The sequence below is a fragment of the Rosa rugosa genome, chromosome 5 (genome assembly GCF_958449725.1).
Source record: "Rosa rugosa chromosome 5, drRosRugo1.1, whole genome shotgun sequence".
Taxonomy (NCBI): Eukaryota; Viridiplantae; Streptophyta; class Magnoliopsida; order Rosales; family Rosaceae; genus Rosa; species Rosa rugosa.
The window spans coordinates 29,506,651-29,578,739 of NC_084824.1; the positions used below are offsets into that span (position 1 = coordinate 29,506,651).

General features: G+C 37.9%; 3 protein-coding genes and 2 long non-coding RNA genes across 10 annotated transcripts; 2 read left to right on the forward strand and 3 right to left on the reverse strand.

Annotated features, from left to right (window-relative positions):
* Positions 1 to 1,719: 1,719 nt before the first annotated feature.
* On the reverse strand, positions 1,720 to 9,856 carry LOC133711515 (cyclic nucleotide-gated ion channel 1-like). Its single transcript, XM_062137623.1, has 7 exons — positions 9,822 to 9,856; positions 9,138 to 9,552; positions 8,855 to 9,049; positions 8,312 to 8,610; positions 7,890 to 8,001; positions 7,442 to 7,705; positions 1,720 to 2,506 (listed from the first exon to the last, which is right to left on the reverse strand). Exons 1-7 carry the CDS (start codon positions 9,854 to 9,856, stop codon positions 1,850 to 1,852), a joined length of 1,977 nt encoding a protein of 658 aa, XP_061993607.1. The 3' UTR covers positions 1,720 to 1,849.
* Positions 9,857 to 19,781: 9,925 nt separating this feature from the next.
* Positions 19,782 to 20,933, forward strand: LOC133712612 (uncharacterized). Its single transcript, XR_009847506.1, has 2 exons — positions 19,782 to 20,135; positions 20,231 to 20,933. It is a non-coding gene; the product is annotated as an uncharacterized LOC133712612 (long non-coding RNA).
* A 16,509-nt stretch (positions 20,934 to 37,442) lies between these two features.
* LOC133708108 (uncharacterized) lies at positions 37,443 to 43,522 on the reverse strand. Of its 6 annotated transcripts, none has more exons than XR_009845570.1 (8): positions 43,057 to 43,522; positions 40,898 to 41,007; positions 40,417 to 40,516; positions 40,127 to 40,180; positions 39,162 to 39,333; positions 38,816 to 38,977; positions 38,556 to 38,739; positions 37,443 to 37,860 (listed from the first exon to the last, which is right to left on the reverse strand). It is a non-coding gene; the product is annotated as an uncharacterized LOC133708108 (long non-coding RNA). The 6 variants fall into 6 exon arrangements; XR_009845571.1 differs by having other exon boundaries at positions 37,443 to 37,873; positions 40,468 to 40,516; positions 43,057 to 43,521; XR_009845572.1 differs by having other exon boundaries at positions 39,162 to 39,271; positions 43,057 to 43,521.
* A 3,313-nt stretch (positions 43,523 to 46,835) lies between these two features.
* On the forward strand, positions 46,836 to 47,150 carry LOC133711516 (putative lipid-transfer protein DIR1). Its single transcript, XM_062137624.1, has one exon. It carries the CDS (start codon positions 46,836 to 46,838, stop codon positions 47,148 to 47,150), a length of 315 nt encoding a protein of 104 aa, XP_061993608.1.
* A 262-nt stretch (positions 47,151 to 47,412) lies between these two features.
* LOC133712170 (uncharacterized) lies at positions 47,413 to 53,340 on the reverse strand. Its single transcript, XM_062138253.1, has 2 exons — positions 53,221 to 53,340; positions 47,413 to 47,820 (listed from the first exon to the last, which is right to left on the reverse strand). Exons 1-2 carry the CDS (start codon positions 53,323 to 53,325, stop codon positions 47,527 to 47,529), a joined length of 399 nt encoding a protein of 132 aa, XP_061994237.1. The 5' UTR covers positions 53,326 to 53,340; the 3' UTR covers positions 47,413 to 47,526.
* Between the last annotated feature and the right edge of the window lie 18,749 nt (positions 53,341 to 72,089).

Genomic DNA, 72,089 nt, shown 5'->3' on the forward strand with positions numbered 1-72,089 from the left:
ATGAATTATATATGCAAACGATCGTATCGACACGTAGAACACAAAAATGGACAGAAACTGTCCTTGGGGTGGCCGGAGGTCGCCGGAAACCACCATCACAGTGGCGGCACCGCCACCCATCCAAAGTCAAAATTAGACAAAACTCCCAACACGAAAGTTCTTCATCTTAACTCGAATTGAAACTTTTATAACTACACCAAAGTCAGATTATAAGCCAAAAAGTAGAATTTTACCTTATAAGGTTTGAAACCCGAAGAACCCTAGTTTTGAATTCGTTCCAATTCGATCTCCACAGATGAAATCGATGCAATCCACCTTAGGGGAAATGATCTACATCCTCAGAAGTGCAGAATCCTCTCAAGAATCACGGCAAAAGGTGGCCGGAGGAGGGAGAACGACGGTGGGGAAAGGAGGTGATTTCCAGCTCGACTGCACCGTGTTCTTCGACTTGTAGCGGCTACCACGTTGGTTATTTCCCCTCGATGTCTTCTACAAAGTTGTAATATAGCTCAGGCGCAGCAAAATCCCTTTTGGAATCAACTCGATTCGAGGTTGGATGAGAGAGATATCGGCCGGTGAAGGAAGAGCAGCATCGGGCGAATTCCAGCTCGAGCTGTGCAGCTTCTCGGCCTCCTAGCACCTTCCATGGTTCTTTTCTCACTTTGATGTCTTCTAGGAAGTTTTAACTGACTTCAAGGCGAATGAAAATACTTTTGAAATCAAGTCGATCGGAGGTCTGTGGAGGGAGATATGGCCGGTGGAAGAGAGAGGAACAAATCTGGGCTCGGGAGAGAATTGGGGAGAAAATATAGGTTTCTGAAATTTCTGTCCCCCAATGCAATTTCCGGAACTTTTTTTGTATTTATAGAATTTTCCCGATTTTCAATCGCTTATAACTTTCTCATACGAACTCCAATTTTAGCATTCCATATGTCCACGAACTCGTATCGACGCGCTCTACAACTTTCATGAATGAAGTTTTCCCAAATTCCCAATGTATAAAAAGTCACTTTTTGAGACCTCCTAAATAACGTTCGTTTTCGAAAATTAATCGTTCGAACTAATTCCATAACTTCTCCAAGCCTCGTACTCGCTCCCACTATCGTGAAATCATTTCTAAAAATCCACGGAAATTAATTTGGATTTTTCGGGGTATTACACTTTATCACATGGGTATTGTATGTGGTAGCAGATAAAAGCAAAAAGATTTTTTTTTATATTCAACTTGATTGAAAAAAAAAAAATCAAAATTTCATATTTTCTATATGAAAGTAAGAGTGGAAAATTCATTCGGTGACATACAAATTTCACATAAATTTTGGAGAAATTTCGGACAAAATTTTGGTGTAAATTTTTAAATATATTTTGTGTGTGTAGATATTTCAGAAATTAAGAATTCCGCTTAAATGTACAAAAAATTTTGAAAAATTTCGGGAAACTCCTAACGGAAATGATATAGCATGTGAATTTCGTTTCGGTACTTTCAAATTACGGAAATATCAATGGAAATTTCGGTAGTTTCAGAGAAATTTGAAACTTTGATTTGAAGTAAAAAGAAGTTCAAATTATTTGATATTGTTGCAGACTAAACGAACTTTACAAAAGCAATCTCAAACAAAACCAAAATACATGTTTCATATGCTTGAAAACTCAAAAGTCTAAAATTTATTCGAATACATAAAATTATTGCAGAAAACACAAATAATTACTTCCGGCTGACTCTTAAGCACTTATTAATTTGGTAATGGCTGGCTGCATGATGATCCAAATGAAGGAAGGAGGGGTGCCACCAACATTACACAACACAACCAGTCCCTTAAGGGACTTGACTGCTAGCTGTTGTTGTGTCTTATGCTCGAACCTTAAGTACTACTTCATCCTTCGGTGGAGGGGCCATGGCTGCTGATGTTGGTAGAACATCAAGTACTTTTGGATGCTCCGGTTGGACCTTTTGTTGACCTGTCTTACCCTTCAATACTTGACAGAATTTTTTTACGGTTTCACGTACTGCCTCCTCTTTTACATGAGAATCGGGGAAACCCCAATACATTTTGTATTTGTCGACTACAACCTTCAAGTCCTTGGCCATAAGAACAAATCCTTCTACTTTTCCATGAGCTTTGGCATTTGCTTTCAACACAGGAAGGTTGTCCAAAGATTTAAGACTATCAGATGCCCAACTCAGAAGTTCATCGCCGTAAAAAGCACCTTTCCCAAGGCAAGTTGAACCTGTTCCTTGGCCTTCATCTTGACTTGTACTAGCACTACTGGGACTAATCCTACTGATACTGGTGGTATATGTCCATATTAAACCGTCTGTAATTAAGAGCATGCGATCAAGTGGTTCTCCTATTCGGTAAACATACCTACCATCTGGGTAGATCACCGGCTTCAGAAAGTCACAAATGCTTGTCAACATTTTTTCTTGTATGGTATCTTTATTCTCTTGGCCTGGTTTCTTTTCGATATCCTTAACTCCCTTAAGGACCGATCCTGGCATATTCAACTGAGGCAAATAATTAAAATGTGGCCTCTCATGAAAGGGAAATTCTAGTGTACTGGTGGGTATCTCATACCCACATTTACAAAAGTGAGAACAAATTTTGTTATCAAAGTTGTAATTTGAGTCCTACTTTGTGTAATCTTAGTTCTAATAATGGTAATTACACCTCTTACGACATTTTACAAGTTTTTGAACAAATTTGTTGTCAATGTTGTAATCTTAGTTCTAATAATGGTAATTACACCTCTTACGACATTTTTACAAGCTTTTGAACAAATTTGTTATCAATGTTGTAATTTTTGTTTAACTATATGTAAATAGTGTAAATGAATATGGTAACTTTTGTTCTCAATGTTGTAATTTTGGTTCAAATACTTGTAAATTTTTGTTCAAATAGTTGTAAATGAGGGTATCTCATACCCACCAGTACACTAGCTTGTCTCCTCATGAAATATATGTTGTATTCTTAAATTATAAATTAAGGACAAAATAAATTGAACCCAAAGTACATTAGTAATAATGGAAAAAAAAAACAGAAAGAACAATTGGAAAATATAAATAGTGTTGATATATATATATATAGGGTCAGGATCCTGGGACATACAATTTTACACAATTTTTGACACTTCTTCTGAGCCCTTAAGATTAAAAACATTGAGTGGTTCAGATTAATTTTGTGAATGATGTCACACAAACTTATAGATGATTGGACAAATGACGTGACATTAAATTAATTTTATAACAAATAGATTAAGATTAAACTTATGTTCTATAAGAATATAAAATGAAAAAGAAAATTACAATTATATAAACTTAATCAGGTATTTTAAAGAAAATTAGAAGAACAAGGAAGAACCCTAACTCTATTTCAATTGACCTATGACAATACAATAGCAGGTCGATTCTCAAACCTGCTAAATGTTGCAACATCGATCAGATCTTCAAAACAATATAATCTAACATTTGACTTGCTCCTCGTTCCAATATTTTTCAAACACAAACCAAAACTCAAAAAGTTCCTACCTGAATTAGACATTAACATGATGTTCGCTCCATCTTTGCAGACAAATAAACAACAGAAATTCATCTGAATAGGCATTAATTTTAAATGCTCTACACACATTCAATGCTCTGCATTACAGTTTAGCATCTCATCCAATTATACCTTTTTTTCATATAAATTTTCTCTTCTTTGAGACTAATTTGCTTACCAGTTTTGTAAATTAGTTTACCAGCTTGTAGAAGACGGTCAATGGAAATAGAGCTAGGGTTCTTCTACTTTTTTTTTCCTAATCGTGTTCTTCTAGTTGTTCATCTAATTGCAATTTTTTTTTTTCATTTTATGTCTTCTTATAAAAATAAAAGTTTATGTTTTTCAAAAAAAAAAAGTTTAATCTAATCTTTAAGTAATTTGATGCCACGTCATTTGTCCAGTCATATTCTGATTTGTTGACATCATTCACAAAATTAATCTGAGCCACTCAATGTTTTTAATCTTAAGGGCTTAGATCGCTTTGAAATTAAAGTGCGCATTTACAGTTTAGGGTCACTTTTCGGTCGCATATCCACATCTCGACCTTTCAATTTTTAGGTACTAATATATAGATCATCTCTGCAAATTTTCAGCCAAATTGATGATCTTTAAGGTATCTAACTCGCTAAAACCAATGGACGAACATAATCTATCCAACCTGAACCATACTACTTTTAAGGCAGTTATCAATGCCTTAACGATCAGCAATTTGGCTGAAAATTTGTAGAGATGATCTATATATTAGTACCTAAAAATTGAACGGTCGAGATGTGGATATCCGACTTAAAAGTGACCCTAAACTCTAAATGTGCACTTTAATTTCAAAGTAAAGTTTCACTCTGGATAGGATTATATATATATATATATATATATATATATATATATATATATATATATATATATAGCCCTTCGACTAAGGGATCCATTTTTTTGGTCTATTCTAGGGATAATGCATTAGATTAACTTTTCGATTTCGGCATCTCAACCGTTCAATCTTTATGTCCTAATGTGTAGATCATTTATGCAAATTTTCAGCCAAATCGGTGATCGTTAAATTATCAAACTAGATTAAATCAACAAACGAACCAAATCTGTCAAACTTGAACCGTTCATACTTATAATCTTAAGTCGCCGTTTTGAATGTCTTAACAATAATCAATTTGGCTAAAAATTTGCAGAAGTGATCTACACATTAGAACCTAAAAACTGAACGGTTAAAATGCCAAAATATGATCAAAATTAAAGTTGATCTAATGCCCTATCCCTATAAATAAGCCAACTAAAGGTGGTGCCCTGAGGCAGCTGAAACCCGTAGGGCCGGTTCTGCTTAAGCCTCAAGGGAACCTAAATATGGAAAAGACCAGAAATATGATTGCTATTGGTATCGTGGTCTAAAGCTCTAACTCACAACTGGAAGAGAAAAACACGATTTGATGGAACAATAAAATACCAACGAAATAAAAGTTGTAGTGGACAAATACAAAATCTATTGGCGATTCTGAAGACCTAAGATACAAATTAGAAATTGCTTCCTTTATTTCGTTGAGTTTTAGTTTGTATGCTAAACACGTACATGTTGTTTTAACTAAGGACGTACATTGGTGAAACCTAGGAGTTTTAAGAATACAAAGGGAAGCTTGGCCTACTTATTAAAACTTGGTGGGAAGTTTTTCAAATTTATGTTATAAGAGAAAAATAAGGGGGCATTGAGATCGCTATGTGTAATTAATCTATATTTTTTTTTTGGATTAAATTCAGTTTAGTCTCTCAAACTTTAGGCCAAACATTAGTTTGGTCCCTCTTTTTTTTTTTTAATCAAACTCATCCATGATCTCTTAAAATGCATCAACCTCGTCCAAAATTTGAATCCGGCGCTAATTGTGACGTCACTTGTTGAGTTGGAGCCGACATAGGGCCCCACTTTTCAGTTTTTGATGATAAAATATCGAAACTACCCCTCTATTACAGATTTTTTTACTTCTTCAGATTTTTTTCTTTTTTTACTTCGTCACCACTACCTCTCTCTCTCTCTCTCTCTCTCTCTCTCTCTCTCTCTCTCTCTCTCTCTCTCTCTCTCTCTCTCTCTTTCTCTCTGTGTGTCTCTCTCTCAGATCACACTCCTCCTCTCGATTCATAACCCTCAGCCCCAATCCAACCTCCCCTTCCACTATGACCAAATCGATCCGGTGGCTGCCGACTCGTACCCCACCATCGATCCCCTTCTGTGCAAGCTCGAGGATGCCATCCATCGGATCATCGTGCCTAAGTCAGCACCCGATTGGCTCCTCTTGTCCCCGGCGCGTACTGAGTCCTGCCGCCGTGGTTGAGATCGTACTGCCTGGCCCAGCTGGTGGAGAATCTGGCGAATCTGTTGACTGAGGAGGAGTCCATGTCGATGACCACTGTTCAAGGCTGGCCTTCTTCCTCTTATTTCATTCAAGGTATGAATTTTATTGGCTTTCTCTCTCTCTCTCTCTCTCTCTGTGTCTCTCTCTCAGATCACACTCCTCCTCCCGATTCATAACCCTCAGCGCCCAATCCAACCTCCCCTTCCACTATGACCAAATCGATCCAGTGGCTGCCGACTCGCACCCCACCGTTGACCCCCTTCTGTGCAAGCTCGAGGATGCCATCCATCGGATCATCGTGCCCAAGTCAGCACCCGATTGGCTCCTCTTGTCCCCGGCGCGTACTGAGTCCTGCCGCCGTGGTCGAGATCGTACTGCCTGGCCCAGCTGGTGGAGAATCTGGCAAATATGTTGATGGAGGAGGAGTCCATGTCGATGACCACTGTTCGAGGCTGGCCTTCTTCCTCTTATTTCATTCAAGGTATGAATTTTATTGGATTTCAGTTCTTGGGTTTTGGTTCTTTTATTATTTCAATTGCATAACTACGATTTGCATGCACAATTTGATCATCTGGGTCTGGTTGTACCGAAAAGGTTATTCTTGATGAAGAAATTAAGCTTATTTGATTGATTGATTCTTCTGGTTTTCTTGGAATTGAAGAATTCACGTTTTGCTGGCATCCCATTATGACAAATAGTGTTATAATTCTAATGGGAAAGATTTTGGGGACATTGGGATAAATGAGTTAATCTGGCGTTTTACATATGTATAAAAGTTAGGGGCATTGAAATCTATATTCAATCTTGGTCAGGATCTGTTGTAATTGCTATCTCAAATGTGATATGAGTAGTTAATTATACTTGTTTCTTATGCTTTCTTGTCCTTTTTTTTTATTGTAGGTTCACCTCCATTGATAGAGGCCTTCGTTCAGAAATCTGATATGTGAAAAAAGAAGAAGCTCTGAAGGTGAAGAAGAAAAAGAAAAAACGCGGAAGGCGAAGAAGAAAAAGAAAAAGAATTTGAAAAAGAAAAATCTGAAATGAGGGGTAGTTTGGACATTTCACTCAAACTGAGGGTCAAAAATTGGAAAGTGGGGCCCTATGTCGGCTCCAACTCAGCAAGTGACGTCACAATTAGCGCCGGATTCAAATTTTGGACGAGGTTGATGCATTTTGAGAGATCAGGGATGAGTTTGATTAAAAAAAAAAAAAAGGGACCAAACTGATGTTTGGCCTAAAGTTTGAGGGACTAAACTGAATTTAATCTTTTTTTTTTTAATAAATCTATACTATATTTTTAGAGAAGAGAGTTTGTCAGTCAAAAGATATATTTTTTAATTATTTAAATATCTTTTATTGTACTATAAGAACTAAATTAATTAAAAATGATAAATAAGTAAACCACAAATAACAGAAAATTAAAAAAATTAAAAAAGACATGCATAAGCTGTTTATAATTAATCACCCACTTTCTTAAGGTTTACTTCCTCCACTCCCAAACTCATCGGGTGTGTGAATTTTTTGAATATAGAAAAAGAGCTTGAGGAACATACATACCTTTCTCAGTATTTTCATGCAAAGAAATCGCTTTAGAGATATTCGGTTTCGCGGAGGGAGAATAGAGAATATGTTTTCCAGATCAGCATCTTTGACTTTCTCCCATTTTGTTTTTACATTTTCGGTGATTTTGTTCTTTGTCTCTTTATTCAGACCATTTTTATTCATCCAGAGTTGTATACCAACCAATGTCAAGGAAAGCCTTTTTCTGCTCTCTGATATTTCCATCTCCTCTGATTTTTCAGTTACCATTGAGATAAATGTCTGTTTATGTCAACAACAAAAAAACAAACAAAGAAAAGTTCAATCAGCTGCTCACAATTAAGCCTCGCAAACTTACTGTATTAAGAGAAATTGTAACACTTTTCCAGTTATGAATAACTTTGATTGATTGCCCAAAAAACAAAAAAAAGGCGACCTAACTAGACGAGAAGATAAGTTCACTGACCTGTACTTTGCCAATGAGATATAAGAAAAGAAGCAAGCCAACAGTAGATGTAAGGATTGCAAAGCAGTTTTCCCACACATACGTACTTGTTTCCAAGTTCGTCCCAAAGTTACTGCAAAATTAAGATAATTAACAAACGATTAGCGACATATATATGAGACGTGATGGTCGGCATCCAAGTATTAATTTTTTTAAAAGCACTCTTTATTATAAATGTGCTTATGTTTATATCTGTTTATACAACTTCTTGGATAATCTTATCCTCTCTCCTTTTTAGAAGACAAATGTAGTTTTAAAAAAAACTTTTAGTACTCAAATTTTCTATATACTTAGATATAACCAGAACTCAAATCCAAATAAAATATAGATATTTACATTAAAGAGAAAATGTGACAAGATTTTTAAGTAATGTGCATACAAACCTAAGATTTCGTAGTCCCCACCAAAAAGAGAAACAGATCTTCTTTGCGAAATTTATTTGCCCCGTGTTACCACTCTTAAGGGAATCAAGGAATATTCCAAAATGAAATGGTGCGATCGCATTTGCCGGAACATCAACAAGGCAAAATTCATCTAGAGAACTAATGAATGTCATATTTCTAGAAGAAATGTCTTGATCGCAATAAAAATTGCATTCACTCGTACTATGCTTCATACAAGCTTGGTGCCAACATGATGTCTCTCGTTGAATAGAGAAAAAGTACCAAAAACCTCCCAGCACCTAAAAGACAACAAATCTGATTAAAGAACATGGTAATCAACACCACTATATCCTACTAAACACCACTTCCTCTCTTCGAGGAGTTCTAGCTTCGATTTCTATGTTGTACGTAACTATCTGATTAGTGCTTTTCTTGAAGTAACTTTACATAGCACTCACGAACCAGCCCACTTAGCTAGGTTCAACCATTAGTTAATTTCAAAGACAAAAGATTAAAGCTAATTACTATATGAACGAAACTTACATGACTGGCGATGATGTATAAGAAAAAATAGAGTGCACCCTTGATCAATACTCCCTTATTTTTCTTGAATTTCTGTGACGAATGATGCATGCGATAAATTCTTGGTAAATATTGGGCAAGAAGAAAGACATCAATAATCTTTCTTTGGCCCAGATATTTGGAGCTTCTCATTTTGAAGAAAATAGTCATTAGCACCTGGACAAAATAGACATCAAAAGATTAGGGGGCCGGTGTCACCTAAAATCAGTTAATTACAAAGAAAAATTCAATTTTGGTTTCCTACTTGTGGGATAGGGAGAACCGCAAGAATATCAATTGTAATCGAGTGCCATGGCATCTTTCGAGCTGTATTCATCGACTTTTTAATTTCATAGAAAATGTTCAGGATGAAAGCAATATCAGTGACAGCGCGCAAAAGAAGAGCAGCAGTCCTCAAATTTTTGTCCACTCCAACGCACTTGATTTCCTCATTAATGATCGGAAGGTAAAAGAACAAAGGATCAACTGAGACTGCAATCACACATGAGAATAGGAGTATGATATTCCGGGTTCCTTCACTTCCTTGTACGTTCGTTTGTAAACGATGTTCACGGATATCTTCTGACCCTAAGGACATCTGCATGACTATTTCTTTCCATATGGCATTACTTGCTAGATCCTTACCACCGCTTGGATTTACAGCGTCACCTTGTGTATGGCTGATAAATAAATGAATTAACAATGAGAAAATGCAATTAATGTCAAATAAAAAATGATACATGAGAAAATCTTGAATGCCCTGCTTGTGTCACGTGTCATCACTGAATTATTAATTAAAACTTTTTATATCAAAAGCACGCCTAATTATATATAAGGAAGTAATACCAGAAAAATATTCCACAATCCTATATTATCACGTAATTAGTGAATCTGACGTGTCACGTGACACAATCTTCTCACCTTAATTATTCATATTCAAGAAACTAACCTATGTTGAGCAGGATCTTGCTTATTCTCCTTCATAATATTTGGGTTTGTTATCGTCAACTCTACAAATTGACCCACGGATATACAAATTCCTGGAGCACGACAGTCTTATGGACCTGAAAAACATATTAATATTGTAAAATGTTATTATTTATTTCTTAGGTTAGGATATAAATATAATGAATGCAGAGACCAAAGCTAATTTAATTACAATTTGATAAAAACAAATTAAAAAAAAGGTTAATCATATTTAGTAATTGTCGAACAGTTTCTTCTTTCTTTCTTTTTTCTTTTTTTTATCAGCAAATCAATCAATAAACAATACTTTAAGGGTGGTTCTAGTTGGACTTCCAAATATGCTATTTGGAACTCCCATACTTAGTGTACCTCTAATTTACTTTTTAGAATACTTGAAAAGCTAAGTAGATATTCATATATATTTTTACCAAAACACCTTTGCATCAACATGAAATATAACAATCTGTTACTCTACTTTTTATCTGTATCTTCAACCACGAGAAGAAGAATATGTTCTCTTATGAGTGGATCTCTCCTCCACCAAAATTTATCAGAGGGTTGGTTCTCAATTTTGATATGTTGCTGGAATTCCTTTGAATTTGCTAAAAGAATGATTTCAAGGGTTTCGGGTTGGAAGATTGAGTAATAACTATATCATAATATTCAATGAATTAAAATTTCAAATCAGATTGTTTTGAATTTACTTTTGTATTAAATGATGGGTTATCTATAGAAATTATTATTTTTACTTAATTGTTTTAGGTAAATTATAAAACTATATAGGCAATATAAGGAAATTCCGGCAAAAAAAAAAAAATTTAATTGAATGTTATATTTGGGGGAGGTAAGAAGATTTTTTTTTTTTTTTTTCATTTTTCTCTTTTTGTCCTTATTTGTCTTTTCATATGACTTGACAAAGTTTATTAATAATTAAAAAAAATCGTTTAAAAAAATAATTGAAAAAAGTTGGAGGTCTAAATATCAAATTTAAAGGTCCATCTAGAACCACCCATACTTTAATCGGAACAAAAAAGAAAAACCATAAAAGAACTGCTTCCACAAAACTCAGTTCCAGACTTCCAGCAAGTTGCATGTGTAGCTAAAGGAAAACATCAATAACATAAAAGGCTTCTTGCACATTTGAACACTGACCAGGTCCAGCAGGTACTGTTCCTTCTCTAGCCTGAGGATCATCAAAATAAACCAGAATACTAATTACCTGAAAATAATTAAGAAGCTAATCTATACGGCAGTATTTTCTTTTCTTTTCAATGCAGGATAGAAAAGGAATACTTACTTGAATAAAGCATGAGCTAGTACATGCCGGTACTGGTAGTATTGATCGAAGTTATCAACAAGCGAGAAGTGAAGAGAGAGTTGTAGAAATCCAAGAATGCCTGAAATAGAATTTGTGTACTTTGCGTTTCTTAGCAACTGAAATGGCTTGATAGATTATAGCAGTAGCTCAATGGTAGTCCATTATATAATGACTCGGGTTAGAATGGAACCTACCCAAAACGTTTACTTAAGTGGTGATTTACAAGTCTTGGTCTTCTCTTAAGATTTCCTCCTCCCTCTATTCCTTAATTAATTCTTCACCAGAAATTCGGTTGGAAAGATTTGGATCATTCGAGCAATTATTGCTTCGGCTACTGTCACTGGTTCAAGGGTTTTGCATGCCAGCTGCATAAATAAAATTGGCCAAATTATGATTGAAATTGTTGTCAGTCGAATTTACACTAGGGACTTGACTTTGATAGTGAATAAGTGAAAATTTATTAAAGCCCACCAAAATGTGGGACACAAGCACGTACATGATCATGATCCAACAATAAAAACTAGTCTGCAATCACATGCTCTGCATGTGTAAGAAAAATTTTAATTGTAAAAAAAAAAAAAAAGTTATCTACAAAAGAAAATAGATTTGTTATTGCAGAGAGAAAATAGTGGGAGAGAAAAGTGGAGGTTGTGGGATAATTTCTTTTCAATTTTCTTAATAAAATCTATTTTATAATTGTCCTATTTACCCTTATGATTTAATTTATTGTCAAAGTTTTTTAATCTTTCAGGGTTAAATCTGTCAAAAATTTCAATTTTGGCTAACAAAGCCTCTTCTCTTAATAATAACTAGTCTGCAATCATATGCTCTGCATGTGTAAGAAAAATTTTAATTGTTAAAAAAAAAAAAATATATCTACAAAAGAAAATAGATCTGTTATTGCAGAGAGAAAATAGTGGGAGAGAAAGGTGAAGGTTGTGGGATAATTTCTTTTCAATTTTCTTAATAAAATCTATTTTATAATTGTCCTATTTACCCTTATAATTTAATTTATTGTCAAAGTTTTTTAATCTTTCAGGGTTAAATCTGTCAAAATTTTCAGTTTTGGCTAACAAAGCCTCTTCTCTTAATAATAGTATAGATATAGATAAGAAAACGGATTCTACGCAAACGTACGACAGTAATAGTGCACTGACACGCGTCTGTTATTTTAATCATATTTCTTTTTAATTTGACACGCACCTGGTATTGATTCGAAGTCTCCGGTCTTTGACTCAAGGCTCAAGGTATATAGACCACAAACTCACTTACCCAACAAAGCAGAGAGAAGAAAACTGATCAAGGAAGATCGATTATTCGGAAGACTGGATTTTCAAGACAAGCCGTGAAGAATTACACAACCATATATACGAAAATGCTAGACTTGATGATGAAGTCGATCGATCATATAGCAGCAGAAGCCTTAATAATTGTATACACGTACGAAAACAAAACAAAAGCCATAATGAGATCTCTAACTCCAGCTTACGGCCTTTTCGTGTTTCTTCATGTTCTTAATTTTGCTTATGCTAGTTCAGATACTGAAGCAGAGGCTCTTCTGAAATGGAAAGAAAACTTGCTTTCTGAGAGAACTTATGGCACATATCTTCTTAAAAATAGAATACGAAACATAGAATAATTGGCAAAAGGTTTACTAATATCTACAACAAACTTCACAAAAGGCCCAGAAGGCCAGAACCAGAACCGATCAATGCCATTAGTAACCATTATTAGTGTGTATTGGGATACTAAGGGTACTAAAAGAATCGGTGCATATTGGGGAAGATTGTAGTTGGGTATGTTGATGTTGTATATCTTCATACGCGAGAAACAAGTAGTTCTTTATGAGTTTTGTTATTGGAACCTTCAAATTTACTTGCTTGACCTCCTATGCCTTTTACACCTCTCATCAAATTTTCAAATGCTAAATTTACTCACCAAACTTCACTGAAGTTCTTCAAATAACCTCATTCATATAATATGTAAACAAACGATTATCTTTAAAATAAAAAATTTAACAATTTCAATGATTTAATTACTCTATAAATCTTAATTACATGTCCATTCCTTAATCAGACAACATAAATCTCTTATCCAATAAAAAACACAAGCTATTGGGTTTCAAAAATTAATTTCTAGTCAACAAAAAAATATTTTAACATAAACTATTTTGTGGTTTTTTTTTTAACTTTATTTTTTCTCTTTTAGCTGTGCAAAAAAAAGAGAAGAGTAATCATTATTTTTAATGTTTATTTTTTTTCTCTATTTTTTGTAAGTTTTTTAATTTTCTTTTATTTGCTAGTTTTTTTTTTTTTTTTTTACAAATATAATGGATAGACTTAGATTTAGGTCATAATACAATTTCTTTTATTCTCCCTCACCAATATGCATTCAATATTTATGATGATAGCAATTTTTATGTCACATGATCTTAATCATAGTTTTAATTCTTATTAAATATATATAAATGCTTTAATGAATGCTTGGCCCAAACAAGATTACTTATTCAAGTTGTAATTAATAGGGTAGAACATTCTAGATCTTCTAATTAATATTTGATTAGGTTTTCTTATACTCAAAGATATTGTACATGTAATCCTCTATATAAAAAGGCTCATATTATTAATGAAATCATCCAAGTATTAAGAGACTCTTTTCTCTTAAACACTTAATAGGGTATTTGAACAAAATCAATTATCTTATGGGTAATGGGAAAATCTATAAGTTTGGCGGGATAAGGACTAATTTCCCTAAAATTACGATATTTGGACATTTCCCCTTTACACTACTCTTTTGTGCACTCTTGTTAATTTACACCTAATTATATATTTTCTAGTTCCTAATTGACTACTATAACCCCTTAACGAACGTTAGCACCCAATGAAAATTGCCAATTTTTGTTTTCTCCGTGACAGGTATGAAATAAGCCACTAGGAAGATAGGAAATTCCAAGCTATGCAAATTGCATTTAGATTTGAATAAAAAAAAAGTTGAATTTTGGATTGAATGATTTTTCCTTTTTTTTTTTCTTCGGCCAAGTAAAATACTGAATGGGATGATCTCAGCATCTAGAATTTCTCTTCTTTTATTTTTGTATAGTTTAGGTACGGTTTTGCAGAGATCTCAAATTTTATATTACAAATGAATAATGAGACGGGAAAACTTATTATGCGCCAGTCTTTAAATTTTGAGACTGTGCTTAATATAAAAAACCCAGAAGCTCTCTCTCTTCCCGAGTTCCTTCACTTCTTCAAATCTTGTTTCTTGTCTTGCTACGCAGATCAAATTATAATCATAATTTCATTAAGGGTTTTTGTCCATTTACCCCATTTTTAGATATTTTTTTCCCACTTACCCCATTAAGTTTTTTTAATTCTCTCTTATCCAAAATACTCTAAGGAGGTCTTCCCTAAAACCCCATTAAGATTTGTTTTTTGTTTTTTATTTTTTTTTAATACCATTTTACCCTCACCCCTTTGTTACTTAGAGAGAGAAACCATAGGAGACTACGCCGGAACTCGGTCACCGGTCGCCGGCCGCCGGATTCCGGTCACCGGTCGCCAGATTTCGGTCAAGGTCGCCGGCCGCCGCCCACTGGACTTTTCTGAAAACCTCACCGGAAAGGTTTATTGCCCCCAATAGACATCTATTGCCATAATTATACAAGCGTGATCGTTCATCCATCAATACAAAATACTTGAAAAACTTATCCTTTTAAACCAAGTACATACTGATGCCCTGAACCCACTATGTCATTACAGACCCGTTCCACAGAGTCATATATTACATAAGCTTACGAATTAAATTGTCACCACAAAATAAAACGTAAATGCTCCTCGGAGCTTACTACACAACGGAAGTCTTTATCAACGGTAAAGTCACAAAAATGACTTCCTACTGTAAAGCTGTAAAGATGCTACCACTACTAGCAAAATAACAACACACACGGATTTACTGTAGTTAAAAGCCACAGAAATCCGTGTGAAATAGAAATACTAACATAAATGCGTGTGAAATGAGCATAATTGGGCCCACAATAATTTATACAATAACAATATCAACGGAAATCCGTGTGCATAAACAACAGTAACAGATATCTGTGTAAAAACTAAAACATTTTCACACGGATATCTGTGTGAAAATCAATTCACACTGATTTATGTACGTATTATAAATTAGTTTATTTCGAAATCGTTAATTTTTGATGTTATGTGATTTATGGAGGGATGGATTTCCGTTACAATAAGTTTTTGGTACAGATTTCTGTGTGAAATGAATATCACACGAATATTTGTGTGACATGTTAACACCGAAATCCGTGTGAATAAATAACAGTAACAGATGTCTGTGTAAAAACTAAAACCTTTTCACACGGATATCCGTGTGAAAAGAACAATTAGCTACAAAATTCCGTGTGAAAAAGTATAGGTGTATATAAGGTTGACCACTTATTTGATATTGAAATAACGGCGGATTGAGTTAATTTTTTTACACAATACCTATTAATACACTATAAATAGATGGGTAATGTCAAATTTATTAATTTTCAATTTTTATTTTTTGGTTCGCACAAAATTCGTATATGTCTACTAATGTGGTATAACTAGTTTATTAGTTGTAAAGAAAAGTATACATTCCATGAGCAACAATGTGGAGGAAATAGACTTTATCAAAATCGACCGTTGCATGTTGTCATGATTAGAATAAATATTTATGGTCAAAATTTCAGCTATTTTTGTTATCGTTTAGGTCTCGATCTACTAGATCAACCCTGAACCCTAAATACCACATAAAACTAATATGCTCATAACCGCTCATTCGCAACTTATATTTTCGATCTGTCAGCTCTCATACTCTCATGAATATGAGGTATACCAAATAATGTAAAACTTTTGAAAAGTTTATCTCCTCATGGTTTTACTCCCCTTAGGGAAGTATAGGTGTATATAAGGTTAACCACTTTATTTGATATTGAAAGAACGGCAGATTGAGTTAATTTTTTTACACCATACCTATTAATATGCTATAAATAGATGGGTAATGTCAAATTTATCAATTTTCAATTTTTATTTTTTGGATTGCACAAAATTCTTATATGTCTACTAATGTGGTATAACTAGTTTATTAGTTATAATGAAAAGTATACCTTTCATAAGCAACAATACGTAGGAAATAGACTTTATCAAAATCGACGGTAGGATGTTATCATGATAAGAATAAATGGTTGTGTTCAAACTTTCAGCTATTTTCGTCGTCATTTGGGTTTCGATCTAGAGGTCAATCTTAAACCTTAAATACTACATAAAACTAATATGCTCATAACCGCTCACTCGTAACTTATTTTTTTTATCTGTAAACTCTCATGCTCTCATGGGTAGAAGCTATATCAACTAATGTAAAAATTTCTGAAATTTTATCTCCTCAAGGGTCGGCTCCCCTTAGGGAAGTAGAAGCGTTTAAAGGGTTGACCGGTTTATTTCATGTCAAAATAACGGCGGATCGGGTTAATTTTTTTACACAATACCTATTAATACGCTATAAATAGATGGGTAATGCCAAATTTATCGATTTCCAGTTTCCATTGTTTAGATCGAACGAAATCCTTATGTGCCTACTAATGTTGTTTAATTGGTTTATTAGTTGAATTGAAAAATATAACTTCTACAAGGAACAATGCGGAAGAAATAGACTTTATCAAAATCGACCGTTAGATGTTATCATGATAAGAAGATATAATTATGGTCAAAATTTCAGCTATTTTCGAAGTTGTTTGGGTCTTGATCTACTCATCAAAACCGCTGATAAACCAAGAGTTTTCAAGCTCTATTTGTCATCTCTTGTCGTCGATTGACCAATACATGTCTTGTAAAACTATTAGCATAATTGTTGGTGGATACGACATCGGTCAACTAAATGTTACAATAAGTTTTTGGTACAGATTTCTGTGTGAAATGAGTAACACACTAATTTCTGTGTGAAATGTTAACACGGAAATCCGTGTGAATAAACAACAGTAACAGATGTCTGTGTAAAAACCAAAATTTTTTCACACGGTTATCTGTGAAAATATCAATTCACATTGATTTCTGTACGTATTATAAATTAGTTTATTTACAAATCGTTAATTTTTTATTTTATGTGAATTATGGAGGGACGGATTTCCGTTACAATAAGTTTTTGGTACAGATTTCTGTTGCAAATGTGTATGTATTTCACACGGATTTCTGTGGCAAAATAACTTGAAAGAAAATTATTATCAATAAAAATAAAAGCTAATGACTAATTATGTAGTTTCAAAAAATAAGGGTGGCCCAATCAATTTATTCCCGCTCAATATTTGGATATTCCCACGGATTACTGTAGGTGCTGTTGTAAATATTTGAATGACAATAGATGATAGCTATTGGGTTACTGAGGTAAATTCACACGGATATCAGTAACAAATGTAAATGTATTTCACACAGATTTTTGTGTGAAATATTATAAACACACAGATTTTCGTGCATCAATGCTGCTTAAAACCAGATTGGGTAAATTGAAAAGCCTCCTCCGAATTCGCCTCTGTCTCCCTCTCTCTCATCTCCTCCACCCACTACCCCCTCCCCCACCCTCTTCTCCGCCTCCCCCTCTCTCTGCTCCTTCGCCCCCAGCTCCCCCTCTCTCTGTGAATTTTGAGAAATTGGAAGGTTTGTGTGTCTAGGTTTCAATGGCGTATTTCCAGAACGATGACCTCGAGTACGTCATCAACGACTACTACAGCGACGTCGTTGAGTTTGAGGAAGACAACGACGCTTTTGCTGATAACCATCCCCGCCCAAGCCTCGAGGTCGTAGACGACGACTCCGACGACTTTGAAGACGACCTTGATTCGGTAACGCCTCTCTGATTCTCTTCAAAATTTCAGCTATTTTACCCAATGTTTGAATCTTCTCTTGATTTTCCAGGTTTCAAGACTCAAGCTACTGTAATCGGGAAACCCCCAAATCTCTTCCTTCTCTGTCTCCATTTCAATGTAGAGGTACCTTTCTGATTTCTATCACTTGGTGTTTCTTTGGCTTGTTTCAATTTCTAACTAATGAATAACATACTTGATTCTTGTCCATACACAATCACTGCTAGGTATGGTTTTCCCAATTTCGCTGCTTTTTATGAGTTTGTTGTGCCAATTCGGAAATCCACTATTCAAATTAGGAATTAGGGTTTACGATTATTAGACCATTGCGTGATTGGGAAAGAAAGCTATAAGAAATGTTACTGTTCTTTTTCACAATCTACCTTTTGATTTCTTTCTGCATCAATCTTGTTAAAATTTGAATTTTAGGTACATTTCAGCCAATAACAAAATGTTAGAACTGATGTACCAAGCCACACTATACCCAGGGCCGGTCCTAAGTTTTTCAAGGCCCTGGGCGAAAAATATATATACATCAATAAAATGAAATGAAAAAAAAAAGTCTTCAATAATTGAGATCTCTAAAGAGAAGCCAAACATTAGTCTACTAAACTTTGAATGTAAATACTTGAGCATAGAACAATAAAACGTGGAATCAACTTTGCTCCTTCTTGTTTTTCCTTTTCTGCTCGAGATCAACTTGGAACTCCAACTTCCAATTGCACCTAATATTGAAAATTGAAAACGAATTAGCAATCAATAGAACCCAGAAATCAAGTAACCCAAAATCAAAATTGAAAAACACCTAATACGTATTTTGATTTGTACCTCAGCCTACATTGATGGAAACCCGAAGAATTCGTATGAACACCGTAGAAGAACATAAGCATAGAGAGGAGAAAGAGTGGTGATGATAAATGATGAGAAGAAATTGAAGGATTGAACAACCATTGAAACCAATTTAAAGAGAATTTGCTTGATTTCAAGGTTTGGGAGAGAGTAAGAGACGTTGATATAATGACATCGTGCGTTCAATTAGAAAAAGAAAGAAGAAAAGATGTTGGAATAATTGCGTATAGAAATCTGCAATTTTTTTTTTTTAAAGTTCCTTACTTAATTTTATATATAATTATATATATATATATATATATATACAGATTCAATCCAGAGCGGAGCTCCGCTTTGAAATTAACGTGTGAAGTTCGAGTTTTGGTCCACTTTTCGGTCGCATATCTACATCTCGACCGTTCAGTTTTTAGGTACTAGTGTATAGATTATCTCTGCAAATTTTCAGCCAAATTGATTATCGTTAAGGTATCTAACTCGCTTAAACCAATGGACGGACTGAATCTGTCAACCTGAACCGTACTAGCTTTAAGGCAATTATCAATGCCTTAACGATCATCATTTTAGCTGAAAATTTGCAGAGACGATCTATACACTAGTACCTAAAAACTGAACGGTCGAGTGTGGATATGCGACCGAAAAGTGACCCAAAACTCGAACTTCACACGTTAATTTTCAAAGCGGAGCTCCACTCTGGATAGAATCTGTATATATATATATATATATATATATATATATATATATATATATTAATATTAAATCTTATTTAAAAATCTGGTGCCCCTCTTTTTGTTGTGCCCTGTGCGGGCCAATGCTGCCCAGCAGCAAGGCCAGCCCTGACTATACCTAATCTCGTAAAATTTGGATATGCTTGTACTTGAGTCACTTCTAACTAGAATCCAAAGATGCAGAATTCTCTCAGTCACTTTAGAGGTGGTGTTTGAGTTATTTATCATTGGTAAAAATTTATATATTTGGGTTCTGATGGATCACTTAGAGTTTAAGGAAAAGGTAAATTTTGAAAAAGGTGTGAGTTATGGCAGGTTTCTTATCTCAAGGAGATATATGACTAGTATTTTCCTCCCTTCTTATGCAGTGGGCTGTAAATACATTGAAGAAGCCAGTTCTTACTATTAATTGGTTATATCAATGCTGCAATGAACATCGCATTGTTCCTCAAGAATCCTTTAGGGTTCTTCCTGTTTCTGGTTTGACGATCTGTGTTACCAGAATTCCATCAGGTTTATCTACTGTTCTTCTGTAAGAAGTGTGTTGTTATATATATATATATATATATATTGTAAATTTTCGTTGCTAATGTGCTCGTCTCTTTCAGATAAACGGAAGAAGATTGAAAATTTTATCACAGAAAATGGTGGACATTATTCTGCTGAACTTACAAGGAAGTGCACACATTTGATTTGTGATATATCCTTTTATGGTGCTTAATATAAAGGCACAAATTTGAATCATATTCCTAGTTTTCTAGGATAGACCTGCATTTTAAGCATCATCATGAAGCAAAGCCTTTAATTATCTATAATAGTGGGCTGTCTAAGATCATGTCTTCACTTTAATATAAACCAACACCACACTTTCGTTGCTAATGTGCTCGTCTAAGATCACGTCTTCATTTTTTTTATTTTTTTTATCTAGGCCTGCAATTTCTGTAGTGAGGAATATCATTTACATCTGTTTTAGTTGTTATGTTTCTGATGTTTCAGTTTTTGTCAGTTCTTCGTGCATGTTATTGTTATTGCAATTCCATTTAGGAACATGTTTCGATCTTGGTCTGCATCAGCATTGACTTTCAAACTTATTGTGTTATTTGAGTCTTCCTGCATTGTTTTTCTTGACTGCTTGCACGCTCCAGTTGGATGATGATGCCCTACCATCGATGCATGACAACGTCCAATTTGATGATAGTGAATTTACCTTGTTTTTTGTAATCCAAGAATTTACCTTGATATGAAATGTATTTTGCTAGAAATGTAAACAACATCTTGCTATATATGAATGTAAAGTTTTAATATTTTCGATTCAGTTGTGGATTTGTTCATTTTATAAGCAATATTTGAAGTATATTTATTGTAGAAAAATAAAAGTATTATTATGTTCAAGTTGCAAATTAATTAGTACATTTTTTTTAAAAAAAAATGCTGTCACTTTTACACACTGAAATCAGTGCGAGATAGATTATATACATTTCACACGAAAATCTATGTCAATAATGTTATAGGTTTTGACACAGAAATCAGTGTGAAACACATTTGGCACAGAAATCCGTGTGAAATAGAGTTTATACATTTGCTACAGAAATCCGTGTGAAATAGAGTTGTTCAAACGGACTGTGTTCCATTACGGTAATTTATATTTATGGAAAAATAGTGGGGTCCACGTCTAATATTCACACGGACAACATAATCCGTGTGAGATGAGCATTACCTCCCCTCCAAACCACACGGTAACTCAATCTGTGCGTGTACCGTGGGTAAAAGCTATCACACACTGAAATCCGTGTGAGAAAGTTTTATTACCCACAGATTAAAATCTGTGGGTAATTGTTGTTTTGCTAGTAGTGTACCTCAGCTTCGGCCACGATTATCTTGACCTGCAGGATTAACCCCTACACTATTGAATAGTGCACCAGGTTGCCACACAACAAATCCGGTAAGCTTGTGAAAGCTTGTATGAGTAACTCAAAACCACCACTAAACAACTCACACCAAAACTAAGGAAAACAACTCACGCCTTGATCTCCTTACTAACACGTAATAAAGGAAAGCAACTCACTCTTTGATTCCTTTCAAACGTAAACAAAGAAAGCAACTCACTCCTTAGTTTCTATCAGCACGAAATAAAGAAAGCAACTCACACCTTCATTTCTTCTAAATCGTAAATAAGGAAAACAACTCACTCCTTAATTCCTTAAACACAAACTAAAGAAAGCAACTCACACATTGATTTCTTTCAAATCACGAAATAAAGAAAGCAACTCAGACCTTGATTTCTTTCAAATTGTATATAAGGAAAGCAACTCACTCCTTGTTTCCTTAAAACACAAACTCATGAGTAAGATATAACCTCGCTCCGTTACCCCATGAATTACACTGGTAGACAGACTAGAGCTCTAACTGAAATCGTAACCACTTGTCCGGCCAAAGACGTGATTACTCGATATACTGCCTAAGGTCACAATCTGACCTTAATTCCTTGGACCTCTCAGTGCCTTGGAATAAAACATTAAAGAAGTCGCACAAGACTCAAAATGTTACACAAATCTCAATGCTTTTCAAAACAATAGAAATCATCATTTCACAATCATTTGTTTTCCGAAAAGCCACAACACAAAACAATAAAAAGCATCATTCATGCATATTGTTTTCATCAATCCACAAAATCCACCAATACATATATATTTCACGTAATATATATATATATATATATATATATATATATATATATATATATATATATATATATATATATATACGTAGTCATTCACTCAGGAATGCCTACTAATACCAACTATAGTTTGCAGTTAAAAAAATAATTCTCAAAACGATAAAGGTAATTCCGTTTGTAATGAACATTGTGAGATTACTCACCTCGAAGTTCCCCCTGCGTCTTTGTAGTGCCCCAAAAATTCGTTATTATTTTTCGAGGATTTTTCGGAATTTAATTAGAAGTTATTGGACGATTTCGTGGCTCGTGGATTGAGCGGAAGCGTTTCGGACGAATTGTTATTTGAAAAGTATGGTTTTAGGGGGGCGCGAAGGTTGACTTTTTATACGTTGAGATTCTCCGAAAATTTCCTTCATGAAAGTCGTAGAGCGCGTCGATACGAGTTCGTAGACATCTGGAACGCGAAAATAGGAGTTCGTTTGTGAAAGTTATGGTCTGCGAAAGTTTTGGGAAAGTTCTATAAATAGGAGTTTCCATTTTCGGAAACTTACTATTTTCATTTTTACATTTCCATTTCCGGAAACTCTAAAAACTCTCCGTTCTCTCTCCTCACACGCGACTGACCCGACCTGAACTCGAAAATCCTACCCGACTTTTCCGGCGATCTCCGGCGGTGAAACTTTCCAGATCGACTCGTCTCCTTGCTCCGGTCGTCTCTGTGGCATCCTTTAGCGGCAATATTCACCGTGTGCGGTGCAGCAAAGCGGCGAAGTTTGGTGTTTTCTAACCCGGTCGGAAAACACAGCTCCGGCGACTCCACGACTTCATTCTTCCTGTGTTGAGCTCGCTGCAACCTCCTCCTTCGATCCTTGGGGTTGGGTTGGATCGATTCACGTGGAAATTTGTTCAGCTCGGATTGAACAGTGATTCACGGCTTGCGAGGTAGTTTTCGACCCTTTTCACTTCGATTCTGACTTCATGCTAGTTATGAAAGTTGATAAGCATGCTGAGAAGAAGATCTTTGATGTTGGAAGTTTTGTGAAATATTGAGTTTTGGCCGGCGGCGGTGTGCCACCGCCTGTGGCGGCGTTCTGATGGCTTTCCGACCATGTAATGGACTTTTTCTAGTATTATATATATTCTACTCGTCAATACGAGCGTTTCGATATATAATACACAATTTTTGGAGTTCGTATGAATTTGTTATGATTTTTACGGTTTCAGACCGTTTGATTTATTTGATCCGTGAGGATTCGAGCGTCCAATCGACTTGTTGTTTGGTCATATCGATCGTGGAAGTATTCTGGAGACTTTGGGAGGTCTCGGATATGGTTTCGCCTCAATTGGCGTTACTTTGGGATTGTGGTTTGATTTGGGGATTCGAACTTTAATTATTTGTCATTTGTTGACTGAGTCAAGGCTGTGATTTCCTTAGGTGCTTGACCAAGTGCGTTATGTAAGTAGTCTAGTGGTGTGAAGACGCAGCAAGAGTTTCGCAGTGAGTAAATCTCACGATATTTGTTATGAGCATGATTGATATTTGTTATGAGCAAGATTGATATTCGTTATGAGCAAGATTACCCTATTGTCTTGGAGTTATTAGGTTAACTATGACTATAGTTGGTATTAGTGGCATTCCTGAATGAATGACTACGTATATATATATTTACGTGAAACATATATGTATTGGTGGCTTTGTCGTGATGTGAACAATATCTGAAAATGAGTCATTATTGCTCGAGAATGGTGAAATTGTGTATTGAGTTGTGATTGTAGAATTTCATGTGTTGAGATACCATGAGTCTAGTATGACCGTCTTAATTGAGATTTAAGATATGGTAGCTTGTGTAGGAATATCTGTGTGATGATTTGATGACATCAGTGTGATGAATCTTTGTGATGATTGTCATGTAAAGCTTGTGTAGGAATATTTGTGTGATAAATCGATGACATCAGTGTGATGAATCTTTGTGATGATTGCTATCTGTGTGATGACTGGCGAAATCTGTGTGATGATCAGTTGGATGATTGCTATCTGTGTGATGACTGGTGAAATCTGTGTGATGATCAGTTGGACCATTGCTATCTGTGTGATGACCGGTGAAATCTGTGTGATGATCAGTAGGATGATGGCTATCTGTGTGATGACCGGTGAAATCTGTGTGATGATCAGTGTGATGACTGCTCGGTAGCGAAGTTGAATTGTTATTAAGTTAACAAAGATCGAGAGGAATGCTGTGATGGTCGGAGCTACCTACGGATGTCAGAGTGTGAGCTTATGATGATTACTATGACTTGAATTGCTTGTCTTAATGTGACCTCCTGAACTAAAACTGTACGCAGGGGTTACTATTAATTGTTTTGCTTGTTTTGAATTGTGATTTTCTTGTTTTCTTCTTGATTTTATTGATTTATGGTTTGATTGATCTTAAAGGCTATAGTGGTGACGATTGTGCTCTGTGTGAGGATATGAAGGTGATTCATTGTTTTCACCTTTGATATCATGTTGATGACACAGGCTTCTGGTGGGAAGGAAATGAGTGTGATCTTTGTGACGCGCCGTTGTGAGTCAAAGGATGTCCAAACATTACTTGAGGAGGTTTTGTTTGACTGGAATTTGTGTAATTGGATGCTAGGTTGAGAATCTGAGCATGTGGTTTTAGTCACGAGTTGACCTACGTAAGCATGTTATGGAAGGTTATGAAACTGATGGTTGTAGTTGTGAGTAATGTGCTTATCGTTGTTTAGGTTGAGATGACTTAAGAATGTGTTTCTGCTATGTGGTTTTGAGTTTACTCATACGAGCTTTCATAAGCTTACCGGGTTTGTTATGTGGCAACCCGGTGCACTATTCAATGGTGTAGGGGTTAATCCTGCAGATCAGGAAAATCGTGGTTGAAGTTGAGATCGCGTGCTTACAGCTATATGGTAGGACTCCAATTTTGTGACTTTACTGTTGGAAAGACTTCCTTTGTAGTAGCTCTGAGGAGCATTTACGTTTTATTTTGTTGTGACAATTTAATTTGTAAGCATATGTAATATATGACTCTGTGGAGCGGGTCTGTATTGACATAGTGGGTTCAGGGCATCAGTATGTACTTGGTTTAAAAGGAAAATATTTTCCAGGTATTTTATATTGATGGCTAAACCATCACGCTTGTATAATTATGAGATTATATATCGATTTTTATTTGTGTTAAAAATCATGGGCGTGACTAGACCTGTAAATGGACCGGATTTAGATCGGATCAACCTAAATCCAAATCCGTTTACTAAAAAAAAAATTCGATCCAAACCCGCTCCTTTAACCCGGCGGATCGTTGATAGCTCGATCCAAATCCGTATCTGCCGGGTTAACGGATACCCGATCATCTAATCCGACCCGTTATAATTTCAAATATTTTAAAATTTTAAATAGTAATATTAAATTTATATTATGATACCTCATAAGATATTAATAAAATATTAAAACAACATGAAAAGTATCACCAAAAGTAGAATTACATTATCAAAATTCTTAATGCTTCTTGGACTCTTGGGTGATAGACTGTCCCTTAGATTTCTGCAAAAAAATTGTATTAGAAATTCTTCATATTTTATATTTTATATTTTAAAAAAATAATAATATATTAATAAAATAATAATATTTTTTTATTACAAAAACTGGCCGGATCATTAACGGATCGGATCTACCTAGATCCGTTAAATAAACGGGTTAACGGATTCGGATCATTAACCGATCAACGGATCAAAACTTTCAATCCAAACCCGTCCAATAGTCACGGATATGGAGCTGGTCCGGATCAAAATCCGGTCCATTTACAGGTCTAGGCGTGACAGTCTTCAATACAGAACAAAGCAGCACAACCACAAAATAACCATCCAAAAATACTTTGTCAAGTACCTAATCACATACGGTCTCAACTTAGTAACGAATCACAAGCGATTTAAGTCCGAAACCCCTGTTTTGAACTAAAATCCCCAAAAGTGATGCCAATCGAGGCGAAACCACATCCGAGACCACCCAATGTCTCCGAAATACTTCTACGATCGATATGTCAAAACCACAAGTCGATCGAACGCTCAAATTCTCACGGATCGAGTAATTAAACGGTTCGAAACAGTAAAAATCACAACATATTCATATGATCTCCAAAAATTACGTATTATATATCGAAACGCTTTTATCGACGAGTAGATGATATATAAAACCAGAAACTATCCATTACATGGCTAGAAGGCCGCCAAAACGCCGCCATAGTCGGTGGCACAACCACCTCAACCACCACCGGCCAAAACTCAAAACTAGATTAATCCAACTGTCCAAAATGTCAAGAACACCAAATAGAACAACTTTAATACCTGGGGTTCAAGACAACTAGGCCTAGATCGCCACCTATCGCCGCCACAAATCGCCGTGAGTTGATCCGATTCCAACGTGAATCGATCAAAACTAACACCAGATTCCAACGTGAATCGATCAAAACTAACACCATGGATCGCTTTAGGAGGCTCCTACGAACTCCAAACAGGAAGCTTGAAGCCACGATGCCGTCAGAGCTAGGAATTCTAATCGGGTTGACTACACCAAAAGTTACCGCCTACCAACGCCGCACACGGTGAGAATCGTTGATAGAGGACGTCACAGGGAGGAGCGCACAGTGGAGGCGAGTCGGTCTGGGCTTGCTTCACCTGTAGAGGTCGTCGGAGATCGTCGGAAAAGCCGGGTCGGGTCACGCGATGAAGAGAGAGAACGGAGGTTTTGAAAAATTTCCGGAAATGGAAGTTTCCAAAATGAAAATAGTAAGTTTCTGAAAATGGAAACCCCTATTTATAGAATTTTGCCAAACTTCAATCGCTCATAACTTTCTCATACGAACTCCGATTTTCGCGTTCCACATGTCCACGAACTCATATAGTCGTGCTCTACGACGTTCGTGAAGGAAGTTTTCAGAGAATCTCAATGTATCAAAGTCAACCTTGAACCCCCCCCCCCCTAAATCCACACTTTTCAAATAATTAACTGTCTGAAACAATTCCACTTCACATACGACATACGAATAAAGCATAATAACAATAATTCGTACAACTGGTCCATTATTAATTACTAAAATTAAATAACGAAAATCCAGGTCATCACAATATACATGTTGTGTTCTAGGTCCTATTGCTATATCATCTTTTCTAGGATGTTTTTGCCATTCTCTCCATATTTTTTCTCCTATTGGTCCTTTAATTTTTGTCATATATATATTTAATAAATTTATGTCATTAATCCTACCTGTTCTTCCTAAATATTTAAAGAAATCTGTACTATATTCTCCTACGTATTGCAAATCTCAAATTTGTAATTGTTCTATGTTTCTTATTGCTCTAATTTGTTCTTGGTCATTTCTACCATCTAACCTATTATAATCTAAAAAATCATACTTAATAAGTTTAACAAAAGAATCTATATTAAAAGTTTCTTTTGTTGCTTGATGTTGTTGTGGGTTTTTAACTTTCCATGCTTGAAAGAAATCAAAAACCATTCCATCTAAAGTATGTTCAAAATAATCTAACATATCAGTTGTGTTACTAAAATCTACATGATTGCTGCATGTACACATCCTTTTTCCCATCTTTCTATTGTTTTTTCGCAATCTTGTGAGTCTACATGATCTATGTTTAATATATTTCCTGCTAGCTAGGTTTATATGTTCTATTCCTAAGTAAGGTATTCTATTTTTTCTAGGTTTAGTTGCTTCATAATCATATGTTCTGCTATTTTCTACATAAGGTTCTCTAGTTGGTCTTATGTTTTGCTGATCAGTTCTACCTACTCTTGGTTCAGTATGAATTCCTGAAGTTCCTATTGAACTATCTTCTTCTACAGGCATACATTCTATTTCGACTAACATATTGTTATATTCCTTTTCTCCTAAAATATGTTCTCATCCTATTTTTAATATCAATTGCTTCATTTCTACATCACTTAACCTATGTAATCCAAATTCATAAGTGTAAGACCCCGAAAATTCGTTATTAATTCCTAAATGCTTCGGAAATTATTAAAGTGTTCGTTGATACGATTTTGTGCTTCGAGGGTGGAGTGGAAATTAATTCGATCAATTATTCGCTCGGAAAGCTTCGATTCAAGGGTTGACTTTTTATATGTTTAGATTCTGTGAAAACTTCCTTCACGAAAGTTGTAGAACGTATAGATACGAGTTCGTGGACATCAGAACGCGAGAATCAGAGTTCGTATGAAAAAGTTATTGCCATCGGAAAAAGTTTCCATTTTGGTTAAATAGGAAAAATCCAAAAAAAAAATATCAGAAAATTCAAGTTTCCAAATTTGGAAACTTTCTCTCTCCTCTCTCCCGATCTGGTTTCTGAGCAGCAATTCCAGCAAAGTTCGTCCGGCCATTTGTCACTCCTCCAGCCACCAATCGACGAGCCGCTTGTCCAATTCTCTTCGCCTCACTCCCATATACAACTATGTGAAGTTTCACGACGTGGGTCGGCCCGTGCACGGCGCAGCAACACCGAGAAGTGGTGGCGGCGCTGCAACATTTTGCCATCTTGGAACTCACGATTCCGGCCACCATAGCAGGCGATTCTTGGGGGCTTTTAGAGCCCAGAGGACGTAGAAACTTTCTCCCAAGGTGGCTTGCAACAATTCAAATCATAGTGATCGAATTTTGAAGATTGGGAATCTGGGGTTTTTCAGATTTCAAATTTTTTGAGGTAAATTCCGGTCAAATGGCTTTGATGCAGACTTTGTGCTAGTTATGAATGTTGATGGGCATGTTGAGAGGAAGAGTTTAGCATAGGTCTCACCGCCCAATTTGGAGGTCGGCGGCGGCAAAGCCGCCGTCTGTGGAGGCTTTTTTCGGCGGCTTCCAGCCACCTCAGGGGCAGTTTCTGCTCCTCATTGTGATCTACTCGTCAATACGAGCATTTCAATATATAGTTTGTAATTTTTGGAAATCGTATGAGCAAGTTATGAATTTTAGCGTTTTAGGGTTTTCGGTTTGATCGGTTTTCGATCCGTGAGGATTCGGCCGTCCGATGGACTACTAATTTTGATATATTGACCATTGAAGTATTCCGGAGACCTCATGTGGTCTCGGTTGAAGTTTCACCTCGATCGGCATTACTTTCGGGATTGTAGTTCAACGGGGGTTCGAATTTAATCATTTTCTATTCGTGTACTAAGTTGAGATCGTATTGTACTTAGGTGATTGACGGAGCGTATTCGATACCTATCTACTATAAGAGAAGACGCAGCAGGATTTAGAGGTGAGTAAATCTCACGTGGTTCATTTACGAACCGAGTTACTAAATGATCAAAATTGTTTGATAATTGCAAATCGTTTTCAGAAATGAATATTTTTTTTTAAATGATATGAACTTGATCGACTACGGTTCATAGGACTGCGGTTCACAGATATGGAAAATGATTTTTTAAGTATAAAAATAAATTTCTCAATTTTTGTGATGTGTAAACTATAGTTGGTATTAAAAGGCATCCCTGAGTGGATGACTACGTGTGTGTGTATTTACGTGAAATATATATCTGGATGGTATGGTATTGTGATATATAGATTTTTGGTGATTTTATTCAGATTATTGAATTGAATGTGTACTTTTGTCGGAAATATATATGTATTGGTGGAATTGTTGTGATGCAAACAATATTTGTGACGGAGTTCATATATTGTTTTGGGTTATGACTTTTCGGGAAACAATATGTCGTGGGAAATTGTATTTCTATTGTTTTGAAAAGTGTTTGAAGATGTGGGAGTCATAGGTTGTGATTTCTCCTTTTGGTGATTTCAGTAACGTTTTGGGTCCAGTGCGACTCGTTTAAATGTTTTGATCTAAGGGTCAGGTTGACCTAAGGATCTGGGGTCGCAGGTTGTGATCTCAGGCAATATATCAGGAATCACGCCTTTGGCCGGGTGAGTGGTTACGATCAGTTAGAGCTCTAGTCTGTCTGCCAACGTGTCCAGGTTGGACCGGATTTTCATATTGATTTGTTAGGTTAACATTTCCTATGATTTTGTCACGGGGTGACTTGTAATTGTCCTTTTGGTAAAAGGTGTTGAGTTTTGGAAGGGTTCATTAGCGTGAGTTGTTGATTTTTTTAATTCATGTCCTTTTTCATTTATATTGTTTGATTTCTTTATTTTTTTTTTCCTTTTCACTTCTATTGTTGATTTTTAAGTAATCTCCTGAACTAAGCTATATGCAGGTATTACTATAATTTCTATTTATTGATTTTAATGTAGTCTCCTGAACTAAATTTCTATGTAGGGATTACTGGTATTTATTTGTGTTGATTTGTTGTCCTTGGATCGGAAATGTGTTTTAGTGGTTTCTACGTTTACTCATACGAGCTTGCAAAAACTTACCGGGTTTGTTGTTTCAACCCGATGCACTATTCAATGGTGTAGGGGTTATTGTACGTGCAGGTTAGAATATCGAGTGATCGTTGTCGAAGCTGGGGTCTACGTTCGGTAGCGTGGACGTCGAATGGTACTTTTTGTCACGCCCCGAATTTTGAATAAAGATATTCGAATCTGAAACGCGAAAACTTAACCAAATGCCCGAAATACTTAGAAACTTTTTCAAATAAATCTTAGCAACAACAAAACGTCAATAAAGACTCGATCACTTAAGTTGAATATCACATCAACAAGTGTTTACAAAACTCGAGAAAATTGATATACAAATGTACACGCTCGCTAGGAGCATACCAAAAACAGTAGTACACTAACAAAAATAAGTTCTGAACCTAACACTGCTGCACTCCTCGCCTCGATCTCAACCCTGGTGGTCCTGACCTGCAGGAAGAACCACTACACCATGGAATAGTGCACCGAGATTGCAAACAACAAACCCGGTAAGCTTTTGAAGCTCGTATGAGTAATCTCAATTAAAATGACTCACGTCACGCATGCTTACAATTTCTCAGCTCATGAAATAAATTAAAGCAAAAATATTTAACTTCACAAGCACAACCAAACATACAATCACACTAGGTAAAAATTAGTAATCCCTGCATAGAAAATTAGTTCAGGAGATCACCAAAATCACACAATTCAAATCATAGCAACTCCTGCATATAGTTTAGTTCAGGAGATTACATTAAAACAAACAATTCAAAAGGTAGTAATCCCTGCATATAACTTAGTTCAGGAGATTACATTAAAATCAAACCATTTAAATAAATCCGAAATCAATAATAAAATCAAACAATTTAAATAAAGCAGAAACCACCTTTTCAACTCCATTAAGACGATCCCACAAAATGACTCGTTTTCAAAACTCAACAACCTTACCTCATAAGGGTGACATACATCACTAAAGTGACAAAATCATATTATTTTCAACTCACAATTTAATATGAAATCAAGTCCCTCCTCGGACAATTAAAAGAAGAATACACCCCAAATTCTCTTTTAAAAACACGTACTCATGAGTCACAAGTAACCTGCTTGTTACCCCCATGACATACAATGGCAGACAGACTAAAGCTCTAACTGAATCGTAATCATACCCCGGCCAAGGGCATGGTTCCGATAACCCACCCTCGGTCACAACTGTGGCCCTCAGTACAAAGACCAAAACATTTAGAAGTCACAAGACTCAAAATGTTACACCCCAACTCCAAATCACTTCAAAACAATATAAATCAACCTTCTCAAAATATACTGTTTTCCCCCGAAATAAGGTCACATATACCATCAATGAACACCATAGCAAAATTGTACTCTTTACAATACTCGATTTCACAATACAAAACCAATTCCAACTCAAATATTCTTTAACACAATCTCCTCAATCAATGACATGATATATTGTACTTCCGTATAAAATATGTGCTCGAAATAATAAACCAATACAAGCACCATTATTATTTCATCCAATGCCACACCATCCATATATATAAAATCACGTAAATATATATATACGTAGTCATTCACTCAGAAATGACCACTAATACCAACTATAGTTCGCACGCACCAAAAACCGAGAAAAATCATTTTTATACTTGAAAACTCATTTTACTATACTTGTGAACCGCAGTCCTATGAACCGTAGTCGATCAAGTTCATATCATTTGAAAACAAATCTTCATTTACGAAAACGATTTCACAATTTATCACACAATTCCGACTAATAAGTAAACCCGTTCATAAATGAACCACGTGAGATTTACTCACCTCTAATCCAGCTGCGTCTTCTATACAGCTCAAAATCACAATCACAACCGTCCGCCCAAACAAAACCGTCAATCACCTAATCAAATATGATCGCAACTTAACAAACGATTCATAAAACACACTTAAACGACGATCCCATGGTCGGATTCTAATTTATACGATGATCCAACGGCTGGATCCTCATCCATACCACAAAAAGTCATCGGAACAGCTCTACGATCAACATATCACAATTTGAAGTAAATATGATGGTCGGATCCTCTCGGATCACAAACCGAAGATAACGCGTAAAACCGTAAATCTAGCATGCATCAACTTTTTCCAATATGACCCTATAATATATCAAAATGATAGTATGGATGCGTAGATGCATAAACTGAAAACAGAACCCAAAAATATGGTCTGACGCCCCGCCACGCGCCGTCGGCAGCGGGCGGTCAACGGCGGGTCAACGCCAGCTAACCACCTCCAATGGAAAAGTCACCAAATACAAACATGTTCATATTGAAGAGATGATCAACTTTCATACCTGGAGCTAGGCTTGGCAACGTGCGGGTTCTTAACGGGCCGACCCGGTAAAAACCCGTTAAGGCGGGTTATCCGTTGGAACCCGTTAAAACATGTTAACAGATTTTTTTATTTTTTATTTTTTAATTATTTTTTTTTTTTAAGCAACTAGAACCCGTTAAAATATGAACTTCTAGCAACCAAGAATCGACAAAACTATCTCAAATTCCAAATCTTCCTTATAACAAATAAACTTCCAAGAAAATCGTCACCCAATCCCAAAAATAAACACCCACAAATACAATAGCAGGTAAACACAGTAGCAGGTCCTCCATCTTAAATAAAATTTCTAAGAGAATACAATCACAGCTCCTACATGGTGTTTCCCAGAACATGTTACTTCCAAGAGGTTCTAGACAGAGAGAATCACCTAACCATGAATAAGAACCACGAATTCAAAATTCAAACTATTGAATTTATGGTCAAACTCATAACTCCCAGATTTGAATGAAAAAAAAAAAAACAAATCAACCAATAACTTGAAACCAGAACGTCACTTTCCAAACTTGAAACCAACCAATAACACATAACTCCCAGATTTGAATGAAGGAAAAAAAAGCCAAATTATTGAAACATCAACATTAGTAGAAACTAGAAAGTTACTGAAACAAGTGGCTAAACACACAATCCAAAAGCCCAGTGCTTTGAAACTGAAACTGGGTTTTCCAATTTTGACTGATTGCATTGAAATCCAAGCTTGAAAAAGAAGCCGACTTACAGTTGGGGAGGTCTCAACGAAGGCAGTGGAAGAAGCTCGAACAGTGATTTGGGTTTTGGGTTTGGGGAGGTCTCGCCCAATGCTTCTCTGGGTTTTGGGTTTGGAGGCTGCTCGAAGAAAAGAGAGATGGAGGCTGCACTCGGCAACCGAAAGAGAGGAAAATAAGAAATGAGTTTTAGTTAACGGGTTCAACGGGTAATAACGGGTTTAGCACGGCTCGGCCCGTTTATTTGCTGGTTTTTTACGTGCGGGCTTTTTTCAGCCCGGATTAACAATAGTGCGGGCTTTTAGCGTGCGGGTATAGTGCGGGTTTGCAGGTTGCTGGTCTAAATGCCAAGCCTACCTGGAGCTAAGCGAGATTCTGTCTAGATCGTCCTAGATCAAGCTTGGAAGTTGAATTAATCTCGGTCGTTTGAGCACGTTTCTAGATTCAACCAGAGCCGTCTAAATCTTCAAACCTTGATCTTTCACTCTACAATTTGAATCGTCCTTCAAGACGGGTATGGGCGTGATCTAGAGGAGAAGACGTTTCCAGAAAGCTGACAATCGGCCCGAGGGGATGCCTGAATCTGGAATTCCGGTCGGATCCCGTAAGCTTCGACTGTGGGAGATCCGATCTGCTACTTCCGACGTACCGTTGTCGTCGACGGCGAGCACCAGAGGGAAGTCGGCGACGTTGGTCTGAGTTCTAACCCTGTAGTTGCGTCGCCGTTTGTGGCCGGAGGTGAAAGATCCAGTTGGGTCGGGATGCCGGGTTTCGTACAGGGTCGGGTCGCGCGGAGGAGAGAGAACAGAGAGAATTCTGGGGGAGAAAATGGAAAAAGGGAAATTTTGGGGTTTTATGAAAAATCCCAGAATTTTTGCTATTTATAGAAAGGATTAAATACTTGTTACTCCTCAAACTTTTCCCTGAAAAACAGTTTAGTCCCTCGCCTTTTAAATTAAACTGGATAGTCCTTATTCTTTGCAAATCTCACACAACAGGTCCTCAACAGACCTAAATTGACTATTATGCCCTCATTCATCTTTTTTTTCAATTTTTTTTTTAATTTCTCTCTCTCTCTCTCTCTCTCTGAGTTGGTGTAGGCATACTCCGCCGTTAGTGCAGACCATCATCCCAAACTCAATTCCCATGTCGCCCAATCTACTACGTCCAAAGCCCCTTCCGCGACTCCCACAACGGCGAGAAGACCACCATGTCTTTTCAGTCCAACCCCATCCTTTGCCCCGTCAACTCCCCTCACCACTCCCAATCCCTTGTCGGCCGCCACTCCCGTGACTCCTCTGCCATCATATGATTCAAAAAACAAAATATCCCAATTTCAATTGCTATACCAACATCAATCCATCACATTATCACCTCTACAGAAAGCTAGACAGCAAACACTAACCTAAAGCCAAAGATCCCGACTTGGTGCCCGATCCAGAACCCAGCCCACAACTGTACCCATAACCTTGACTCTCCGACAACTCCCTCTCCAGTTCCTTGTGAGTTTGACTCGTCACACCACTCTGCCCAACTCAACCAAACCTCAGAGACCAATTCCACCATCTCCACCTAGCTCCGATCCCATTTTACCAAAAAAGAGAAAAGAAGAAGAAAGAAAATAATTGTTTTGGGCACCCAGAGAAAAGCTCTGGGCACCCGGTTTATCATTCTCCTCTACCACTGGCCTGAGTCGAGCGCCGGAGAGCTGGGTCGAGCATCGGAGGTCGAGAGCTGGAGGTCCTGGGTCGAGCACCAGAGGTCTGTTGCCGGAGGTCCTGGGTCGAGCGATGTGGATCCTCTTCCTCTGTTGCCGGTCACCAAAATAGTCTTCGGGTCTGGAATCGAGGCTGGGCCTTGTCGATCAGAATTGGAGGCGTCGGGTTGAGAAGGATGATAGAGAGAGAGATGGCGTTTGGAGAGAGTCGGGTTGTAGAAGAACGTTGATGTCGCCGGCGTGGAGTCTCGATCTCGTTTTGGGTGGAGTGGGGTCCGATGCCGAGGTTGGGGAGAAGTGCGGCGTTGTTTTGGGTGGAGTGGCCCATCGGAGAATGGGGCGGGGCCATCGCTATGGAAGAGAAGAGGAAGAAGAGGCGGGTCACCGTTGGTGAGCGAGAGAGAGAAAGAGAGAAAGAGAGAGTAAAACAAAAAAAAAAAAGAGAAAAATAATATAGAAAAAGGAAGTGTTGAAAAAAACAGAGAAAAATTAAAAAAAAAATTGAAAAAAAAGATGAATGAGGGCATAATAGTCAATTTAGGTCTGTTGAGGACCTGTTGTGTGAGATTTGCAAAGAATAAGGACTATCCAATTTAATTTAAAAGGTGAGGGACTAAACTGTTTTTCAGGGCAAAGTTTGAGGAGTAAAAAGTATTTAATCCTTATAGAAATTTCCCAACTTTTCAATCGATCATAACTTTCTCATAAGAACTCCGATTTCTGTGATCCACATATCCACAAACTTGTATCGACGCGCTCTACAACTTTTGTGAAGGAAGTTTTCATAGAATCCTAACGTATAAAAAGTCAACCCTTGAATCGAAGCTTTTCGTGCGAATAATTGCTCGAACTAATTTCCGCTCCACCTTCAAACCACGAAATCGTATCAACGAACACTTTAATAATTTCCAAAGCATTTAGGAATTAATAACGAAATTTCGAGGTCTTACACTTTTATTTTTAAATCTTCCGCTGTGTAGTGAGAGTGTAGGTGAGTTTACTTATTGAATTGTTGTTCAGTTTAATTTGTAAACTCTTTGAAATGAAAAATCTTCTAAGTGTTTTCTTGTGTTTGTTAAGTTTTCGCGTTTCGGATTTGAATTCCTTTATTCAAAATTCAGGGCGTGACAATAAGTTTTATATTTCTCTAAGTATTGTTCCTCATTCAAATTATCTATGTCTTCTATTAATTTATCTACTATGCTATCAAAATTATGCTCAATCATATTGATTTCTAGATTATCAAAAGCCATATTAATTTCTGCTTCACTTTCTAAGTCTTCTACATTTTCTATTTGTCGGTAATTACTAAACCTTACTGATGCTTCTCCTAAGTGATTTTCAAAAATTTGTGCTTTAATTATCAAGTTGTTTATTTTTTGATCCGTGTAAATTAGGTAATAACCATTGAGTTCCTTCTAAAAAACTATTATCTACGTTTTGCTTCTATCATATTACACTACTACAATAAGTTAATCAGACGACAGATATTTGGAGTTGTGTGATGACCAGCCTCACTGTGGTCTAAACGAGTGTTGTGTGATTGAAAAATCACACAATGGTGATTTCACCGTTGTGCAATATTCATTTCCTCAACAGATAATTATTTCCGTTGTGTGAATTCTGCGCAGGCATGTGCCTGGCATGGCATGCGCGGGGATGCCTTGGCATTGACATTGCCATTCAGACAACATGGATAATTTTATTTATGTTGTGTGTTATGAATCTCACACAACAGAATTTTGTTATTTTCTGTTGTTGGTTGTTAGCTCACACAACAGCTATATTGTCTTAATTGTGGTGTGAATATTGTAATCGAATTTGCTAACATCTAGTAACTGTTGTACGAGAAGCCTTGATTTTGAATCCTTTTACAGTCAGACAACATATTATCCTGCATTGTGTTGTATGACTAAACCTTGGACAACTGAGATTGCCTCATCAAATGAACAATATATATTACCGAATGAACAATACATATAAAGCCACATTGATCCATATAATTAGTGTAACTATATGAGTTGCATTTGTCAAGTACAACCAAACATCCAAACTAGATAATTAAACTACCAAACAAACGAAGAAAGCATTCCTAGTCTAGCTAGACCCATGCATGCATGAATCAAAACTGATAATTGTTTTATGTCATATCTATCAGCACAAGCAGAAATTCATCATGCTGAAGTAGCTATACATGAATCAAAAGCTGATACAATATCCTTTGACATCAACAAAACCTTCATGTGCCATTTTATCAAGCATCTTGTGCACTATATTCTGACTTGCATCACCTCCAAGGTTATTGTGATGCTTCGCAAGTAGCACATACTGCAGCAGAAGAGCATGATACATACAGTACCTACAATAGAAAACTAAACTCATCTAAATGAAAATGTACAAAACAGAAATTCAATGAGAAAAACTCTAATAGCTAGATTTAAGTTTGATCATCTCTAACAAGGGGGGCAAACAGAGCTTTCAGTTTTTGTAAAATATTAAGAGGTTTAGCTTTCAGATGAGTGTTGTACTTTCTACATGCCTAAATTCTTGAAAAGAAAGAAATAAGCATCACAAATAATTTGAATAGTGAAGGGAAAGCAAGAACACAGAAGAATGCATAAAGAGCCAAATAATTGACGATGTTCATATATTAGCCAGTTCAGAATTTAAAGAGAAAGAATGCAACTTGCAGAATATAGGCTTTATAATTCCAATCTATTCAAAGGTCAGTATGAAGAATGGCTGCGCATCATATAATTGAAGGGGCATCAAAGCTATAAATCTGTATTGAAGATATCCAATAGAAACAGTCACGATTATCAGATGTGTGCTATGAAACCAATGCAAAATCTTATGGTTGCATAACACATAGTTTTACTGATTTAAATAACTCAAGTTATCGATCTTGTTCCATCAACTTCCCACGTTAATGGCTGATATTCAAATAACTACATATTTACATCAAGAGATACCAAATCAAGTATCCAATACCTATGATAAAGTATATTGAAAAGAGTTTGTCATAAGAATTAGTGAGTGGGGAAATTACGATACCTATACCATCCATGCCATTAACCATTACGATATCATTTATTACGTGTGTGTTTCCATTGACATCATGCTTTATTGTATATTGTTTGCCCATACCACTTTCTGTCCTTGTCAACTCTGCACCACTTGGTCGATTTGTCGATGACAAGTCACGGATTATCTTGTTTTAGATCTCAAGCATTGAGGCCTACATTAATTTTTAATAAATTATAATAATCTGCAAATTTAGACCGAGTCACAGACAGAAAAGTAACATATCATACCTGCATCCTATACTTCCAACCCTGAGCTTGAAGAGATTGACTTGTTTGGAATATCTGGTCTACTAACCGAGCTATCAATCCCTTTTGGTCTGGAGTTTCTGGTCTACCCATCATGGTATATGTTTTACTAGATCCCGATTGACCATAGGCAAATATTCAGACCTTCAGGAAAAGAGTGAGTACTTTTTAGTATATATCAAAATTGAAGGAATGTAAAAAAAACCCGCCAAAGAGGGTCTAAATGATACTTAATATTCCAAACCACATAATCTAAAATGTATTTACAAAATCATGATTATCGAATAGCCAAAATGTGCACAAAATAAAATGCAGAAAAAAGATCCACCTTGTAGCCGTCGAGTGCACTTTGGAAAAGTTGCGATATTTCCACAAAAACATCATGTAGTGATGCCACATGATCAAATACTTTGTCAAATGTAAAGTGATACTTTTGCCCTGCATCAACAAGAGTGCTCTTCAAATCTTGTGCTTATTTCTTAAGCAGATAAATCAACCATCTGAAAGAAAATAAAAAGCAGTGTATATGAGATAGATACATATAAGCAACAATATAAGTTGCTCCAAAACAATTGCAAGATAAAAAATAAGATTTGATCAAGAATATACCAATATTAATAGAGAGTGAAACTCATGAAAGCTAGCACAGCAAGATTTGGGCCCCAAAGGGGTATCCCATTTCGGTGTAGGGTTTTGTAGGGATGGTTTTGTAGGGATTTTGGGTTTTCTTAGTTAGTACTATTGAGACTTGCCTATTGACATAGACATTTCAAAATCCACATGGTGATAATTAACAACCACCATTGAATTTCAGTGAATGATAAATTTTCATAAGAATGATGCCTGACAAGTGAATTAGCAAGTAACCAGTAACCAAATGTAAACTATGAAAGTGCGAGCACACTGACAAAAGACCAATTACCAGTAACATTATAAATTTTGTTGGAACTCATAATATTTAACAAAACATCCACAATGATTAACAAAGGAATTCCTATATACTTAACCAGATTAACTGATTAGCAAATTAGCAATATGGAAGATATATTACAAAAGAATAGCTATATATATATACACACACACACACCCCAAAGAATAGCTAGTAAACATGAAAACACAGAAGCAAATTAATCAATCAAAACTGCAGCAAAGCTTCTGATCAATAATGAATAAAACATCAAAGAGAACATGGCAAGCTCTGGATTCTTGACATGATAGAATGTACTGTGTTTTAAAATCATAGGCCAGCAAACAAACCATTGTATGAAAACAAAAGCAAACTCTGACGAATACCTTCCGATAGGCAGCCTCAGCTGGTATTGTGCTAAGACAGGAGCGAAGATAACTCTAGGCAGAAGGAAGGAAGGTTAGTGTACGGGTTTATGTGCAGAATATCATTCAAAAAAAAGGAAAACAACGTAAAGGAACATGTTTGAATATAATTGATGATGACGAATCAAATGACTAGACAATTCAGAGCACAATCAAATGGCACCTAGCTATCGAACCCACTTATGATGTATAATGGTATCTAACTAATAGAATTTTAATATCAAACATCATGCAATGAATGAATTCCTTACTTCAAAGTGAACTCTTTTCCAACTGTATCAGGATATGAATACAGCAAGTACCTTTGTGCAGGCTCTTGCAGAAGCTGTAGTTCTTCCCTGAGCATTCTCACTGTTCAAAACATAAACATTGAACGATCAACCCAATAACTCAGTGAACACATTAATATACCTATGAAAGCAAAAGAATAGATAAACAAAGATGACAAAAGGTTCCAACATCTTTTCAAATAATTCTAGTGCAGTTGTTTACTCATCTTGTTTGGTAAGATTTACACTTTATATATCCCAGATATTAGTAACCAACCCCAATATGAAGTCTTTGCCCTGTTTTCTCCCTATAGAAAGGGAAAGACAAACCTTTTCATAATCAATCAACAATAACTAAGAATCAAATCAAATTATATCAGCAAGCTCTAAACCCATACTAAATTAAACTAACAAAACCTAAAATTACTCTCAATTGATAACCCGATAACCCAATATCAGATACCTTGACTAGTTTCGTGGCCGCGACTTGTTCAACCTTACACACAAACTGATAGAATGAGTAATATGGCAGCAAACTTGTACAACCCAATTAGGTTTCCCCAAATCCCTAACCTGCAGAAAACATTGATATAATTTTCAGGACAATAAAGCAAACGGACATGAAACATGAATTTAGTAAATATATTAACATGAAAGGAGATTATAAAGCAACGGCTGAAGTATGTTTACTACCAAAAGTTTAATACATTAATACATTAACTTTTTGTAGTAGTGTTAACATGTTTACTACCAAAAGTTTGTACTAAGTTTTGGAATTCAACATTAAATTTATAGTTAAATTTATCTCACACTTTTCCTACATACATTAAGCTAATACTTAAATTTTTAAAATCTCCTTTCATGTTATAATTTTTTGTTCTAATGCTTACTTTAATATATTTACTAAATTCATAGGGACATGAAACATGAACTTAGTGCTAAGGTCTACTTCAGCCGTTGCTATAGCTGCTTGTTGGTGATTATCCCATCTATCATCATATATGTATACTAATGCCTTAGTTCCTACTTGTGCTCTAGTTAATCCTGTTGTTCTGATTAATTTAGTTCCTATATGAATTTGTGAATAGTTTGATTTTCTAAGTTGCTCTATTGCTGGATTACTAAGTAAATTTAGTATCACTTATTTATCTATGCAACTTATTTCATATTGACTTATGCCACTGACAATGCTATTTCTATTTTCAAATCTTCCTAATTGATATAAATTATGTCTATTTCTTTGTGATTTTAAAAATCCATTTCTAAGAAAGTCTTGTGCTTCTTCATTAGGATATATATCTTCGGTTCTTACTATTTCTTTTTCTTTTCTTCTAAAGAGTTCCATTTGCTATTATCAAAAGGATTTCTCTTTCTTTTTCTTATATCATTTGTGCCTAATGTTAAATTTTCTAATTTATTAACTAATGATGGTAGTAATGATGCTGATGTGTTATTTAAAAGTTGATTAATTTCTGCTATTTGTTCTTCTGTGTGATCTACCTTTTCTGCTAGGTTTATTATTAATTGGATAATAATATTATTTTTTCTTATGGGAATATTATTACTAGGTACACTTGTTGTAAATTCTGAAAATCCTACTGGTTCTTCATCAACTTAGCTAACTTCTTTTAATACTTTGATGTAATTATTATTATTATTTCTAGAATCGTTCATTAAACTAATAATCTATCTATTTTACTATGCAATTTTTCTACTTGTTATGTTAACTCTTTTTGTACTAATTTTATTTTGGATTAATTTCAGTTTACCCACTTGAGGTTTGGGTCTAACATCATGTTAGTCCCTGCGGTTTCAATTTAATCAACAATACCCCCATACTCTCAAATTTCATCAACCGTATCCAATGTTTATTGCTCCGTCCAAATTGGACGTTAATCGCTGACGTGGACATTAAAAACTAATCACTCTCCCAAGCTCAGGGGCTAAATTACGCTTGTAACCCCACGACAAAAAAACTCGGTCTTCTTCTTTTTCTGATCATCCTCTCCCCACCACTATCTCCGGCGCCCAAAAAACGAGTGCTGCAACCAGACAAAGATGAAGGGGTTGCTGAGGTGGCCTCTGCCTGCTTCCCACTCCAACTTTCCATACAAGAACCCCAACTCCCTGATCCGATTATCTCCTGCATCACAAAAATTCAAGCTCTAGAATCGATATAGATCCCAATTCACCTGCAAATTAACCAAAAACCCCCAATCTGAAACCCTAGATTCTTCCACTCCAATCAATTTCAAAACCTAACCATCAAAATTAGTTTGCTTTATTGCCGATAAACAATAACTTAATCTTCAATGTTCTGCATATAAACATATGATTAAGCTTAGTTTACAAATGCAGTTCCCACAATCTAAGCCCAAAATAACCAAAATATCTCAAACTACTGAATTCGAATCCACGATCTAACCAATTATGCTTATACTTGAATGTGTGGTCATTAAGTTCAGTGAACTTTACTATATTGCAACATAAAATTCAAAATTTGCTAAATAAATTCGACAACATGATAATGAAATTGAACCGACCCAGATGAGTAAATCCAATATAAAAGCCAAAAGACCAAAACTTGAAACTGTAGAGAGATAGAAAGCGTGGGAACTATACGATTTTGGATCGGCAAGGTTTGCTGCAAGTAGATCAAACGAGGTTGAGAACAGCCTTGGTGGACTCAGCGAAGTTGGAGTGGGACGTGATGTCAGTGCTGGTGTGATTTGTTAATGAAAGATATTTGAGATGGGGAAAGAGAACGAGAAGATGTCATCAATGAAGATCGACAATCCCAAGCCGAACACCTCCGATTAGATCGGTCCTAAATACTCAATTGATGGTTCGTTCTCTGATCCATTCCTTGGGGAAAAGGGACTAAAACGAAAAAACAAAACCGACAAATCCTAGATGACGAAGACGAAGACGAAGAAGAAGAGGCAACCAACCAAAACACCGTCGTTGAAGCAGATTGCCAAGATCGAGAGAAACTCTTTCTTTCATTATGACTGAATTGACAAATTTAGCCCTTCAAGTGGGCTCAAACAGGGGAGAGTCAACGCAGTTAACGTCAATTTGGATGGAGCAATAATAATTGGACACGGTTGATGAAATTTGAGAGTATAGGGATGTTGTTGATTAAATTGAAACCGCATGGACTAACATGATGTTGGACCCAAACCTCAGGGTACTAAACTGAAATTAATCCTTTTATTTTCTGTACTTCTATTTTCAGCTGTTCTACAATTTCTAACGACTGCAATTCTACTTGCTTCGGCTTACTGTCAATGATGTCTACAAGCTCTTTTATTTCTTTTCTACTAGGAAACCTTTGTATATTTTTATTGTTATCTTCTAGTTGTGATTGTATAAAAGTTAAATTTTGTCTAATTATTTGTAGGGAATTTTTCTGAAAATAATCTAATACTTGGTCTAAGTTGTGATTATGCTTACTATGTTCTAATTTGATATTTTCTGCTTGAGTAATTATAAGGTCTATGACACTATTAATTAGTGGATGTTCTTCACTATGTAAAATATGCTTATTATTTTTCTGTGGAAAATAATAAACTAAAGTATTCTGATCTAGAGTGATTTTACGTTTTTGATGCTCTGTAATCTCTAAATTAAGATAATCTATCATAAAACTACAACAGATTTAAACATATGTAACAAACATATCGTATTTAAAGATAACGAAATCGTCTATTGCCCTAATAGTTGTCTATTGCCCCCCAATACAGGGTCGGACTGTACTGGATCTTAATCACAGGTTCAATTTTTTTCTTATTTTCTTACTAGTTGTGTTTATGACTTCTGTCCTCAAGGTACTTTACTGATATAATTATACTATTATAATGTTAAACTAAAGCTCTGATACCAAATTTCAGGAGGGCTGTCCTAAATAAAAGTATGCCAAAATATCTACTAAATTTTATTAGTTATCTTGGCATGCATGTTTATTAAGACAAAATTCCTCAAAGATAATATGATCGTCAGTTTAGCAATATAATGGCATAATTATCTCAGTGTTTCCCTGTTTTGGACTAGAAATCTACTAAGTGCAAGTTCATCCGTAGTCAAGAAAAGGCAAAATCGAGAAGTCAAGAATTCGACCAGTCAAGTTACTATTCACTGCCACTGGACATGGGTTTCCACCAGTTTTACTATTCCATAGCTATTAATTCCATTACCGTCTGATCCACCCATGTTTAATTGAAAACAACGGCCCAGATCAAAGGACCGTTGCTTTCAAATTTGCTATTAATTCCATTACCATCGGATCCACACATTTAATTGAAAACAACGGCCCAGATCAAAGGACCGTTGCTTTCAAATTTGCTGATATCCAACGGCAACATTCCACGCGTCAACCGAGCGTCCCACTTGTTCTCGCTAGGCGACAAAATCGTGTTCCTCACGTGCTGCGGCGCTTTCTGCTTGGTCCGTCTTCTCCACGCGTTCGTCCAGCGCGTTTTGGTATGGGCGTCAGTGATTGACGTCACCCATGTGCTGAGCTTGGGCCGAGCTGGCAGAGCTTTTGCCTAGCCAAGAAATAAGTCACGGGCTTGCCCGTTTCTTTGGCCTTGGTCAAGAAAAGGCAAGACTTGCCTGGTCAAAGATGGGCCGGTTGAAGCAAAAAAATGACTTAGCCCGGTCAACACATCATCATTCCCAGCTTTTGCCCGGGCAAAAGCTTACCGCTGAACTTGCTCTAAGAAGACCAAAAAATAAACAGGTAAGATGAACCTACTTGATCATGCTAGTACAAACTGTACAGTCTTCTATGGAGTTGCAACAGAAAACACCGGTTGGATGCTTGTCTGCTTTACACGAACATGAACAAAATGTCACCAACAACTACTGCTAATCGTGAACAGCTACTGCTCCATATTACAGCTACAGATTATGAGAGGTTATGTACTGATGATTGTGGTTTATGGAAGATAATAAGTAGAAAGTATATGAACAGATGATATTATGAACAAAAGACTTTATTAATACTGAAAGTGTTTACAAAGGAAAGCAATTGGCACTGAGATTTTTTCTTCTTCAGCGTACACCATTTGCTATCTAGTCTGCTTTCTTATACTAGCTCTAGATAGCTTTGTACAAAATCCACCGTAATTAAGGTGGTGATGCCTCTAAACAAACCTAATGACAGATGGAACTAGCATGCAAGTGTAGACAGCTTCCCATGCACTAATAAACAACATGCATTACAATACCAATAGGCTTCATGCAGAGAACTAATATACACATGTAGCTAAACAAAACAACAAATTAACATGCAATAGAAAACAAAGGCCGCTATACACGACATATGAGGCCAAAAATCTTTTCAGAAAATTTGTCCCTTTCCTTCAACTTGTCAAGAGCTGATCGTGAGGTCAGTTTTGCCATTTTTGAAGAAGTTTGTGTGAGTGGGAATTACCCCCTTGGTAAATAGAACAGGTGAGTGGGAATTTCCCTTTTTTTTTTCAGAAGAATAGGAAGAGATAAGAGTCTGAGACTCTGAGAGGCTGAAAATATGGGTGTTGATCAATTAAAGGTGTGGAGTGTGGCCATCCCTGTTCCTGACGTGATCGAAGAGAAAAAAGAAAAGATAAAAATTCTGTAAAATTAGGGCCTACATAAAAGAAAACCCAAATAAATATTAAATAGTTGGTTTGAATCAAAAAAAAAATATTTAAATAATTATGCACCCACGCTTTGTTTGTGGGTGGAGCATATAGACGCCGACATTGAATATAGCGGTGGGTTTGACTGCATAAGGTCCATATCCACAAATTTTTTAATTATCCTTTGCCCGCATGTGTTGTAATTGACAATAGATTATCAATCTTTTTTTAATTTTTTTTTTTTTTTTGGTCTGAAAGATACTTCCATTGAAAGCTATAAACGAGCAAAGAGCCAAATTATTGTGTTTCGAACCGTAAATGCAACAATGCTAGAAACATAAAAGAAAGGCACGGGCCGCACAGCAGCAAGCTGCAACAAAACCAGTTCAAAGGACGATGTGCCAAGAAAATAATGGTAGACACCTCGCTCAAAAAGTTAAGGAACGTTCTTTCCAATAAGAAAGTGAAAGTCCAAAAACTTATCTTAACCAATAGAAGAAGATAGAAAAGGAAGAAGATAACAAGGCAAGTAAGTCAAAAGCATGATATTGCTTGTACGTTATTCAAGACACACTGTTTTGGAACTTATCATCATCATGTGCACCTACCAGAAGAGAATGGTAGCCCGTGACACCACAGAGCAATAAGCATGGGGCTCATATAACATTGTTGCTCACGGGACTCCACCCACCATTCTTTCTTTGCCTATATAAACTCCACCTCCAGAACTCCAGCCTCCAAACAGCTCAATCCAAAAGAACTCGTTCATTCATCAAAATGGAGGCTGCTCGGAAGCTGGTGTTGGTCGTGGCAGCGGTGCTGGTGGTGGTTGCTTGCATTAATGTAGAGGTCTCCGATGCGCAGACCATTTGCAATGTGTCTGTGAATAACTTGATGTCCTGCAAGCCGGCCGTAACAAAACCTAACCCTTCCAGGCCGACCAAGACCTGCTGCTCGGTGCTGTCGCACGCCGACTTGAAGTGCCTCTGCTCCTACAGGAACTCGAACCTGTTGCCTTCTCTGGGGATTGACCCTAACCTTGCCATGCAGCTCCCTGCCAAGTGCAAGCTTCCTCACCCTGCCAATTGCTAGAGAGGCCCTTAATCTACAGCTACACTGTCAGATGTGGCTAGCTAGCTGAAGTTAAATAAAAGCTCTATATGTATGTATGATTAAGATGGGATTAATCTTGGAGTGAAATGCTTAATTAATTTCCTTAATGTTTGCGTTTCAGTTGTTCTACCTGCTGCTGCTGGTCTTTGATTTTTGTTTTGTTGTAATGCTTGTATCCCTCCAATTTTTTTTTTTTTTTTTGGTCTGGAAATAACTTCATTAAGCCAAAAGGCAAGAGAAATACAGAGAAAGAGGAAAGCAGAAACTAATTGAGGAAGAGAATACAGCAGCCAACTAAATAAACTAAGCAACAGCCAACTAAAGCAACTAAGAAGGAAAGGAGAGCTGCATCGCCTCAAAAGACCCGATCACTAGTTGAGGACGGAGGGCCAGGTAGACCATCGTTTCTCAAGATAGATATCAAAGAGGTTGGGGGCCTATTGGCCCAATCCTGGGAGCACAACCTCAACTTAGCAAGCTTCCACTTGATCCCGTTGAACAGAGGCTTTAGGTGATTCACTTTGTCAATCATTGGAGAAATTCTCCAGTTTGGGCAGAACTCTGTATTATCTAGAGCACGGATAACTTCTTGACAATCACTTTCAAGGATGATGTTTTGTATCTTCATATGGGCAGCCAACTGGAGTCCCTTGAGTCAAATAGAACAAGGTTGAGAGTGAATTTTCTGATATATTATTACACTCATTCTGTGGTGTATATAAACAGACTACAATCGTACTACAACTATTGTGTACTACTGTACTACACAACATATACAAGGTAAGTAGTTACAACAATATATTCCCTTGTAGACTATTCCTAATAGGGAACGATGACTCACACTAACACTCCCTCTCAAGTTGGCGCATATACATCAACCATGCCCAACTTGCTTAGTGAGTCATAAAACGCCTTCCTAGAAACTCCTTTGGTAAGTACATCTGCAAGTTGCTCTTCAGTTGGAACAAAAGGAAAGCTAATAATTTTGGCATCTAGCTTCTCCTTTATAAAGTGACGATCAACCTCCACATGCTTAGTACGATCATGCTGTACTGGATTCTGTGATATGTCAATAGCTGCCTTGTTGTCACAATACAACTGCATGGTATTTTTGAGTTTGAAACCCAGATCACGTAACAGATTTCTCAACCACAACAATTCACACACTCCGTGAGCCATACCTCTATACTCGGCCTCAGCACTAGAACGTGCCACAACTTTCTGTTTCTTACTCTTCCATGTAACCAAATTACCTCCCACAAAAGTAAAGTAACCTGATGTCGACCTCCTGTCTGTGATATTTCCAGCCCAATCTGCATCTGTGAAGCCACAAACCTCAAGAATGTTGTTGTGCTTAGAAAACAGTACTCCCCTTCCTAGAGCTGACTTCAAGTACTTCAGAATTCGCATGACAACATCCATGTGACTCTCACTCTGATTATGCATGAACTGACTCACCACACTCACTGCATATGCAACATCTGGTCTAGTATGAGCCAAATAAATCAAGCGTCCAACTAACCTCTGATTGCGAGCTCGATCAGTAGGTACCTGATCTGGATACTCAGCTAAACAATGATTCTGCTCAATAGGAGTATCAATAGGTCTGCAATCCAACAAACCTGTCTCTGTCAGCAAGTCAAGCACATACTTCCTTTGGCACAGATAGATTCCTTCTCGCCCCCTAGCTACCTCAATTCCTAAGAAGTACTTAAGCTCACCCAAGTCCTTCATCTCAAACTCAGAAGCTAGCTGTCTCTGTAGTCTATCCATTTCAACAGTATCATTACCAGTGATTACCATGTCATCCACATAAATAATTAGAGCTGTTACCTTCCCTTGTTGATGCTTGAGGAACAAGGTATGGTCTGAGTTGCTCTGTCTGTAACCAACCTTCCGCATGAACTGTGAAAATCTTCCAAACCAAGCACGAGGTGACTGTTTGAGACCATACAGAGATTTTCTCAATTTGTATACAAAATCACCAGGAGAAGCAACTACATACCCCCGGTGGAAGGCTCATGTACACTTCATCGGCTAACTCTCCATGAAGAAATGCATTCTTGACATCAAACTGTCGGAGTGGCCAGTTTAAACTAGCAGCGAAGGAGAGCAGAACCCGAATAGTATTCATCTTGGCAACAGGAGCAAAAGTTTCATCATAGTCTATACCATACGTCTGAGTAAACCCCTTTGCTACAAGGCGTGCTTTGTACCGATTCACTGATCCATCTGCATTATGCTTCACGGTAAACACCCAACGACAACCTACAGCCTTCTTGCCTTGTGGTGGAGGCACAAGTTGCCAAGTATTGTTCTTCTGCAACACCTCCATCTCTTCACCCATTGCTTTCCTCCACTTTAGATCCCCCAATGCATCCTGCACTTTGTTAGGTACTGATACAGCAGATATTTGGTTCACAAATGATTCATATGACTTAGACAACCTCCTAGTGGACATATAGTTGGCTACTGGGTATTTTTATTTGGCAGTAAGAGTAGGTTCATATCTTTTGGCTGATTGACCTCGAGTGGTCCTATGTGGTAACACATATTGCTCAACATTAGACTCACTACTACTCGTATCAGTGGATGGACATACATCAAATGGGTGATCTTCAGTACCAGGAAGTTGTGGGTCAGGGGTAGAAGCGATGGCAGGAGGGGCAGATGTGTCTTCAACCTCATTCTGAGTGAGGTTAACTGGTGCTTGGATGTCTGGAGTTTCTGCTGCTGGAGGCGGCGTGCTAATAGTCTCAACTAGATCCGTCAAAATACCTCCTGGCTGTGTGACTGGTGCTTCTCCTTCTGATTCCTCCCCCTCTCCATGATATAGCTCTTCAAAATATGAAGTCTCCCCCTGAAGAGCTGTATCTGAAGAGGGAAAATAACTCATGTCTTCAAAGAAAGTAACATCCATAGTGACATAATACTTTCTGGTTGGTGGATGACAGCACTTCTACCCCTTCTGATAGCCTCCGTAGCCAACAACACACACTTAATGACCCGGACATCCAACTTAGACCTCTGGTTTTTTTGTACATGGACAAAAGCAACACACCCAAAAACACGAGCTGGAAGATTATGAAATGAGGGTAAGGAGACATGAGAGGCGAGAACCTCAAATGGAATTTTTCCCTGAAGGACACTAGATGGAAGACAATTGATAAGATGAGAGGAAGCATGTATAGCATCGCCCCAAAGATGCTTAGGCATATGAGCACTAAAAAGAAGGACACGAGCCATATCAAGTAAATGACGGTTTTTCCTTTCGGACACTCCATTCTGTTCTGGTGTTTGCGGACACGTGGTTTGGTGAACAGTCCCATGGGTTGTAAAAAACTCTTGGAACACATGGTTAACATACTCCCCCCCCCCCCATTGTCAGAACGAAGGACTTTAATGGTGCTATGATATTGTGTTTGAACAAGATTACAAAATGTTTGAAAAGCAGGGAAGACTTCATCTTTGGTTTTAAGAAGGGCAACCCATGACAATCTCGTACAATCATCAATAAACAACACAAAGTATCTCATACCCGATACAGTGGGCTCTCTAGAAGGTCCCCAAACATCAGAATGAATCAACTCAAATGGAATAACACTTTTATTAGAAACACTAGGAGAATAAGTAGCACGATGACTCTTGGCCAAAGCACATGTTTCACAATGTAAAACAGACTCATCCACACCAATAAACAGTGTTGGCATGGTTTTTTTTCATAAGACTAAAAGATGGATGCCCTAATCGGCGATGCCACAACCAAATTTCACTTAACTTATCAGAATTCGAAGTCAAACCGGCTCAGGACTGTGCTCCTGGTTTCTCTCCTGCGTATGTCTGATCCAGATGGAACAACCTGCCCCTCAGATACCCCCGACGGACTATCTCCCTAGTGAGAAGATCCTGAAAAATCACATACATATGATAAAAGGTTACAGAGCATTTAGACTCAGTGTTCAACTGTGGAACAGATATCAAGTGATGAGATAGGTCAGGCACATATAACACATTATGAAGTTCTAAAGTGGGAGTAATACGCACTGACCCTGACCCTAACATAGGAAAAGCCTCACCATTGGCATTAGTTACATAGGACATTGGTGGGGAAGACAATTCGATAAAATACGATTTGTCATAAGTCATATGATCGGAAGCACCAGAATTAATATTCCATGTATCAGAACCAACAAAGTTAGAAACCTTTAACACCATACCAATCTTACCCCGACCAGCTATAGAGACTGTAGGAGTAGCCCCACCTGCTGTATGATGATCTTGTCCAGCCACTCCATAGAAATCTGGTTCTTGGACCAATTGAATAGCAGCTGCTTTTACCTTAGGACAATAACCTTGTTTTTTAGGTTTGAGGTGCGGATTCAGTTTCCAGCAAGTCTCTCGAATATGCCCAACATCGGTGCAATAAGAACACTGAGGACGAGGACGATTAGCAAAGCCTGGTGGAGGTCCTTGCTGATGAACTGGGACTGATCTTTGCTGCTAAAGAAAAGGTGCTGGTGCCTGAATAGCTAGGCAGGATACTTCAACTTGTGCCTGTTTGAGACTTTCTTGCTGAGACTCATCCTTACGAATGTATGTAAAAGCTGTGGTCAAGCTAGGAGGATCTGGCATTCTAAGCAATTCTCATTTGGCACTGTTATGTTTGGCATCAAGTCCTCGCAAGAATGCATGAACCGGCTCAAGTTCTTTATCTTTCTGGTACCATGCAATATCCTCCTGGTTCTTGATCTTGCAAGGACGCTTCTGATCAATTTCAGCCCATACATTCTTCAGCTTGGTAAAAAACACTGACAATGGTTGCTCATTCAGTTGCATTCCTGCAACTTTGCACATCAATTCATGAACCTGTATAAAATCAGACTCATTTGTATAGAGATCTCCCAACGTCTTCCATATCGCCTCAGCAGTTTCACATTCCTCCACCATCTGTAGCACATCATCAGTCATGGCTCGAAATAGAATCGACATTACAAACCCATCATATCTTCCCACTTAGCATAGGCCTCCTTATCATCTTCACTAGGAGCCTTGATTGTTCCAGTCACATGCCCCATTTTGTGTATCCCACGGAGATAAACAGACATAATCTTCTTCCATGTTCGGAAATTGGTACCAGTGAGTTTGGTACCCCCAAAAGAACCACCTTCTGAGCTCTTGACAGAGACTTCAACCCTCTGGACCTCATTGGTCTTAGAACTCTGACCTTCACTGTCATCACCACCCATTGCAATAGTACAATAGAAAAATATACAAATCCCAAAGTACGCAGCGGAAATAAGAATAGTAACTTTTTTTTTTTTGAACCTGTTTGACTAAGCTGAATGGGTTGACCGAGTTGAGACGAGTTGACTCACTGACCGAGTTGGCCGAGTGAAGAGATCGATCTGGAATCCCCCGAGTGTGGGCAAGGATCGTCGTCTGGGCAGGAGCGATCGATCTGGAATCCTCCTGAGTGAGCAAGAACGACGCTGGGCTGGATCAAGAACGACGCCGGGCTGGATCAAGAGAGGCCGATCTGGATTGATGAGAGGAGCGGCGGCGGTCTTGGGCTGAAGACAAAGTTGACTGGACAAAAGGAGTGACGGCGGTCTTGGGCTGGGGATGAGGCCGTCTGGACTAGAGGAGCGGCGACGGCCTTGGGCTGAAGGCGAAGCCAATCGTAGCTGTGAGATGAGGAAGTTGACCGTGAAGAATGGAGATGTCTGCCAATAGTTGGAGAACGACGTCGTCTAACCCACAGAGGGTTCTAAGTCAACTGTCTTCCTCGTATTGAGAGAAGACTAAAGAAGAAGAAAAAGAGACAAAGTCCTTTGGATCTTTGCTCTGATACCAAGTCAAATAGAACAAGGTTGAGAGTGAATTTTCTGATATATTATTACACCCATTCTGTGGTGTATATAAACAGAATACAATCGTACTACAACTATTGTGTACTACTGTACTACACAACATATACAAGGTAAGTAGTTACAACAATATATTCCCTTGTAGACTATTCCTAATAGGGAACGATGACTCACACTAACACCTTGACCACTGCATCTGCTTCTACTTCAATAGTCGAGTTGTGGCTACTGTGGAAACTATCTCCGGCTATCGAGAATCCTCTGTGGTTCCTGATAATAACCCCCATCCCACTTTTATGACTATTTTCATCCCAGGCGCCATCAACATTGACTTTAGCAAAAGGGGGGGGGGGGGTGGGGGGATACCACTGATGTCTTTGAATAGGAATGTGGCTTTCCATGCTTGTGGTAGGGACCGGTTCATGGATTGCAAACCACTCCATGTAGCTTCTATTAATTTTAACAATGACAGCAAGTGGGTTTGGTTTCTCAAGCTTCATAACCACTTCACATCTGTGTTTCCAGATCTCCCAAATGTGAAAGCAAATAAGTTGGAAAAAGTCAACTTGGCTATTGGAAAGAAAATCACCTTTCTTATGGATTTCAAGAAGCCAATCTTCCAAAGAGCTAATCTTCTTCTTGTCAGGGGCAGAGCCAAGCGAGCAACCAAACCAAACTGCTTACGTCCAGGGGCAGAGGAGCAGGCAATGCTCCATATCCTCTGGGTACTCTCCACAAATAGAACACAGGGGGGTGGGTAAAATCTTTCTTTTGAAAAGGTTCCAGCCTGTTGGAAGAGCGTTAGTCATGGATCTCCATAGGAAATTACAGATCTTTGGCAAGTTTCTTGGGTGCCAGACTAGTTTCCATATCTTGTGGTTTATGAGATGAGAAGATGAGGGCTTATAGTTAGGGGGCTCTTTAGGTTTGGAACTCAACTTTTTGTAGCCACTTTTAGGAGAGTAGGCCCCTTCCTTATTGTGAGGCCAAACAAGTCTGTCGTCCTCATGAGCATCACCGATGGGGATGGCCTTAATTGCCACTATGTCACCTTGCTCCAGGAAAGGCTCTAGGTGAGAAATATTCCACTTTCTGTCCTCATCAATAACCTCTGAGACTAGAAGGGGGGTGAACCTATTTGAAGTGTCCGTAGGGATAATTAAACCACCATTTTGGTTCGAGACCCATCTGTCCTTCCACACATCTATACTCTTCCCATTCTTTACTTGCCACAGTGCATTATCAGCAATAACATCTCTCCCTGCAAGGAGACTGTTCCAAACCCAAGAGGGTCTGGAATCTTTCTTAGCGTTGAGGAAGGAGGAGTTGTTGAAGTACCTGGCTTTTAAAATTCTTCCCCACAATGACTTGGGGTTGTTGATGAGTCTCCAACACTGTTTTGCTAAAAGGGCCTTATTGTAAGTCTGCAAGTCTTTAAAGCCAATACCTCCCTCAGCTTTGCTCTTGCAGAGATGCTCCCAAGCCCTCCAGTGGATTTTTTCGTGTGCATCTGAAAAACCCCACCAAAAGTTTGCTATATCGGAATTGATAGCTTTGCATAGAGTAACCAGCATCAAGAAAATCGACATGGGGTAGGCCGGCACCGCCATAGCAACAGCCTTGATTAGAGTTTCTCTTCCAGCTTGAGAGAGAACATTAGCCTTCCAGCCATCCAGTTTCTGTTTGATTCGTTCCCGAATGTAAGCTAAAGCCTCTCTCTTGGAGTTCCCCCAGTGAGTAGGAAGTCCAAGATAAACCCCTGGTTCCTCAGAGATTGGGACACTGAGAGCATTTGCAATATCGTCTTAGACCACCTGTGGGGTGTTGGCCGAGAAGAAGAGGGAAGACTTGTTAAAATTGATTGATTGGCCCGAAGCTAGACAGTACTCGTTGAGGATTGTACTAAGAATTCGGCAGTTTGACACTGTAGCCTTCAAGAAAAATAACGCATCATCTGCGAAAAGAAGATGGGATAAGCCAGGGCACTTCGCACTCAGTTTCAGGCAATGAAGATGCTTGTTCGAGATGGCTGCAGATATATTTCTTGAGAGCACTTCTCCCACAATCAAAAAGAGATAGAGGGATAGAGGGTCCCCTGTCTTAAACCTCTAGAAAGGTTGAAGTATTATCCTTGCTTTCAATTGATAGTGATCGAGAAAGAGACCGAGGTTACCAATTCCATAATCAAATTAACCCAGCCAATGTTAAAGCCAAACTTCAGAAGCGCAACCTCCAAGAAATCCCATTCTACCCTATCATAGGCCTTATTCATATCAAGCTTTAGAGCAAGCTCATGATCCGATTTCGAGTTTTTCAACTTCATATAATGATAGGCTTCATGAGCTAAAACGAGGTTGTCCTGAATTTGTCTTCCCGGAACAAACGCATTTTGATGCTCAGAGATGATTTGTGGTAGGATAGGTTTCATTTTGTTGGCAAGAAGTTTTGCTAAGATCTTGCCCGAGTTGTTGCACAAACTGATGGGCCGGAATTGGTTGAGAGATTCTGGGTGAGGAACCTTCGGAATTAGGACATTTTTATGCATGTAATCGTATCTAAAATACTAAAAATAAGCCAATCCTCATGTCAATTAATATGTGATTAATACTTTTTTATTTATTTTGTAGAAAATAAGCGGAGTTACGAAAACGAGAGAAAATGGTGCGAAATTGGAGCAAATTGGAGTTTCCGACAAAAGGACGAAATTTTCAATGCGGGTCAACTGTGGTCAACGCCATCAAGGGAGTGAAATTTTTTTTTTTTTTTTGAAAAGGGGTTTGGAACCCAGTCAAGCTGGGAGGCTCATCCCCACACCCATATTATTATTTATTTCATTACGTCGCATAGGGGGGGGGACGTAATACCTGAACCCCTAGCGCTCATATTCAATAGACAAGAATCCTGATAGAGAACGTCCTATAAGAAACCAGGCGCCTCCTCTAAGGATATATCAATAACATGACCTAGACTAGCAAAGTGGGCCAATCTATGCGCCACACTATTTGCTTCTCTATAGATATGTCGAATTACATAAATATCAAATTCACATAAATAATCCTTGCAATCGTCTGTAATACGACTTACCTCAGAAAAATCCACCTGTTGACGGTTTAAGGCAGCAACCAAGACGGAGTAATCACTCTCTAATTCTATCTCCTTCCACCCTTGATGAATAGCCAACAATAAACCTGCTCTACATGCCTCTGCCTCATAGTGAAGAACGGAGTTAACATGGGGCAGAAAGCTGGACCATGCTCCTCTGAAAGCTCCAAACTCATCACGCACTATAACCCCAATTCCCCCACTCTGAGACTCACTCCTGAAGGCCCCATCCACATTTATTTTAAGCCTTCCACGTGGTGGGGACACCCACTTAATTGCCGAGTTATCTCCCACCGTTAGCAGCGGTTCCACCCCATCTCGTTCCTCCCTTGTTCTCGTAAAACCTATGCTCTGGAGTTCCGGAGATCTCAAAATCCACCTCAACCGACTGCCCCTTGTGCACCAAGGACCTCTGTTGAGCCAACAACCACGCTTCCTTCTCGGCATTGAGCAAAGCATCATACGTCAGCATAGTGAGTTCCCCCGTTTCCCTTCTCCGACAAGTCTTCCCCGTATGCGCTAGTAAGCCACAAAAGAAACAAAAATGCAGTAAGCGCTCGTATTCCAGATCAAATCGCCTACTCTCCGGCCAACCTGCAGGTTTAAAGTGAACCCACTTCTTCAATGGCGCCTCCACATCAACACCCACTCGAATACGAAGAAAAGTACCCAGGGCCCCAGCACTACTGCCTCTGACGGCTCTGATAAAACGTCCAATCGCAGTCCCAATACAACGACCGGTATTTACCAGTCTATTATCCTCCATGAAAATCGGTGGCAATCCCCGAATTCTGATCCAGAAGTATTGGACTTGAAGTGATACCCGAAGAGGATCCTCCATGCCATTTGTAATCGCTACTGCCATCAATGATTTTTCAAAAGACCAAGGGCAGCCCCACAACACCCATTTCAGATCTACCTCCCCCTTGAAGGAGAACAATAATCTCCGGCCACCATCTAATGAACAGGCCGTAATCCGGCTACGATTTGGTGGATCCGATTTGGGAATCCATAAGTTCTTCATCATACTGATCAGAGCCTCCACTTTGTAGGGCTTAGGAGTCAACAACTTTGCAACCAGGAAGAATCTCTTGGGGCCAGCCTCCAACTCCTCTTGAGGTAGCACCACTTCCACCTCCGTATCCTTCAGCGCTAACTGTTTGACGAAATTACCGATAACCTCTTCCATTAAACCGAGAACCCGAGTGCAAACACACCAGCCACTAACGAGTGAGTGAATCCACCAGGACATAAAGCCACCCACTTATGCCGTAGTCACCGACACCACTTTATCCTTAGAGAAGACAAAGCAAACCCTTACTCTCGGAACAGAGAAGGGACCTAATCCATTTACCCAAGGGAGTGAAATTAAATTACCTCCGATAGAATGTGTGGAAGTGCGTAGAGAAGAGAAGAGAAGCTAGAAGAAAAATAAAAAGAAGAGAGAAAGCAAAACAAAGTAAAAGAGAAAAGGAAAAAAGAGAGAGAAAAAAAAAATATGAACCATGCTGACGTCATCATGACTTCAGCACATTCCATTTCCTTAGGGCTGGGTTCGGATCGGTCCGGTCCGAAAAAGTTGAAAACTGAGACCGAAACCGGCACTATCGGTTCGGTCCGGATCGGTCTTTTGAGCATGTTAAAACCGATGAGAATTTGACCCGAAAACAATCGGGCCGGTCTTTCGGTTTTTCGGGCCAAGAAACTTATTTTTCCAGATTTCACTCATTTCAGTCTAGGACTCTAGGTAACTTGCTTCCAATTTTCATAATGCCAGATAAAAGCTATAAGCCAATGGAGCTGCACAAAACATCAGAAACTCTGCAAAACTGTGCTTACTGCACTTACTGCAGAATTGCAGATTCACACAGACATACTCAATCTTCTCATAGTGCTCCCATACCATCGAATGCTCCCTCGACCATGTGGATGTACTCTTCCTCGGTCTCTTTTTGGGTTTTGGTGGCCGTGACGATGTCATCGTAGATGGAGTTCCAGCAGAAGATGGTGTAACAGTACTTGCAGTTGCAGCAACGATAGCATTCTCAACAATTTCTGTGTCGGGATCAGACTTGGAATTAGAGTTTGCATTACTCGATTCCGAATTTGAATTGGGTTAGGAATGGCTTGAGGATTGGGATTGGGATTGGGTTTATGGTGTGTTTGCAGTGGATAAATCCATGGGTGATTGATCGACACTCGAGAATCGAGAGTGAAGAAGAACTGAAGAAGTGAAGAACAGAAGACATGAAGTTGGGTGATCGTTTTCTCGAACTGAAGAGGACGGCTTGGAATGGGGTCTTTAGGTCGAAGACTGGAAATGAAATTGGGTGATTACCTGCAAGTGAGTTTAGGGTATCCTCTATAGACTCAGCTGATAACCAATTAAAATTGGACACATAGACAAGTACAAAGAATCGGTCCTGATCGGTCCTAATCGGTCCCCCGAATATGAAAACTGAGCCCGACCCGAAGAACCCTTTAATCGGTTCGGTTTAGCCTGAACCAAGAAATTCAGCTATCAAACCCGACCCGAATGGTAGGTTTCTGTCCGGATCAAACCGGTTTCTCGATCTATCAGGTGAAAACGCCCAGCCCTACATTTCCTTCTCCCTTCTTCCTCACGTGCACATGCACAGCTTTCTTCTTTTTCTTCTTTTATATTTCTTTTCTCTTTTTTCCTCTCTTCCTCTCTCTTATCGCGTGCACCTTATCTCTCCATTCTCTTCAATTGCACCACACACTCACATCCATATATATTAACTCACACCATACCACCCTTAATTCCATTCTATCACCAACAGTGCCGCAGTTAGCCTTGGGAGAGGGTTGCTGCCCTCTTCCCTCCTCCCCTTCCATTTTCACATTTTAGTTAGTTTTCTTTTGGGAATTTAAAGAATAACTCACCTAAGACTTCAAGGATTCATCATGGGCTTCAACCTCTACTAGATTCAAGATTTGGGTATTTGTGGGAGTTGTAATTTAAGGGTATTCATACTAGCTTTTTATCTAATTGTGGCTATTCTTGTTTTCTCCTACACTTCTCTACTCTTTTATCTTCGAATTTTGTAATTTTGATGTCTATGATTATGGGTTGTGACTAATTTCTTTGTTGGGGGTTAGGGTTGTGTACCCTAACTCAAATTTGATGTAATGGATGCTTAATTTAATTTATATATTGAATTTGTTAATTATTGGATGCTTGTGTTTTGTGATAATGATTAGAATGCATGCTTAGGAATTGTCAACTCTTGGGTTTGTGTTTTAATAAGTCTAGATTAAAATTCGGGGGATGACATCCTTAGATTTTAGAGCTAGAACCCCGATTTAATAATCGTGGGAAGTACAAGCATGGTTCACTACATGATTAGCTTGATCGTAATTATGGTGAGTTTGGTTGCCTAATTCCTCGATCTCTAGGCCTCTTGATGTGAATTAGTGACCATTGAACCGGCTCTAATTCATGCCAAGTAAGTTCCTACGGCCCTTGAACCGGAGTAGGAATACCATGAAAGGGAATTTCGACCCTTGAGCCTTGAAAAGCCTTGGGTAGGGCTTCTACCATCTTTAGTAAATTGCATATCAATTAAATTAGCATCTAGAGCATTGAATTAGGGTTAGGATTCACCCCTAGCTACCAATCCTCAATTTATCTCAATTTCTTACTTTGCATTACTTTATTTAATTTAGTTGTTATTTGAGTTTTCATTTAAATTATTGCAATCTAGTTTCTAGAAATTCAAATTACTATTTTTGGTGACAATTTCTATCTCATTTTAAATAGTCATCACTAGGTCTTAGTTTTGATTAGGCTTCGATGAAAACTAAAGCCGAGCATTGCTAAGGCTTGGTGTCTTAGAGTATCATTTTTATTTATTTTCTTTTTCTTTTTCTTTGTTTGCTAAGTGTCTTTATTTCCGATTACCCAAGGATTGTGGGTTAGCCACTAATCCCCGTGGTACGATAACTTTGGGCATAATATTTCCCTATCTTAACAATAATACGTACGCTTGCGTAAATGTGTATCAAGTCAATGGTTTTTTGCTTTGTTAGTAATTTGTACAATGATATGATTCTAAAAGTGCCCTGTGTGCCATTTTGTTAAAATTGATAATGCTAGTGTACATGCTGTAATTGATATCTGTTATTAATTGATGAGGACTTTGGGGTGAGCATCTGTTACCATTGATAACTCAATTTCTCTAGATATCATCACCATCTCAGGCCGGGTATCTGTAGCTAATAGGGAATAAGAAACACGTTGCATTATTTAATTTGTTTGAGAATCTACTTTGCTGCATAATTTTGAAGAAGAAGAAGAAACTTTATTAACTAGATACAATTACAATCGTACAAGAGGGCATCCAGTATAAACTCTGGAGCAGTAGTAAACCATTTAAGATGGACATTTGAATCAAAACTATGACTAGCTAGACGATGAGCAACCATATTTGCTTGTCTAGGAGTAAAACTGATTACAATCTCCTCCATGACATTCACTAAACCTTTGATATCAGAAATCAAAGCAACTAAATCAGAAAGATCCTCAGCCATGGAATTGATAGCCTGAATCGCATATAGACAATCACTCTCAATCACAGCCCGTGTAACATTCAAGGCCTGCAGTAACTCTAGGCCATACTTGATAGCCACCAGTTCAGTATGCAATGGAGAGGTAACGAAAGCTGACCTGTAAGAGAACGCAGCAATGAAACCTCCATGGGCATTCCTTAACACTCCACCTGTACCGCCATACTGAACAGTTAGAAGGAAAGCCCCATCCACATTTAACTTAAGCCTATCTTCCATGGGTGCCATCCATTTCTTCCTACGAGGAGGATGACTTCGCACCAACAGTGCAGCATCCCTGTGGACTCGGGAATACCCCTCAAACCAGGCCATTGCAGAGGCCGCAACCCCCAACCCTGTTTGAGTCCGATCCCTCCACAGCTTCTCATTCTGATTCCTCCAGATACTCCACATCAGAACAAGAAGTTTATCAAAAAGCTCGGGAGGCATAGAAGTAGCTCTCTCCAGGAACCAGTCCTTCCAAGTGGCACATTAATTTACAGAAATCCAGTGTTGTGTTCAGTGGTAATGTTAGCCTTCATATGTGAAATCAGTTGGCCGGAATCTTGGGTGTTGAATGTGTTAAGGAACTTGGGTTGTATCTAGGACTCCCTATCCATGTTGGACATAACAAGACAGCCATTTTTGCTTATTTGAAGGAACGACTCACAAAAAAGCTCATCAGTTGGAGAGCAAAACTTCTGAGTATAGGAGGGAAGGAGTTGCTTATCAAGGTAGTTGCCCAGACTTTGCCAAATTATGTCATGAATTGTTATGCGTTACCGAGATCACTCTGTGACGATCTTCAACAACTTTGCTGCCAATTCTTTTGGGGTAGTACAGATGATAAACGTAAAATCCACTGGAGGTCTTGGGAGAGGATGTGCCTTCCAAATGCTTAAGGAGGTCTGGGTTTCAAAAATCTTCATGCTCACAACCTGGCCATGTTGGCAAAGCAAGGATGGCGTTTACTCTCCCATCCTTCTACGCTTGTAGCCCAAGTATTCAAGGCGCTATACTATCCTCATGACACTTTCCTCACTGCGGATATGGGGGAGCGACCATCGTACTCTTGGAGGAGTATTATGGAGGCTAGGCCTGTATTGCAGGCTGGATTAACCTGGCGGATTGGCAACGGGGCTTCTGTGGGTATATGGGATTCGGACTGGATTCCACAGGTTTCTCATCATTCCTTAGTCCAGCCTCCAGATACTGTCTTTGAGAGAGTTGCAGATCTGATTAACCAGTCTACATGGTCGTGGGATGAGGCTGCTGTACTAATGTGTTTTGAGCCTCAGGTGGCTACACAGGTTCTCTCCATCCCTCTTAGTAGACATCATGGTCAAGATCGAGTGGCGTGGAAATTGTACAAGAGAGGTTTCTTCTCAGTGAAGTCCGCTTATACGGTAGCTTGTGATCTTGTCATGGGCTACCAGTTCGCTTCAACTTCAGTTGGAGACCCGTATGGTCCGATCTGGAGGGCTCTTTGGAAGGCAAAAGTCCCCAGTAAGGTTGCTATCTTTGGGTGGCGGGCAGTGCAGAACCTCCTTCCTACTCGAGCTGCTCTGTCGACCAAAGGATATTTGGGGGATCTGCATTGTGTTGTCTGCTCCAATGCTATTGAATAGGTGGAGCATTTGTTCTGCCAGTGTCCCTTCTCTACGGAGATCCTAGGTGCTCCTCCGTTCCATCTTCAGTCTTCATCTGCTACTTTGCTGCATAATGGGGAATGATTGCGATTCTATATTGTAGATTGTTCGAAAGGGGAGTGGTTACACTTCATTTGCGCTTTTAATTACAAAGCAAGGGGATTTATGTGATTGTAAACATTTGGTGACAGAAAGAACCATGATTCAGGAACAGGTGTATGCTTGGCTTTTTTTATTTAGATTGCGGCTAGTGGCAGTAAATGATGCCATCGTTCTAAGCAAAGAATAAGGAACATTTAGGATTGCATATAAGAGGTGTGTACATATGGAAATTCATCTATGATATGCGCCGGTAAATATGGGATACAGCAATCAAACTTGGTAGTGCTAGTTGGTTTGATTTTAAAGGTCTGGTGTTCGACAATATCACTATTGCAGATTCTCATAGAGGGCTGGGATTCTAGATACGTGATGGAGATAAAATTTTCTCTAGCTTTTTTCAATTCTTGTTATGATTGTTACTTTTGCAGAAATATAATAAAATTAAAATCCCACTATTATAGTTCCCGCTTGGGTTCAACACTTCAAGTAATATCATCTGTTACTTTGATAAGCAAATTTGTCCAATGAAGTACTCTGGACAGGAAATGTGATAGTCCAATAAATTTGTTCCTTTTCATAGTACTAAAATATTAAACCTGTGCAGGAAACATTTCAAATATTAATATTAGTACAAGATATTGTGATCCGTCCTGGTGGGGAAGAGCAGAGCCTATATATGTCAAGCTCCAAACACAGGCTTCTTAGCTAGTGATTTGAGATTCATCAACTTGAATCTTTCTGTACGGATGTTAAGGTCAGATATTGCTGATTTTGGTTCTTGTTTGTGAAATTCGTAAGTTGAGACCTTTGAGATGTGATTTCTGTTCGGTTTAGCTATAACCATCTTTATATGATTCATCCCGTGATCGAATTCTATCTTTCTGCCTCGTGTATATTTGGGGTCCTATAAAGAATAAGAGTGATGAATTATGCATGAAAGGAATGGGGGCATAAGATATTTGGAATGGAGTCTAGATTTCCATGCTCTGCTATATGGTTAGTCTTTGTTTGTGCAAAACAAAAAATGGTCATTTTAAACTAGTCATGTTTGGGTTACCATTTCGTAATTCTCATCTACTGTTTCAGATGTTCTTGTAAAACCTTATTTGCAGATTATTAATTACCTATGACGAAGACCTTTCAATGTTTACCCTTCGTATCATGACATATAACTCAAGTGAAGAGAATGCGCATGAGGAGATGGTCTAGGAAGACGAGAAATGGAGGTGATAAAAAATACAATTGCACAGATTCTAATAAATGCAACAACTTATTGTTTAGTTTGAAATTTTGAACATGTGTACAAGATAAAGATAATACATGAGAAAAATTTTAATTTGGTACGGTCACATAATAAAAAAACAAAATTATGTATTTTATAAGCATTTTTAAACATTTATGATCATTTTGGTAAGGATTAAATTATATTTAGTCCCTGTATTATGACCATTTTTTCGTTTCAGTCCCTGACATTCTCAATTAATCTGAAAAGTCCCTAACATCAAAATTTCCGTCTGATTGGTCCCTCCCGCTTCAAATTAGGAGTTGGTCTTAGGTGAAATGTCCAATATACCCCTCTATTATTTCTTTTTCCTTTTTAATTTCTTTTTCTTTTTCCTTTTTAATTTCTTTTTTTCTCTTTTTTAATTTCTTTTTTTCCTTTTTTTCTTTTTTCTTTTTGCTTTTTAATTTCTTTTTTCCTTTTTTATTTTTCATTTTTCCTTTTTTATTTCTTTTTTTTCCTTTTGTCTTTTTCCTTTTTAATGACCATCGTATCCTGCTGCATCGGTAGCGCCACGTCGATGAACCAATCTAGATCGACCTGAAACCCCAATTCTTATTCTCCACGACGGCGGCCCTTTTTTTTTCTTTTTTCTTTTTCCTTTTTAATTTCTTTTTTCCTTTTTCTTTTATTTTTTATTTTTTATTTTTCCTTTTTAATGACCATCGTATTCTGCTGCATCGGTAGAGCCACGTCGGCGAACCAATCCAGATCGACCCGAAACCCCAATTATTGTTCTCCATGCCGGCGGCCATTTTTCTTTTCCATCACTATTGTTCTTCTTCACTTCTGGTTTTGGTCAACTTGGCCATCAAAAACCATCATTTCAACCAGACCCAAAATCCAAATCACCATTTTGAGCAAGACCCAAAAACCTCAGGGTCTGAAGAAATAGTAGTTTTTCAGTGAAAAGTTTCCAAATTGAGGCTTGATGTGGAGAGAGAAAGTGAGATTTGAGTGGGGGAGAGAGAAGTAGGCTTTGAAAACAAGAGGGGAGTGGTTTAGCGGCGAATTTCCGAGCTGATTGGGATCTGCTTGTGTTTGGGAGATGGCGTCGGCGACGATGGAGGCGAAGGCGGATTCCAACAGAGGGAGATGGCTTTAGAGAAGGTGAAGAAGTGTTCGATCAGCTCCTAGCCACTTGCTTTTGCTCAATGTCCATCTCTGCACCACCAAGCTAGGTCTTTGCTGGGTTTGGTTTCAATTTGGGGAGAGAAACAGATGGGTTGTGGAGTTTGATTGGAATGGGATTGGTGGGTTGAGGAAGGAGAAAGTAGGCAAAACGAAAAGAAAAAAAAAAGGAAAAAATGAAATTAAAAAGGAACAAGAAAAAAAGAAGAAAAAGCAAAAAAGAAATTGAAAAGGAAAAAAAGAAAAAATAGGAAAAAAAATTAAAAAGGAATAAGAAAAAAAGAAGAAAAAGAAAAAAAGAAATTAAAAAGAAAAAAGAAAAAAGAAAAAAAGCAAAAAGCAAAAAAAAGGAGAAAAAGAAATTAAAAAGGAAAAAGAAATAATAGAGGGGTATATTAGACATTTCACCTAAGGCCAACTCCTAATTTTACGCGGGAGGGACCAATCAGACGAAAATTTTGACGTTATGGATTTTTAAGATTAATTGAGAATGTCAGGGACTGAAACGAAAAAAGGGTCATAGTACAGGGACTAAACATAATTTAATCCTTTTGGTAATTATACATAGCCACAGCACTTTTTACTTACACCTTACCAAACACTCAGAAATTTCTTTTCATTCTCATAGCACTTTTGAAAACTGTTTACCAAACACTCATCTACTTCTTCTCACAACAAAATCAGAAGTGCTTCTTCTCCCACCAAATTCAAAAGTGCTTCTTCTTACAGCACAACAATCTCAAACTGAGCCTAAGAAGACCTGAAACCACGACCACAGATGGTGGTGCCGAAGGTGGACATTCAAGTCTACTACTCTGTACAATTATATAAAGACTAAAAAAAGATACTAGTGGTCAACACAGCCAACAATTGTCCTGTACATACGTATAGATGTAATCTCGGTCTTAAAGCTTTAAAGTATGTACCCATCAAGCTGAAACATACTTGCATTGCATTCGAATAAGTACAATAAAAAGAGCAAGCCAGCTTTTGACTTCCATAAAAGCTTCATTCTACATTGTTTGGAAAACTTAAAAAAAAAAAAAAAACAGTACCTATTCGATTATGTTACACTAGTCTAGACAGTGCACCATATGTATAACAAAACAAGCTACTGTTTTTCGACTGCACTGCCTAAGCATATATACTAAGAGCAAGTTCACCCGTTGGGTCACCAGGTCACCCACTAGTCACTGTTTTTTAGTGTTAATTTCACCCTCTGGGTCACGAGCACAGTGTATTTTGTGCCCTGGGTCACCCTGTACAGTGTTCTGGGTCACCATGGTGACCTGCACAGTGTATTTCGTGCCCTGGGTCACGGGCACAGTGTATTTCGTGACCCAGAGAATGAAAATATACACTAAAAAGCAGTGAATAGTAGGTGACCCGGTGACCCAACGGGTGAACTTGCTCTAAGCATGACTAAAACTGTCAGCCACATTCATATTTTCGTTGAGCCTGGCAGCTGCAGTAACAGAAGCCGCAACTTCACCTGGACTTATGGTCGTGTCCGGTTTGTTCCTCAACTTGGCACTCACCACTCCTTTGGCATGCTGCCTAGTTGCAGCCTTATCCGTGGGTGACTTGGCGGTCGCACCTGACAGCACATCAAAAACCTTGATCTTGTCTTGCTCCTTGTGAATCTAGCTTTCATCATACTATTGTTTAGGCCTGGGATCGGTTCTAAAAATGTCATTTTTTGTCGGAACCAGAACCGGAAAGCCTTTACCGGTTCGGTTAGGATGTTTTTCATTGTGGGAACCGTTTGGGAACCGAACCGTTATGTTCGGTTCGGTTATCAGCTGTTTCCGGTTCCTGTTCATAACAAGAAAAGGCTTGCAATTTTACAATTTCCCAGCCATTCCAGACTCCTGCACACTCCAGCAGTCCAGCACATATAAAAATGTTCAATACAAGACAAAATCAATACAGAATGTAGTTTTAAATTTTAATACACCAAAGTTGGAAAGTTCATGAGCTGATTCACTTCAACTCTTACTATCTTCAAGACTTCAACAATGCAGTTTAGAACTACATAATGCATTAATGTTTAATGCCTAAAACTCTAAAAGAGTTTATGACATGAAAATGAAACAAAGAGACAGAAACCTGCTTTAAAACATTTTCCAACTTGCAACTTGATTCTTTCATCCACACTTCCACATAGATAGAGCTGCTTTAAAAGTTGAATCCTGCATTAATAAGCAAAAACAACCAGATCAGTCCGACGAGTCCCACAAGGCCACAACACAACCAGATGACCAGATCAATCCCATTTCCAAAAAAGCCAGGCTGCAAAGTGCCAAATTATACATGTGTGTCTGTAAAAGCAATTTTAAATAATCAAATGCATAGCATAACTACCACAAGGTCCACAACAGAGAGTCAGAAACTGCAAAACAAAGCATAAAGAGGCAAACTGCATCAATAATGAACTGAAATCATCTTTTCCAACATCAATACACGAAGGCATAAACTGATATATGTATCATCTTTTCAAACGTCAATACACAACGCAATGTGGAAACTAGAAACTGAAATCAACAAAGCAGAAACTGAAATACTGAATGCATCAAACTGGAAACAACAAAGGCAGATACTGAAATTAACAAGCTGGAAACCAGAAAGGCAGAAAATGAAATGAACAAACTGGAAACCAGAAACTGAAAACAAAGCAGAAAGCCGGAAATACAAAAGCAAAGCTAAACTTGCTAAAACTGAAACTGAAATGAACAAACTGAACATATACTTACTGAAATGAAATAGAAACATAATGTAGTACCTTATGCAGTCACTTTGATGGTTCTTGAACTCTTTTTCTTTGACTTAGCTGCATCAGAAGTTGTGGAATTCTTGCTGACCTTACTAGCCTTTGAAGGAATCGATGATGCAGTTGCCTCCTTCTCCTTCCTTTCTCTTTCTTCTTTATCTTGTTCTGCATAACAAATAGTTGAAACACACGGATTTGATCCAAAACTGCAACAAAGGTAAAAGAAAAGGTAAGACACAAACAAATCAAGGAATCACACCTTGTTCCACATCTCCAAACCATTCCATTTCCTCCGGAGTAGGAACATAAGCCAAGCCAGTAATGGAATCTGATTTCAGCCAGTTCTGAATGCAAATTAATGCCTCAACTGATCTAGGAGTTAAAGAACTCCTATGAGGATCTATAACCCTCTTTCCGGTGCTAAATGTAGATTCACTTGCCACTGTCGACACTTGGATGGTAAGAACATCTTTGGCTACAGCTTGGAGGTTGGGATATTTAGGGCCATTAAGCTGCCACCATGTTAAAATCTTGAACTCAACTCCTTTGGGAGGCTTCTTAATAGGGTCTAGAAGGTACCTATCAACCTCATTGTTCACCACAACTGCATCACCATGTTCAAGCTCTTTATCCCACTCCTCAAGCATATCTGCCATTTTGCCGGTAACTCTAGTTGAATTGTATATGCTACTGCCAGCAGTTTGGTTCACCTCTGATGATTTGGTTCTTTGTGAACTCTGTGAAGGCAGCGAAGCTGCATACAGATCAGTCAAACTTATCACCAAATCTTTCAATTCAACACTCTTCTTCTTAATTTCTAAATCATCCATGTTCAACATCTTCTTGCACGCATTTTCAAAGTATCTAATCTTATACCTTGGATCCAAAACCAAGGCAACCAACAAGAGTTGGTTAATGTCCTCAAGCTTTCCATAGTATTTTTGGTACTTGGCCCTCATCTTCTGTGCCATCTGAAACAAGATCTTTTGTGTAACATCATGGCTGTCCACAGGTTGACAAAACAAATCTTCAATCTCGGCATGGACTGAAATAATATCATGGAAAGCTTTTGGTGAGGTAGGGTGTTTTGTGACACTAACACTCAATGTTACATTATAAAACACTTTCAAGAACTTCACAAACACCACTGCCTTTGCCCAATCTGCCGCATTAGGTGGTCCAACCCTCTTCCTAGAAGCCCTTCTCCTAATTGCAGACAAATCAACACTGAAATCATCCGGCTCTTCACCATCTTCCTCATCAGCCTCTTCATCTTCATCAAAATAAGACATGTACTTGGTGTCCTCATCATCTTGCAGCCTATCAAATGCCTTTCTAAGCTCTAAAGTTGTATCCAACATAATGTAGGTGGAATTCCACCTTGTTGGAACATCCAACACACAAATCCTCTTGCAATCATCCACCTCTTTTTCAATACAAGACTTGAATGCATCTAATCTTGATGAGCTTGATCTAACATAGTGAACTGCATTTCTTATACTAGACACAGATTTATCCATTAAATGCAGGGCAGACCTCACAATGAGGTTGACTATATGTGCTAAACACCGGACATGCAGATATTTCCCACCAAAAATAACACTCTTTTCCCAATTGTTCATTTTTTTCCTAATGTAATCTATGGCATGCTTATTTGCAGAAGCATTATCCACAGAAATAGTTAAGACTCTATCGACTGACCAAGCCCTCAAACATGACTCCAAAATTTTTCCGATTGTAACTCCTTGATGATTTGGAATTACACAAAAATTGAGAACTCTCTTGTGCAATTTCCACCCATTATCTATGAAATGGGCAGTTAAGACCATATAGTTGATGTTTTGAAGGGATGTCCAAGTATCGGTTGTCAAGCACACACAATGACTACTTAATTCCATTCTAAGCTCTTCCTTCTTCGACTCATACATTTTCAAAAAAAAATTCACAATAACCTTCCTACAAGGAATTTTCCATTTCGGAATAGCCACCTTACAGAAATACTTAAACCCTGGTCTTTCTATGGCACTAAAGGGCATTTCATCCATCACTATCATAACCGTAGCAGCTTGAATGCAAGTTTCTTGAGTCCACTGCCTAGCTACCAAACTTTCATCCAAATCATCAACAACAAGCTGAGTTTGACCCCCTGCCAATTCATTCCTACCCGGGTATTCCTTGCATATTTGTTCTATGTGTTTAATCAGAGAACTAGTTCCATTACTAGTCGAATTACATGCTAGGTGAGTAGGACAATACTTACATTGTGCTCTTGTGATGTGCCCAACAATCTGCTCAGTTCCATCAACAATCTCCATAATGGGGTGATCTTCCTTCGTGAAATGTCTCCAAATCCAACTTCTCTCCTTAGACTTCTTTTGTTTCTCAACTTTCTCTGCCCTCTTTCTCTTTGCAGCAGCTTTCTTTGTAGCACTTTTCTTCGTGGTGGTATGATGATGCGATTGACCTTCTTCATTTTCTTCTCCTTGCTGTGTTGCAGGTACAATCTCATTTCCAGGACTACCAGTACTTGAATTCAAAGAAATCGAATTTGAAGCCATATGTACTGGGATGATTTGGATGAAGGATGAAGCTAAAATGGAGAAAATGATGGTAGATATTAATCATATTATGCCGTAGCTGATTACAGCTGATCTCCATTAACAAATCAGCCTAGCTTAGATTAATTAATCCAAAATGGAGAACTGGGATGATTTCGATTCATTTTACCTGGAAAGCTTTTAACAGCAGAAGATCGATGAGGGAGGGGTTGTTGGCCTGAACCCCAGCAATGGATTCCTACAGTCCGAGACTCTGAAACAACTCACGAACAGTGACGGCGGCGAGGGAGTCGTTGGTGGCCAAGTAAAGCGGCCACGTCAGCCTGACGTAGTTGAAGCCGAGGGAGGTGATACGCTTAGAGATGGCGTCGAGGGGCTGCTTGCTGAATTGGGGAAGATCAATTTTGACTTCGAAAGCTACATCCGGAATTGGGGATGAACTGAGGACCGACCGAGTAAGGAACAGAAACTGAAGACTGCGGTCGTGTTTGATACTTTGATCGAAGACTCGAAGTCATGGAACATTTAGGTCGAGTTACAAACGAAACAGGCCTGGGCTTAGGGCAATAGGGCTTGAATTACTTGAATATATGAATTTTTATTTGCCTAGGCCTGCATATCTCGGTTCTGACGGTTTCACTATGTTCAACAACAGACGAACCGGAACCGAACCGTAAACTCCCAACCGGTTCAGCTCTACAAAATTCACATGTTTTTAATAGGAAAAACCGAACCGAACCTCCGGTTCCGGTCCGGTTCCACCTGTTCTCGGTGCTAAAGTCCCAGGCCTACTATTGTTTATAGGGGAAATTCAAGGTTGCGCAAAGAAATAAAAAAATCAAAGTAAAGCTTATCCTTTTTGGACAAGAAAAAAAAAGTAAAGCTTATCCGGTATAAAAAAAAATTACAGCTTAAAATCCCTATTACAACCTATATTATGATAGTTAAAGTTGAAAGTTTTAACACCAGTAAGAGGTAAGGCATGATTTCGACTTGTCAAACCAAATGTGTGTCCTAGATTTGCCAAGGAGTCAACCACAAAATATTTCTTTCTCCATATATGTCGAAATTCAATATCTTTAACTAGGAAGCCATCATCTTAATATCATGAACAAGCATTCTAATGTGACATGGAGTTGTTATACTATTGTTGATACTGTCAATAAGTATCTTTGAATTACCCTCCACTTTTATTTTGGTAAGACCATGAAGAAGGGCAACATGGATTCAAGCTCGAAGAGCAAGTGCCTCTGAATTAATTAAGGACTATCCAATACTTCTTTGGTAACACTTATCTTACATAAGAATGAAGAAGATGAAAACTGGAAAGAGAAAGTAGTAATATCGGGAATGATGATTATATCCCAGAACCTTCTACTCGAAACAAGTTTTAACCTCAAGTTAGAGTTGAGAAACAGCTGGGTAGGTTTGTAGTCAATGTCAGTGGCATAGCTATAAATTTGGTTAAGGAATGTCAAATTTGTGTCGATGTTAGATTAAATAACAAAACAAAAATTGAAGAGTGGTTTTAATTATGCTATACTAATCTACAAATTTAAACTCCTAGTAATGTATAGAAAGAAAACTTTAGTTGCCCTAATTTTCATTGATTTTAGTGATGGGGATGATGCCAATCCAATCGAACTTGTGACCTGCTTCATGCTTCACACAGAACAAATAAATAGGAAAAACAAATATGTGTTGTAGAGAAACTGAAATTGAGAGGAATTTGCTATCTATTCTCATTGATAATAGGGGCCTCTTTATATAGAGGATTACAATGCATAGAATCTCAATCATATAAGGAAAGTAATCTTACATTGAATTGGAATCTAGATCCTTCTAATTTAACCCTATTACCACTAGGTCAAGTAACCTAGAGTTTGGG

Bases quoted from the DNA above. Each gene is read 5' to 3' on its own strand.
- LOC133712170 (XM_062138253.1), bottom strand. From the start codon at position 53,325: ATGGGGGTTATTATCAGGAACCACAGAGGATTCTCGATAGCCGGAGAT. The intron at 47,821-53,220 runs GTGTTAGTGTGA...ATTTGACTCAAG, and splicing joins AAGCAGATGCAGTGGTCAAG to GGACTCCAGTTGGCTGCCCA.
- LOC133711515 (XM_062137623.1), bottom strand. From the start codon at position 9,856: ATGAAGGAGAATAAGCAAGATCCTGCTCAACATAG. The intron at 9,050-9,137 runs GTAGGAAACCAA...TATTTTGTCCAG, and splicing joins CGGTTCTCCCTATCCCACAA to GTGCTAATGACTATTTTCTT. The intron at 7,706-7,889 runs GTCAGTGAACTT...TGACATAAACAG, and splicing joins ATCTCATTGGCAAAGTACAG to ACATTTATCTCAATGGTAAC.
- LOC133711516 (XM_062137624.1), top strand. From the start codon at position 46,836: ATGGAGGCTGCTCGGAAGCTGGTGTTGGTCGTGGCAGCGGTGCTGGTG.